General features: G+C 44.7%; 1 protein-coding gene and 1 long non-coding RNA gene across 2 annotated transcripts; one reads left to right on the top strand and one right to left on the bottom strand.

The window, feature by feature from the left end:
* Positions 1-37,516: 37,516 nt before the first annotated feature.
* Positions 37,517-46,871, top strand: LOC120102824 (uncharacterized). Its single transcript, XR_015620699.1, has 5 exons — positions 37,517-37,589; positions 39,768-39,845; positions 44,328-44,568; positions 46,194-46,375; positions 46,772-46,871. It is a non-coding gene; the product is annotated as an uncharacterized LOC120102824 (long non-coding RNA).
* A 117-nt stretch (positions 46,872-46,988) lies between these two features.
* On the bottom strand, positions 46,989-63,309 carry Gdf6 (growth differentiation factor 6). Its single transcript, NM_001013038.1, has 2 exons — positions 62,793-63,309; positions 46,989-48,047 (listed from the first exon to the last, which is right to left on the bottom strand). Exons 1-2 carry the CDS (start codon positions 63,199-63,201, stop codon positions 47,098-47,100), a joined length of 1,359 nt encoding a protein of 452 aa, NP_001013056.1. The 5' UTR covers positions 63,202-63,309; the 3' UTR covers positions 46,989-47,097.
* Between the last annotated feature and the right edge of the window lie 8,780 nt (positions 63,310-72,089).

Genomic DNA, 72,089 nt, shown 5'->3' with positions numbered 1-72,089 from the left:
ACATATATAAATGGAGTCAAAACATCCGTACACATGAAATAAAGCCAACTAAATAAAAACGCTGATATCGTGGAACAAGAAAAAGATGATAAAGGTGATGGAGTGGAATTGGTTTCCCATATGACCTAAGACGTTTGGAGTAAGTTTACTTTCAGGCCCCATGAATCAAGTGTCAGAAACATACAACCACGCTGCGGCTCCTCAGAAAGTCTATTTTCTGACACATTTTTCTCAGGGTTACCAGCAATCTAGGAACGCACTCTCCTCTCCACAACATCTTCAGAATTACTCTAAAGTATTGGAGTCCATGATAGTAAAACAGGCTTACAATCAACTTCTGCCCTTACCCCAGTCACAGGAACCAATAGAATCTGCTTTACCACATGGCTGCACGACAACTGTTGGACAGCTATGGAGGCTGTGGATATTTAGTGTTCTGGAAGGCCAGCCTAAGTCTCACGTCTAGTCCTAGACCCTCCAGTAGGGCCTCTGGAAGAATCGCATGATGACAGAGGCAGAGGTGGTCTCCCAGAAGGAAAAGCAGTGCCGCTTTCTAAAGCAGAGGGAATAAACTCAGAGCTGTTCGTTTTCCACTACGCAGAACAGTTCATGATTTTGCTGTGGAGGAAAAAGCTAATGATGATGTCAAACTATTTTGTTTTTTCGAGTTTGCCAAGATTATTTCATAGGAATGAGAAGTTTGGACACAGTAACATCACATGTCAGAAAAGTAGACCCCTAAAAAAATAAATAAAAAATAAACTGAGCACAGGCATGGTAGACTTCACATATATATAATAAAATACCCTACCAGCATAGGTACTGTGAGAGAAGACATCCATGAATTAGAAAAATAATAAAAAATGTTATCCAAAGCGTAGAGGAACAGCGTGGATAAACAATACAAACCAATGAGGATTTTTTCACAGTGTCTGACAATACATGAAGTAGAATTGGTCAGCTTCTAACCTATATTCTCTTCTACCCTTTAACCCGTTTATAATAACCACAGTCAATTCAATCACATTAACTGCCTGCCCTAAACCAATAGGACTATATCTTGCTCTCTCCCATTCCTTATGCCCACCCAGATCCCCCAAACCTTGACAAGCTTTAAAATTTGTCCTTCCTGTCCCCTGTGACAGCAACACTTCTCAGCCACTTCACAGTTGAAATGAGAAATAATCTATCACTTTAATACTGGGTCTTGAAAGCATCTCTACCGTCTCCCCTGCACTGGAGTAGTCCTGGAAAGTCCTGTTGATAAAGCATTGATGAGAGAATGACCATAAAGGAAGTGGGACGTCCTGGAGTGAGCGCTGCCCCACACCTGCCCACCTACTCTGCAAGCAGCATCAGCACCTGCATGGATAAGAATTAAAGTAAGGGAGCAGGATGGTGTGCACCCTGATGCCAGCACTCAAGAGGCAGAGGCAGGTGGATGTCTATGAGTCTGAGGCCAGCTTGGCCACATAATGCTTGCAAGATCCAGGCTTTAATCCCTAGCAGATCAAAAGGTAAAAATACGTAAATAATAAGCTCTTGGTATGCCACATTGCTAATAAAAAAATTGCAAGTTCAGTCCTTGTCTATTCGGAAGGTGGGAGGGGGTCACCAATGAACCCACCAAAGGTAGGATGAAAGCAGATAGATGTCATGTGAGGACTCATCTGGAAGGCTTCATGGAATAGGCAGCTTCTGTGAGGGGCTGAAGAATGTCAAGTAGAATGCACAGAGGTCACAGAGGTCACCAGGCAAGTGGTTGAAAAGGACAGAGCAGACACACTTGCATTCATCGGGAAGTGCAGGCCTCCTTGCAGGACTCTATGAAAGGATGGTGATAGCCGAGTCCCATCTGATTGTTTTTCCAAGTGAGGAAGATCGAGCGAGGTTTGTTTTTTTAACAGACCGTATTTTTAGCGGAGTCCATTATGAATCTTACATTTTTCAAGCTGTCTCAAAGCTTATTTTATGTCGACATATTTCAAAGCTTGCAAAATTCTTCCTCGGGAGGAGATGAGGAGTTCAAGATGAAGGGAAAGTGCAGAGACAAGAGCATTACTTCACAGCCCATTTACAAAGAGAGAGCTGGAGAAACACTCATGGTGAAGTGCACATTAACAGCCTGCTACGTTAAAAATCCGTGTTTACAGCAGATCCTGCCTGTGAGAACTCATGGCAAACCATGTGGCCACCTTCTGCTCAGTCCCTTCCTCAGAACATCCCTCAAAACAAGTCACCAGGTCATCTGCCACTGGGAAGAACCAGAGTATACAGCAGTACATCCTGAGAACCAATTCCTTTAGCCCAGCAATGGTTTCACATTTGCCAAGGCTGTGGTGATTTGAATGAGAAACGCAATGCTCCCCCCCCCCCATTAGTCTCAAGTGTTTCAACTCCATCTCAAGTTAGTGATGATGTCTGGGGAGGTGTAGGTAATTTATACTTCCTAGAGGAAGTATGTTAGCATCTCTGGGCAAAGGCTTTGGAGTTAGAAACGTAGTGCCACTTCCAGTTTTTCTCACTTTTCTTCATGTCTATATTTGAAGTCGTGATCTCTCAGCTTCCTGTTCTTGTTGTGACTGTTCCTTGTTGCCGTGTTGGCCAGACATGATGTACTCTTGGCCCTCTGGAACTGCAAGCCACAGTTGATTTTTTTCTTTTGCAAATTACCCTGGTCTGGGCATTTTATCACAGAAACAGAAAAGCAGCTAATACAAGGAATTACCTTGCAAAGCCCACAGTTGTCCCAAGGTATTTAATTGAGCTGGTGCTGTGTTCTAAAACATCACAGTGTTAAATAAACTTGACCTGTGCCACTGAAGCATCCATTTTCCCCAACCTTGCCACACTGCCAGTGTGAACTGGCACATGTGTCGTGTCATAACCCTACAGAGAGTGAAAGAACGGCTTCCTCGGAAAACAGCTGGGACCCTCTCCTTGAATGCCAAAATTTCAGAATCTTGCCTCTTTGAAAGTAAAATTCTTGCAATTAAAAACAAAATCTTATTTACTAATTTCTGGACAAAGTATTTTCTCTGGAATTAGCCACTGAAAAGTGACCATTCACCAACAGATCTGGACTTAATAATAGCCTAGGTGCAGTATTGAAAGTGGTGCAAATTCTACAATAATTCTCTGAGAACAGGCAGAGCTTTTATGGGTGAAGGTGTGCAGTATAATATTCTCCGCCATTGCAAAGGAGAAGTGAAAGAAAACAAGGTGCACACACCCACTAGGAGACGGCTGAGTAAATATGCTATGACTCTTAGGATGGAATGCTATACACGACTTAAAGCTAACTTACTACAAACTATATGTAGCAACAAAGTCAATTTTAAAGACGACAAATCAAACTCACATGTACACGAGGGTCTCTAGTATATTTAAAAGTAGGAAAAACACCACCTCAATGAGTCACTGCTCAGACAGAAGTGGGGAGAGCAACAGAGGGTTGCAAGTAAGTGCTCTGCCATTTGTCCCTCTCTGGCTTTTCTGAATCGCCCACGGTCGACATGCACTGTTTGGTGGCTACACGGTGAAGGAGAATGGCGGATGCTGCTGTCCTGGGACTCAGCCTTGCTCTCACAGTCCAATTTCCAGTGGGCTTTAAGATGAGATAGCATAGTAACTTGTCACTAGGGAAGAGAGGGGATGAGGGGGTGTGAAGAGACACAGAGCAATTTACCTTTCGTTGTAGGGTGAGGAGTAACTCTGAGACAACATCTTTATGCTACTCAGACTGGCCTGAACTCTTGGGTTCAATCTACACTCTAACCTCAACCTCCCACGTACTTTTAACTACAGGAATATGACAAGACAGCAAACATGTTTTAAAGCAGCGTGGTTTTGCATGCCTATAATCCCAGCACTTGGAAGGCTGAAACATAAGACCTCAAGGTCAAAACTAACCAGGGCTATAGAGTGAGTTTCTGGTCAAGCTGAGATGCATATTGAGATGCTGTCTCAAGAAGGAACTTAACCATAAAAATTTCAAATATCAAGATAGGACACATGAGGAGAACCAGAGGTGTACTCCAACAATGGATTTGGAGGTGGTTTAAATAAGAATGTTCCTTCCATCAGATTATATATTTGAATGCTCAGTCGCCAGGGAGTGTAACTGTTTGAAAGGATTAGAAAGATTAGGACACGTGACTTTGATGGAGGGAGCACACCACTGAGGGTGGGCTTTGAGGTTGGAAAAGCCATGCCAGGCCCATTCTCAATATTTGCCTCTCTGCCTACGGATCAAGATGTAACTCCCAGCTACAATTCCAGCTCCATATTTTCTGCCATGCTCCTCTGAAACTGCATGAAAACCCTCTGTTAAATGTTTTCCTTAGGAAGTGTTTAGGTCACAGGGTCTCTTCGCAGCGATACTACACTGACAGATACAGAGTGCTTCTAAAGCAAACCAACAAAGTCTGATGGTCTCTCTAGAAATGATCATTCCTACACTATCCCTCGATACTAGGTATCTATCCCTACTAACTTGGGAGGCTCATAGACACCACACAGCAGAGAACAGGAGCCTCACAGGGCCTCCTTAGAGCAGTAAGAAAGCCCAGTAACAAGCATTGCACATTTGTGTCCTGAGCCCTATTTAAACTATCCAAAATATCACATGATATGTGAGAATTTTCCAGGAGAAAAAAAAAAGAAAAATAGGGTGGATCAGATAGATAATGATTCAAGAGAAATATTTAAAAAAAATGGCACACACATTCCTGGAGCTGTTGGGGTATTTTTAAAGGAGCAGAAGGAGGAAGGAGAGATAGAAAGACAGGTATGAGAGACAGAGAGACAGAGATAAAGAGACACAGAGAGATAGAGACAGAGAGAGAGGAGTAAGAAAGCAATGTAGTTACAAAAATCACATTGCTATGTTATGAGGACCAATAAAACTATTAGCTATTGGCCCAAAGCCAAGAATCCATTAATGACAGACTGGTATCTATCCAGGAATGTAAAATGTTTTACTAAATAAACAATAGAGCAGGAAACATTCAATTTCTGTCATTATATAAAACCCCCGTGTAATTCTGTCCTGAAGTAGAGCAGCTCACAGCAAAAGACAGCAGCAGCAGTTCTCCAATGCCAGAAGGAACCCAGACTTAAGAATAGCCTGGGTGTGTCCTACAGGGCCCAGCATGGCAGCTGACCACTGTCCTTACAGAAGACAGGGAGCAGCTTTGCAAAATGAGGTAGAAGAAAGGGCTTGTTTAGAAGGAAGTGGGGTTAGCCACCTGGGATGATAGTTAGTAATTAAACTATAATGACTGATATTTTTACAGCTTTGCAAGGCTGCACAAACAAAAGATTACGGCTAATTGAAATACGAGGGTAAAATAATGATTACTATTTGTCACTTGAGGCTAACTGTGGGTTTCTCACACATAGATAGGCATTTCTCCTGTGTAATGAAGTCTTAGGAAAATTACCAGCAAATTCTCTGAAGCATGAAGTGTCTAACAATAAATAAAGCCAAAGGTGCCCAATGCTCCTGAAGCCCTAGACCTCGGCATCTACCCAGTAAATTTAAGGATTTTACCTATGGATTTTATTTGTGCTTATTTGGTCTACAGGGAGTTGTTTTCTAGCTGTAGCCAAGACTTTCCCCCAAGATTGAATGTTTTATCTAGCAGAGGGATTCAGCTAAAAGGGTCTCTGGGTTATGCAAATGTAAGGGTACATTTTAAGACACATAGGGTATCCCCAAACTAGTCATTTTGATTCAATCACATTTTAATGTATGAGCAATGGATGACCCCCTTATCAATCATTGCCTTGATTCTGGCATGTATCTGATATGCAACTTCTACACCCTATGAGAGTCTTTCATTTGGGGACTCCAAATAAAAGTAAAATAAAATTAAACAAAACTCTTAAAAACAACTCGAATGAGAGTTCCTGACGAGCCTGCTCACCGACTGTGAGATTATTAGCCCATTGTCAGTTCCCATTGTCAGAGAAAACTCAACCATAGTGGGAATGAAGTTACAAGCAGTCTTCAAACATAAAGCTTTGGCAACACTACAGGACAATAGCTATTCCCACAGTCAGGTTCAGCCATTAAGGAGCTAAGAGTTTCTGACCTACAGAATGACATTTGGTAAAGCAAAACTATAGGTATTTTCAATATTGTTTGTACCTACAGAGGCCAGTCCCTAAAGAAGGACAGAAGCAAGGGGCAAATCCCTCAAACGCCATCTTCATCGCAGAGTCATGTTGTTCTTACAAGATACAAAGGAAGCATTGCGGGAGAGCTCCACTTCTGAAACCCACTTGCTAAAAATCCCTTCTTAGTACTGCAGTGGTCTGGGCAGCATTTTATCCAATGAGGAGAAGAGATTCTGAATTAGTAAAAATCCTGAAATGTCACCCAAGATGAATAACTACATCTACTCAAAACAGAAGAACCCTGTGAACGGTAGACCCACAGCCAGTTCCCATCACTCAGGAGTCAGGAGGGGTTTGCTTGGTTTTGATGATTTGTTTGTTGATGCAGTCTAGCTTTAGAAGAATGATTCAACCACAAGTCTGTGTTAGAAAATGCCTTTTATGAATAAAATATAGAGAACCATACTGATATGACTAGACTAAAGGTGGTTCTTCAGCATCTCTACTGATTTTACTATTTTGTGCATACATTTTTATTTTATTATTTATTTAGTGGGTACATGTGTATGCAAGTATTCATGTGTGTATGTGTGTTATGACATACATGCTGAGGTCAGAGGAGTTTAGGGGAGAACAGTTAAATGGCAAGTGCTTCGATTTCTCTTGGTTGACTTATCTTTCAAGGCATAAATTTCTCACTTCTGTCCAGGATGACATCCTTGAAGTCAAAGAACCTATTCACTGAATTCAATTACCATCTTTCTTTTATTAAGAACAAATTATTTTCATATAATATCTTCTGATCACGGATCCCCCCCTTAATTTCTCCCAAATCCTTCCCACCTCCCCATCTTTGCAACTCCATGACTTTTTGCCCTCTCTTTAGGAATTTCTTCTAAAAAAAAGAAGTGAAATGAAAAACATGAGACGCACATACTCATGGACACACACACACACACACACACACACACACGCACACACACAACCCATAGAAACACAAAATCAGAACCCATCATAAACAAGGAAAAAATGGTAAAGTTTAAAAAACTAAAGGCAGTATTAGAAACAAACAAACAAATAAACCTCCCAAAATATCATTGAGCTCATTATGTGTTGGCCATCTACTGCTAGACTACAGTGGAGAAAAAATTTCTTCCTCTGTGAGTAGCAATCAATTGGAGACAGTGCCATGGTTATGGTTAAGGAAGGAAGCCTGGGTCTGCTTCCCCCTCTCAGTAGTGGGACCTCAGCAGGTTTGGACCTGTGCAGCTCCTGTGCATGCTGCATATCTCTGTGAATTCCTATGTGCGCATGCCCTGTTGTGTCTGCAAGACACTATCTTCTTGGTGTCCTTCATCCTCTTTGGCTCTTTCAGTCTTTCTGCCTCTACTTCCACATATTTTTCTGAAAGGGGAAGGGATTGATGAAGACATCAAATGTAGCACTGGTCTCTCTCTCACACTTTCCACACCGTCCAGTTGTAAAACCCTGTGTTAATCCTTATCTACTGAAGGGGAAAGCTTCTTTGATGATGGCTAAGTGAAACACTGATCTATGACATGGTGAAATATCATCAAAAGTCATTTATTACTCTTTATTATTATGTCCCTCTAACAGAACAATAGCATTTTGTTTTTCCTATAGTCCCGTGGCCTATCTGGTCTCAGGTTCTTGGCCACCAGACCACTATTAGGTATGGGTTCCTTCTTATGGAGTGGGCCTTAAATGCAATCAGCTCCCACTGCATTGTGACCCTGTTGAGCCAGTGTCATGCAGGCAGCACCATTGCAGATTGCAGGGACTTTAGTTAGGCCAGTGGTTCTCACTCTCCTCTAGTTGCATGGCACTTCTCTGTGTTCAATGATTATGTGAGTGCTGTCTTCATCAATGGGACAATCAGTTTTGGAGAGCAAACAATAGCCTTGGCAATGCACTGGATTGTTTGGGGTTTCCTTGGGGCCTCTCTGGCCAGCAACTCAATTCGTAGTAACCCATTCCTAGCACTGGAGATTTCACTGAATGGTGAAGGAGCTTTGTTTGGGGTTTTGTCACCTCTGTTATTCTGTGATTCCATTTACATTTCTTTCACAATTGTACATATTTTAAGAAGCTTCACTTCCATAGGTCTTTATATGACCCCACAAATGGCCCTTAGTGTTAATCTTCTCCCCTTGTATTCAGTTATCATCTTAACTGACACAGAAAAATGGAAGCTACTTTACTACATTTAAAAGGAAAATAAGCAAAAAAATGTGATTAAAAAGACTAAATGGAAATCCCGTGGGAGGGAGAGCTAAACCTTCAGAGAGGCAGACATGCCTGGGAAATCAGAAGAGACTGCACTCTGCACACACATCTCGGACACCAGAGGAAAACACCAAACGCCATCTGGAACCCTGGCGCACTGAAGCTCCCGGAAACGGCAGCTCAGATTTCCTGGTTGCTGCCGCCGTGGAGAGCTCGTGGGCAGCACCCCGCGAGGAAACTTGAGCCTCGGGACCACAGGTAACACCAACTTTTCTGCTGCAAGAGACCTGCCTGGTGAACTCGGGACACACAGAGGCAGAATTCCTCTAGGACCGGGCACGTCCTGTGTTTACCGGGAGTCCCACACCCGCGGGTCCCGGCCCACAGCAGCTCTCTGCTCCCAGACCCCGTGGGAGAGAGACCCCACCGCCTGGTCAGGTGGGCACTCCTGAGGCTGCAGAGCAGAAGAGACCACCAACACTGCCCACCCCTGCCCACATCCCTGGCCCAAGAGGAAACTGTATAAGGCCTCTGGGTTCCCATGGTGGAGGGCCCAGGAGCGGCAGGACCGCTGCCTGAGACACCACCAGAACCTGAAGGAAACAGACCAGATAAACAGTTCTCTGCACCCAAATCCTGTGGGAGGGAGAGCTAAACCTTCAGAGAGGCAGACACGCCTGGGAAACCAGAAGAGACTGCACTCTGCACACACACCTCGGACACCAGAGGAAAACACCAAACACCATCTGGAACACTGGTGCACTGAAGCTCCCGGAAACGGCAGCGCAAATCTTCCTGGTTGCTGCCGCCACAGAGAGCTAGTGGGCAGCACCTCGCGAGCGAACTTGAGCCTCGGGATCACAGGTAAGACCAAATTTTCTGCTGCAAGAGACCTGCCTGGTGAACTCAAGACACAGGCCCACAGGAACAGCTGAAGACCTGTACAGAGGAAAAACTACACACCTGAAAGCAGAACACTCTGTCCCCATAACAGGCTGAAAGAAAACAGGGAAACCGGTCTACAGCACTCCTGACACACAGGCTTATAGGGCAGTCTAGCCACTGTCAGAAATAGCATAACAAAGTAACACTAGAGATAATCTGATGGCGAGAGGCAAGCGCAGGAACCCAAGGAACAGAAACCAAGACAACATGGCACCATCGGAGCCCAATTCTTCCATCAAAACAAACATGGAATATGCAAACACACCAGAAAAGCAAGATCTAGTTTCAAAATCATATTTGATCATGATGCTGGAGGACTTCAAGACAGACATGAAGAACTCCCTTAGAGAAACACAGGAAAACATTAATAAACAAATAGAAGCCTACAGAGAAGAATCGCAAAAATGCCTGAAAGAATTCCAGGAAAACATAAATAAACAAGTAGAAGCCCATAGAGAGGAGACATAAAAATCCCTGAAAGAATTCCAGGAAAACACAATCAAACAGTTGAAGGAATTAAAAATGGAAATAGAAGCAATCAAGAAAGAACACATGGAAACAACCCTGGATATAGAAAACCAAAAGAAGAGACAAGGAGCTGTAGATACAAGCTTCACCAACAGAATACAAGAGATGGAAGGGAGAATCTCAGGAGCAGAAGATTCCATAGAAATCATTGACTCAACTGTCAAAGATAATGTAAAGCGGAAAAAGCTACTGGTCCAAAACATACAGGAAATCCAGGACTCAATGAGAAGATCAAACCTAAGGATAATAGGTATAGAAGAGAGTGAAGACTCCCAGCTCAAAGGACCAGTAAATATCTTCAACAAAATCATAGAAGAAAACTTCCCTAACCTAAAAAAAGAGATACCCATAGGCATACAAGAAGCCTACAGAACTCCAAATAGATTGGACCAGAAAAGAAACACCTCCAATCACATAAGAGTCAAAACACCAAACGCACAAAATAAAGAAAGAATATTAAAAGCAGTAAGGGAAAAAGGTCAAGTAACATAAAAAGGCAGACCTATCAGAATCACACCAGACTTTGCGCCCGAAACTATGAAGGCCAGAAGATCCTGGACTGATGTCATACAGATCCTAAGAGAACACAAATGCCAGCCCAGGTTATTGAATCCTGCAAAACTCTCAATTAACATAGATGGAGAAACCAAGATATTCCATGACAAAACCAAATTTACACAATATCTTTCTACAAATCAAGCACTACAAAGGATAATAAAGGGTAAAGCCCAACATAAGGAGGCAAGCTATACCCTAGAAGAAGCAAGAAACTAATCGTCTTGGCAACAAAACAAAGAGAAGAAAAGCACACAAACATAACCTCACATCCAAATATGAATATAACAGGAAGCAATAATCACTATTCCTTAATATCTCTCAACATCAATGGCCTCAACTCCCCAATAAAAAGAAATAGATTAACAAACTGGATACGCAACGAGGACCCTGCATTCTGCTGCCTACAGGAAACACACCTCAGAGACAAAGACAGTCACTACCTCAGAGTGAAAGGCTGGAAAACAACTTTCCAAGCAAATGGTCGGAAGAAGCAAGCTGGAGTAGCCATTCTAATATCAGATAAAATCAATTTTCAAACAAAAAGTCATCAAAAAAGATAAGGAAGGACACTTCATATTCATCAAAGGAAAAATCCACCAAGATGAACTCTCAATCCTAAATATCTATGCCCCAAATACAAGGGCACTTACATACTTAAAAGAAACCTTACTAAAGCTCAAAACACACATTGCACCTCACACAATAATAGTGGGAGATTTCAACACCCCACTCTCATCAATGGACAGATCATGGAAACAGAAATTAAACAGAAACGTAGACAGACTAAGAGAAGTCATGAGCCAAATGGACTTAACAGATATTTATAGAACATTCTATCCTAAAGCAAAAGGATATACCTTCTTCTCAGCTCCTCATGGTACATTCTCCAAAATTGACCATATAATTGGTCAAAAAACGGGCCTCAACAGGTACAGAAAGATAGAAATAATCCCATGCACGCTATCAGATCACCACGGCCTAAACCTGGTCTTCAATAAAAATAAGGGAAGAATGGCCACGTATAGGTGGAGATTGAACAATCCTCTACTCAATGATAACCTGGTCAAGGAAGAAATAAAGAAAGAAATTAAAGACTTTTTAGAATTTAAAGAAAATGAAGGTACAACATACTCAAACTTATGGGACACAATGAAAGCTGTGCTAAGAGGAAAACTCATAGCGCTGAGTGCCTGCAGAAAGAAACAGGAAAGAGCATACGTCAGCAGCTTGACAGCACACCTAAAAGCTCTAGAACAAAAAGAAGCAAATACACCCAGGAGGAGTAGAAGGCAGGAAATAATCAAACTCAGAGCTGAAATCAACCAAGTAGAAACAAAAAGGACCATAGAAAGAATCAACAGAACCAAAAGTTGGTTCTTTGAGAAACTGAACAAGATAGATAAACACTTAGCCAGACTAACGAGAGGACACAGAGAGTGTGTCCAAATTAACAAAATCAGAAATGAAAAGGGAGAAATAACTAAAGATTGAGAGGAAATTCAAAAAAAATCATCAGATCTTACTATAAAAACCTATATTCAACAAAACTTGAAAATCTTCAGGAAATGGACAATTGCCTAGACAAATATCAGGTACCGAAGTTAAATCAGGAACAGATAAACCAGTTAAACAACCCCATAACTCCTAAGGAAATAGAAGCAGCCATTAAAGGTCTCCCAACCAAAAAGAGCCCAGGTAGAGACAGGTTTAGTGCAAAATTCTATCAGACCTTCATAGAAGACCTCGTACCAATATTATCCAAACTATTCCACAAAATTGAAACAGATGGATCACTCCCGAATACCTTCTACTAAGCCACAATTACTCTTATACCTAAACCACACAAAGACCCAACAAAGAAAGAGAACTTCAGACCAATTTCCCTTATGAATATCGACGCAAAAATACTCAATAAAATTCTGGCAAACCGAATCCAAGAGCACATCAAAACAATCATCTACGTTGATCAAGTAGGCTTCATCCCAGGCATGCAGGGATGGTTTAATATATGGAAAACCAACAACCTGATCCATTCTATAAACAAACTGAAAGAACAGAGCCACATGATCATTTCATTAGATGCTGAGAAAGTATTTGACAAAATTCAACACCCCTTCATGATCAAAGTCCTGGAAAGAATAGGAATTCAAGGCCCATACCTAAACATAGTAAAAGCCATATACAGCAAACCAGTTGCTAACATTAAACTAAATGGAGAGAAACTTGAAGCAATCCCACTAAAATCAGGGACTAGACAAGGCTGCCCACTCTCTCCCTACTTATTCAATATAGTTCTTGAAGTTCTAGCCAGAGCAATCAGACAACAAAAGGAGATCAAGTGGATACAGATCGGAAAAGAAGAAGTCAAAATATCACTATTTGCAGATGATATGATAGTATATTTAAGTGATCCCAAAAGTTCCACCAGAGAACTACTAAAGCTGATAAACAACTTCAGCAAAGTGGCTGGGTATAAAATTAACTCAAATAAATCAGTAGCCTTCCTCTACACAAAAGAGAAACAAGCCGAGAAAGAAATTAGGGAAACGACACCCTTCATACTAGACCCAAATAAAATAAATTACCTCGGTGCGACTTTAACCAAGCAAATAAAAGATCTGTACAATAAGAACTTCAAGACTCTGAAGAAAGAAATTGAAGAAGACCTCAGAAGATGGAAAGATCTCCAATGCTCATGGATTGGCAGGATTAGTATAGTAAAAATGACCATTTTACCAAAAGCGATCTACACATTCAGTGCGATCCCCATCAAAATACCAATCCAATTCTTCAAAGAGTTAAAACAATTTGCAAATTCATCTGGAATAACAAAAAACCCAGGATAGCTAAAACTATCCTCAACAATAAAAGGACTTCAGGGGGAATCACTATCCCTGAACTCAAGCAGTATTACAGAGCAATAGTGATAAAAACTGCATGGTATTGGTACAGAGACAGACAGATAGACCAATGGAATAGAATTGAAGACCCAGAAATGAACCCACACACCTATGGTCACTTGATTATTGACAAAGGAGCCAAAACCATCCAATGGAAAAAAGATAGCATTTTCAGCAAATGGTGCTGGTTCAACTGGAGGTCAACATGTAGAAGAATGCAGATCGATCCATGCTTATCACCCTGTACAAAGTTTAAGTCCAAGTGGATCAAGGACTTCCACATCAAACCAGACACACTTAAACTAATAGAAGAAAAACTAGGGAAGCATCTGGAACACATGGGCACTGGAAAAAATTTCCTGAACAAAACACCAATAGCTTATGCTCTAAGATCAAGAATCGACAAATGGGATCTCATAAAACTGCAAAGCTTCTGTAAGGCAAAGGACACTGTGGTTAGGACAAAACGGCAACCAACAGATTGGGAAAAGATCTTTACCAATCCTACAACAGATAGAGGCCTTATATCCAAAATATACAAAGAACTCAAGAAGTTAGACCGCAGGGAGACAAATAACCCTATTAAAAAATGGGGTTCAGAGCTAAACAAAGAATTCACAGCTGAGGAATGCCGAATGGCTGAGAAACACCTAAAGAAATGTTCAACATCTTTAGTCATAAAGGAAATGCAAATCAAAACAACCCTGAGATTTCACCTCACACCAGTGAGAATGGCTAAGATCAAAAACTCAGGTGACAGCAGATGCTGGCGAGGATGTGGAGAAAGAGGAACACTCCTCCATTGTTGGTGGGATTGCAGACTGGTACAACCATTCTGGAAATCAGTCTGGAGGTTCCTCAGAAAATTGGACATTGAACTGCCTGAGGATCCAGCTATATCTCTCTTGGGCATATACCCAAAAGATGCCCCAACATATAAAAAAGACACGTGCTCCACTATGTTCATAGCAGCCTTATTTATAATAGCCAGAAGCTGGAAAGAACCCAGATGCCCTTCAACAGAGAAATGGATACAGAAAATGTGGTACATCTACACAATGGAATATTACTCAGCTATCAAAAACAACGACTTTATGAAATTCGTAGGCAAATGGTTGGAACTGGAAAATATCATCCTGAGTGAGCTAACCCAATCACAGAAAGACATACATGGTATGCACTCATTGATAAGTGACTATTAGCCCAAATCCTTGAATTACCCTAGATGCCTAGAACAAATGAAACTCAAGACGGATGATCAAAATGTGAATGCTTCCCTCCTTCTTTAAAAGGGGAACAAGAATACCCTTGGCAGGGAATAGAGAGGCAATGATTAAAAACAGAGATTGAAGGAACACCCATTCAGAGCCTGCCCCACATGTGGCCCATACATATACAGCCATCCAATTAGACAAGATGGATGAAGCAAAGAAGTGCAGACCGACAGGAGCCCAATGTAGATCGCTCCTTAGAGACATAGCCAGAATACAGCAAATACAGAGGCGAATGCCAGCAGCAAACCACTGAACTGAGAATAGGACCCCCGTTGAAGGAATCAGAGAAAGAACTGGAAGAGCTTGAAGGGGCTCGAGACCCCATAGGTACAACAATGCCAAGCAACCAGAGCTTCCAGGGACTAAACCACTACCTAAAGACTATACATGGACTGACCCTGGACTCTGACCTCATAGGTAGCAATGAATATCCTAGTAAGAGCACCAGTGGAAGGGAAGCCCTGGGTCCTGCTAAGACTGAACCCCCAGTGAACTAGACTGTTGGGGGGAGGGCGGCAATGGGGGGAGGTTTGCGAGGGGAACACCCATAAGGAAGGGGAGGGGGAGGGGGATGTTTGCCCGGAAACCGGGAAAGGGAATAACACTCGAAATGTATATAAGAAATACTCAAGTTAATAAAAAAAAATCAACAAAAAAAAAAAACAAAAAAAAAAGAATGGGAAACAAAAATATTTATAGGAAGAAATATAGAGAAAAAGGTTGGAGTGGAGACTGAAGAAAAGACCATCCAGAGAATGCCCCACTGGGGGACCCAGCCCATATCCATACAGCCACCAAACTCAGACAATATTGCTGATGCCAAGAAGTACATGCTGACCGGAGTCTGATATAGCTGTCTCCTAAAAGGCTCTACCAGAACATGACAAATCCTGAGGCAGATGCTTGCAGCCAACCGTTGAACTGATAATGAGTTAGAGACAGGAGTGAAGAAGCTAAAGGGGTTTCCAATCCCAGAAGAACAAAAATACCAACCAACCAGAGATTCCAGGGACTAAACTACCATCCAAAGAATGCATATGGACAGACCCATGGCTCCAGCTGAATATGTAGCAGAGGATAGACATTTTTGGGCACCAGTGGAATGAGAAGCCCTTGGTCCTGCCAAGGCTGGGTGCCACAGTGTATAGGGTATTTCAGGGCAGGGAGGTCGGAAGTATTGGGTGGGAAACACCCTCATAGAATCGGGGGAGGGGGAAAAGATACAGGGTTATGGACAGGAAACTGGGAAAGGGGATAACATTTGAAATGTAAATAAAAATATCCAATAAAAATGCAAACCATAAAAAAAAAGACTAAATGACCCTATGAAGGTTATGCCATACAAGAGCACTGGTTTCAAAACCAGTTTGCTCTCTACAATTGAACGCACCATACCCCTGGACTAACCCCCTTGTTCTGTGTCAAAAGTAAATTTAAGCCTATTCCATACGGTACTGTCACAAAGTCTAAAATAGGACACCCTCAACTGAGTGGTTTCTTATACATTTGAAAAACTCTACCCATAATTGTTTTTCTCAAAAAAAAAAGAAAAGAAAAAGAAATCTGATATGTACTACTGGGGACAATCACAACCCATTTATTCCCAAAATGGGAAGGGATGTATGACCAGGTCCTATAATATCCATATAATGATAATTCCTTATGATTCTAAGAGCCAACTTCCCTAAAACTTAGGGTGAGGAGGGAACACATTTTTGACGTGCTCCAATAATAAAGCATTAACAAAGTGAGCAAAGGACAAAAGATTACACTAAATCTGGAAAAGCTCTTGGCAAAGATGCCTGAGATTAGGCAGACAGTGTTTTTTCCATTTGAAATGAAGACATAATGCAGGAAAGTTGGGGTTATAGAGAAGGCTTGAGCACCCAAAGCATGCAGCACTTGACACTCTCTAATATCTAGGATGTATCCATTGGATAAAGTTAGAACTATTTAAGCAATTTCATAATATACATCAAGAAGTTACTAAAAACAGCATTGTCTAAATGGGCTGCAATGCATGCATGTTTATTTGTAAGATATTAGAGTATGCAGGAAGAAGTGTGTGCAGGCTGCGGGTGTCGGTCTTTCTAAGGTTCTGCTATTTGTGTGCACACTCACACCATCAACTGGAAACCAAAACCCCCAAACAGATACGTGCTAACAGTGGGAATGTGAGGGTGGAAAAGTGAGAAAGTCCTTAAGACTCTCTTAAACAGAGTTAAGACCTATTAGGTCAAATCCTGCTGGGTAAATAAACTACTCCCTGATGTCAGTTAGAACCGTTTGGAGGTGCATTAACTTTTTCAGTCCCCTAAGGTACTGTTTAGTAAATTACTATTCCAGTGAACTAAATGATACCCTAGGGGCCTGAAAGAGTTAATGCACCTTCAAAAATGTGCAATTTACTCTCTTTTCACCAGTAGGACAGCATGCACCTGCACACCCCTGACTCTCAGACTGAGTAAATTTAACACGAACTACATTCCTTTCTCTCTTCATTTATTCACTCTCCTACAGTTCCTTGAGGTCCAGCTTGGGTGAGGTGATTTTCTAGACATAGGAAAGCCATGCTAGGAAATACCAAGAGCCTTTACAAAGGTGCATTTGTGGTTGGAGAGGTAAGAAAGGAGGGACGTCCCGAGGGTGTTTGCAATGAAGACAAAAAAGCAAAGCAATGTTCTGGAAGGAGACTGGAGAACCAGCCTACAAAGAAGGAAAAGCAACTCTTCAGAGTAGCCCACTCAAACCTAGGTGTAAGAAGAGTCTTCAGGAACTATTGCCATACAAGAGTACTGCATTGCCATTCTTTCCCAAGTGCCAGGCACACAAGGGGCATCCACAGATAATCTGCAGGCTTGGATTGAGGGGACAAGGTAGGAAGTGAGAATGAGGTCAGGCACATGCCAAGACCTAAGACCTGCACTTCCAGTTCTGTCAAATTCATTCTTAGAGACATAGTGACATACACCTGCAACCCCAGATCTTGAGAGACTGAAAGCAGAAGGCTAAGCCAGTGAGGTCTGCCTCAAGGATGCAAGAAAGGAAAAAAAGAAAAGAAGAATCCTCAAGGATCCAAGAAATGCTTACTACATTCTCAGAATCCACACCAAATTAGAGACCCCAGGTCTCAAGGTGATACCATAACCCTTTAAGGTCAGTTTTCAAAACAAACGAACGAATGAAAGCAAACCACTGACACTGTGATGGAAGTCTGACTTTGGAATCAGGGGACTGATTCTGACTGTACCAGATAGCTAAATGAACAAGTAACTTAATCTTCTGAGCTCTCATTTTTGTCATCTGCAAAGGGCCAGTCACTGATAGCACTCACCATATGTTACAGACCCTTGGTGACATATCTAAGGGTTTGCTCTGTGGTCAGTCTACAGTGAGTGCCCAATGAAGGATAATTATAATTGTTCACCCAAGAGTCTCCCAAATACTGTCTGTTCTAATCTCAAGCACTTGACTCCTTGTGTATGTGTATCCAGACAGAGACATCAGAGTGACCGTGTGCACACGTTTGTGTGAGTATATTTGGGCATATGGTAGTAAGGGCATGTCCATGTCCTTAGTCAGTCAGAAACCCAAAGTCCCCTTGCTGGCCTGTTGTGTTATAGATGCTTCTTTGAGGGAATGGACAACTTGGGAGACATCCTATGCACAGTGCTTCCTCTCCCTTTTCTCCTGCCGATTCCTTCTCTTTGGGGTGACCTTCAAGCTCTTTTCTCTGAAGGAGAATTAGCTAACGGAACACCTAAAGGAAATTCTAAATACTAAGACATTTGTTTTGATCACAAGAAAATTAAACAAAAGCCTGGCTCACTTGAGTTTCTTAGTTCCTGAAGGAATTGACCGAAGGTTTCTCTGACATCTCTACAGAGAGGTTGAGAAGGGAAGGACAAGTCTCTAAATATGTCTGCCTAATTTCTGAAAGACTAATTAGTAAATAGTAATTCAATCTTACTACTAAACACACACACAAGAATTTTATAGGTAGTCTCATTGTGTAACCTAACCACAACATAGCCATACAACCAATATCTTGCTGTAAAAATACCACCAGTAACATGAGTTAAACCTTTATTGTTACCTGAGCTATGACTGAGTAAGAGGAGGAGGCCACAGGTCTCTCCCCTCGGGTCAGTGCATGCTTTTCAGTAGCCAGTGCCTCCAAAGAGAAAATGCGCTTTGAATGCATCAAGTAAATACACTCTTGCAAGTCGGGTCAAGTTGGGTCAGACAGGGAGCATTACCTGATCTAGCCTTGAAGCCAAAAAACGCCCACACACTGCAAGGATTGGATGGAATTGACCTGGCTTGCTTTGTTGAAGGCAAGGCTGCCTCTTTAGAAGCTGTTCCACTAAATGGGACAGCTTTCTAAACTGGCCACCCCGTAAGAAAGTGAAAGGAAAAGCAATTACTGGCCTAAATTGAACATTTAGCAACTGCCGGAGGGGAGGGTCCATTGAAGAGGCTATGGACAGCAAGCTCATCACTAAGTAAGGGTAATCTGATAAGATTTTTTTAAATACTCTTGCTCAGTTCTTTGAAAAAAAATGAGGGAGGGGGAAGGTATCTGAGGTGGGGCTGGCCAGCAGTCCTATAACTCAGGAAAACTTTGCTGACTGGTAAATTAGAAAAGAGGTCCTAAGATCACAAGCCGGAAGGAGATGCTTTGAGAAGCCGTGGTTTCAGCCACTGCATCAGGCTCTGTATGACTCAGAGGACTGAAGGTCTGTAGAGATTAAATCCACAAAGCAAAAATTCAAGCTTAAGGCCTTTTCCAGATCTACACCTTTGTAATAATCTCCTGATGATAAGCCATTCAAGACCAATGTCCTGCACTAGAACGCCCTGTCTATAATCAGATTTCTAGGGCTGAAATCTCACAGTGCAATCTGCCTGAGATTAATAAGTGTTCCCCATTTGGGTCCATGAACTTATTAAACTACTCTTGTGGATCGGGGTATGTGCCACGGGACACACACGGAGATCAGAGGGCACCTTTCAGGAGTCAGTTCTCTCTTTCCACCATGTGAGTTTCCAGGTAAGCACCTTCCCCCACTGAGCCATCTCAAAGGGGATCTTTAGGTAGATGATATCAAACAGTCCAAGAGGAGCCTTGATAAACAGTCGTTGTGACACAAAAGCAGTACCCATGTTTCACTGGCTTTTGCAGGGCTAATGCCTCATCTCTTACCATCCTCAGGAAACGAGCTTGAATTTGCCTGTTGTCTGTGAGGTACCACACATGTCATTTCTTCTCTCAGCTTTGTTTACTGCTTGCTTCTTTCTGGTGCGCATAGCACATTTTATTAAAGATTAAATGCATCCAATCATCAGAACACAGTAGGCTGTTTAACTTAGCATAGATGGGAAGGGTGATAACACAAAGAAAGGAACATCCAGCCTCAGTTCTCAGATAAGTGTAAATCAGATCTGATGATGCTAACCTTTTTAAAGACCAAGAGCTTGGGATAGTCCCTAAAAAACAACAGGTAAGTCAACATTTTAAAGCGCCCCCACCTTTGAAAGATCTATTCATGTTTATTTTATATGTGTGGGTGTTTTCCTGCATGTATGTCTATGCAACACCTGTATGCAGTGCCCACAGAGGCCAGAAGAGGATGTTGGGGTCCCCTAAAACTAGGGTTACAGGTGGTTGTGAGCTGCCAGGTGGATGCTGGGAATCGAACCTGGCTCCTCTAAAAGAGCAGTCAGTGCTCTGAACCACTGGGACTCGAGCCTCTGGAAGCAACATACTATTTTACACCACTCATTTGAGTCAGTCAAATGAAACAATGGTGTAAAATTCCAAGTAAACTAAAAAAGCCCAATATCACAATAAACTCTCACACATGAATCTGTATATTTGTTAAGCTTTTGCAAAAACACCTTTCAAAAGGAACTTGAAGGCAACCATTGTCACTTCAAGTTCCCTCAGAAAACCTCAGCCTGGGATATCCAAACTAACAAGTTGACATCTAATGTAACTTAACGAAGCCATCAGGTGATCTTTCAATGAGCTGCATCATCTTGCCCTTCGTGTAACAGGACTTTCAATAAGAGACGGACATAAAGAGAGAATTTACAAACAGAAAGCCACAATAATTAGCACCCAAAGAGTTAGCTAATTTTGCTACTGACCAAAAACATATAAACCACCAAGATTTGGGGCCTGTGAAAGGATAGAGATGGTTAGACATTGTGATACTTAAAGGTTGCATAGTTTTGAAAAAGTCCGTGCATTCCCTGAGTGATTTGACAATACAAATCTCCTAGAAGGCAATTTTCTATCATCTTAGAATAAAAGTTCAACACACCTATCTTTTCCTTGTTCCAGCTCTTTGACGTTTGGCCACTTTCTGAAGAAAGCAACTGTGCGTAGAGAAGTTCATGAAGATCTAAAGAGGGCTTCTCCTCACAGAACTGTGATAATGGTGGAAACAGGATGCAACCTAGTGAGTTCATGAAAGGACTCTGGGAAAGGATGAGGCACTGGGGAGAAAGCTCCACGGTTAAGAGCGCTTGTCCTTGCATAGGACCCAGGTTTGGACTACAGCACCCACATGGTGACAAACAACCATTAGTAACTCAGGATGAAGACCCCCTTTTGTGACCTCCTTAGGATCCAAGCACACTCTTCATACGTGTACATTCATATGTGCAAAGAAAACACTAATACACACAAAGATATCTAAAAAGAAAAATCACCAAGTGTATAATTGAGAGAGATCTCTTGGTTGCTGCTATTTCAAAGGACCAGAGCTCACTTCCCAGCCCCCACCATCAGATGGCTCACAACTGACTGTAACTGCAGCCAAGATGGTGCAGTGCCCTCTTATGGCCTCTGCAGGTTCTCCACAAGCAGGGGTGCAAACACACAGAGACACATAAACAACAATCAAAAAACCTGTTTATGAGAACGGGACCCCCGTTGAAGGATTCAGAGAAAGGACTGAAAGAGCTTGAAGGGGCTTGAGACCCCTTATGAACACCAATGCCAACCAACCAGAGCTTCCAGGGACTAAGCCACTGCCCCAAAACTATACATGGACTGACCCTGGACTCTGACCTCATAGGTAGCAATGAATAGCCTAGTAAGGGCACCAGTGGAAGGGGAAGCCCTTGGTCCTGCCAAGACTGAACCCCCAGTGAACGTGATTGTTGGGGAGAGGGCGGTAATGGAAGGAGGATAGGGAGGGGAACACCCATAGAGAAGAGGAGGGGGAGGGGTTATGGAAGGAGGATAGGGAGGGGAACACCCATAGAGAAGAGGAGGGGGAGGGGTTAAGGGGACGTTGGCCCGGAAATCTGGAAAGAGAATAACAATCAAAATGTAAAGAAGAAATACCCAAGTTACTAAAGATGAAAACAAAAACAAAAACAAAAACAAAAAAAACCTGTGTTTGCTGCTCTAGAGGTGATGGAACCTGGGAGAATAGAGTTGATAGACAAGGCAGGCTAAATTCTCACCCAATAGCCAACTTTATTCAGAGCATCAGACAATTTATACTCTTCACCATGAATGTGCAAAACACTACCAGATATTGGGTTTGCCTGGGAATAACAAAAAGGATTTGGGGAAAATGGAAACTATTTCATTGGACTGAACAGAAAATACATCTGGAAACGCTGATTTCAAAGCCAACCTCTGTGTCATTCCCACTGACAGGCGACCTGCTCACCTGGTAAACTGATGGGACCCACAGTCAGCAGCTCTTTCTCTCAGCTGTATTTAGTGCATTATCCGTCTGACAACACATAAGGTGCCATCTAATTACGAAGAAAGAACTTTTCTATTCCCCCTATAAGACGCCTCCCAGGCACACTCTTGGGGGGAAGGCTACCATATGGTTCACTGTTGACTGTCTATGACCAAGTAGGTCGCTCTCCTTCCAGACCTGATAATTGTCCTTGTCTGGAAATTGTTACAGGAGATTGTCGATTATACCAGTCTTCTGGGCCTTTATCTCTTTGCTTAGGGCCCTTCCTTTTCTCCAGGTTCAGAATTGGCAGCATTGGGATTCTAGGCAGATCTTTGAGCCTCTATCCGGAGCTATTTTGAAGATGATCTCTTGCAAGTCGGTTGCGTTTCTGCCTGCTCTGTTTCTCTGCTAGTGATTCCTCAGTTGACTCTGCCAGCTCGGACCTCATCATCCAATTCCACCACACATCCTGTCGGGTCACTCTTGACTATGTGACTATAGTAACCGACTTCATATGACTAAACTGCTCCCCTGTGGCTCTGCCTACCTCAATTAACAGGAGCCCTGTTCTTTGGGACAGGGAACTTAGGATCACCCTCAGTTCACATATTTCTAATTCATCAGAAACCTCAATGGACTTTATCTTCCATTTTAAACAACATGTAGCACGCTGTCTAACTACGAAGAAAGAACTCTCCCACCTCTCCTGTGGGAGTGTTTTACTGATTGTGAATCCTCCTTGGATCCAAGGAGCATTTTTGCCTTTGGATCTTTGTAGTAGCTTCTGTACTCTCCCAGCTTTCTCTGTTGCCCACTAGAGTCCTCCCTCAGCACAGCAGATGGAGGATCCCAAGCCCTTCTGTAGTCTGTTCCTCAGGCTGGAGGAAAGCCAGATCCTCAGGCTGTTTCCCACACCCAGAATAAGCTGAGGCTTCTAGACCCTGCCTACCTTAGCTCGCCCCACCTCCTGGTTCCTTTAAAGATACCAAGTCACCCTTAGGCACTGTCCTAGCTGCACCCTCAGCCTCGCATGCCCTTCCACTCCATGATTCCAGAGCCTCCACACCACTGTTTCTGCCAGTGAATCTAATCTTGAAGATATCATCTTAGGATGCAGCTCTCAATTCATCCTGGAGACATTTCCCATGTCCCTGAGCCTTACGTCGTCTCCAGTTCATGTGTCATCTTCTAACAAACTGTCGCCACATACTAATTTATGTTTAACTTCACGGAATAAGAAAACTTCCCGCAATTCTTCTCAGGGGCTCGTTCACCAACATCGTGTCTGTTTACACGGTTGTGTTGCACAATCTCCAGAACGCCTTTTATTTTAGATGAAACCAAACCTTTCCCTATTAAACTGCAATTTCCCACTCACAAGTTTCTTTGGCCCCTGGCAACTACCATTTTATATTTTTGGATAATCAAATATGATCCTAGCGATAACTCGTATATTTGTAATTGGATTTTATTTTGTTTTATTTTACAACTAGAATGTATCACCACAATATTGTCAAGGCCAACCTCACGTGGTATTATGCATGGGAATTTTCTTCTTTTTAAAGGCTGAGTAATATTTCACTCTGTAACTACAGCAGTGCCAGGTGGCATGTGCTACCACACCCAGGGCTACTACTTTTTAACTCACGTGAATGAGTTACTCTCGTTGACTTTTGTCAGTGGCTGCAGTGGCTGGCCATGGAGTTACATTCTTTTGAGATCTTGCTTTAAGTTCTTCTGGCTATATGTCTAGATGCCAGAAGTAGAACTTCTGGGACAGATGATGATTCAATTTTTACTTTTTTCAGTATATCTCTTTACTCTTCTCATGGTGGCTACACACTTTATGCAGTTCTAACACCAGTGCCCAGTGGTTTCAATTTCTGCATATCCTTGACAACACTTGATACTAACTGTCTTTTCTTGTATAGTAGATATCCTAACTGGTATGGTGTGGTAGTTTATTGTGGCTTTGAATTACCTTTCCCTAAAACAGCTAAGCATATTTTTTTATGTGTCTGCTGTCCAACCATGTATTTTCTTTGGAGAAATGTCTGTTTGCCAGTTGACAAATGGGAGTTTCATTGTTGTTTTGTTATCAGAGTTTGTTATATATGCCACATCTTAACTCCTGATGACATATATACTTTGTCGATATTTCCTTGGTCCACAGGCTACATTTCGTTCTGTAGATTGTGCCCTTTGATGCACAGAGTTCAGTGACCTGTCCTCTGCGTCTAGGATGCCAACTCTCTCAGGGTAGCCATGCCTATTCTGCCTACTGCTGTAGCTGCTACCCTCTGAGCACCACTTGACACTTGGTGGGTTATGACAAATATTTGCAGAATGAATGCATGTGTGACTGGACAGCTTAAAGATATGCGGGCTCTCCGTGCTTCCTAAATCCCTTAAACAATACAAGAATGAATAAAACTCAAAGAATAGTTAATAGTTTTCAAAATATAGAATTCATCAAGTAGATTTCCTGAATGAAAAGCTTTTTTGAAACTCTTCTCTCGTGGGTAGCTAGTTTCCCAGGCTAGATGGAAATTCTGTCTGTGCCTCTCTTTGGAATCCACTAAAGTGACAAGTCTGGATAAGTGCAGGCTCCCTTTTGCTGGGTTGTGTCCCCCACCACCAGATTATTGGTTTGCCTGACCCCCACCCTGCTCTCCAAGCCTGGCCTCTAGCCCATCCTCTTCCCCGCTCTGAGCTGCTCCCCAAGGCCCTCTCTAGCGTGGCCCCATATCTGCTTTATGTCGAAGGTCTTGCTGGCTCTGTCAGAGATTACTTTGCTTCCATTGTTCACTGGGGACCACACACCAGGGCAGGCTCAGGTGCTCTTCACGCTAAGGAGGCCTGTGGGAATCTCAGGGAAAGGAATGAGGAGGGCAGTGATTGAACAGTACTTAGGAGGGGGGCAGTTCAACGTCAACCCCGATTAATGATAATGGTAGATTAGAATCTGCATATGGTTTCCACAAGGGAAACTGTGCCAAGAAGTTTGCAACGTGGTGGTTGGAAGGGTGTAGGGGCTGGCTGATGCTGCAGACTGGCTGTTCAGAGCAGGAGCTCAGCAAGCTGGAGGTGTGTGCTCCAAAAGGTATGCCTGACAGTGTGCCCTGTCATAAATGAGATCCTGTCTGGTCAGGTGTACCTCTTCAGTCATGTTTACCAGTAGCCGCTTTCTTCAGGGCAGCCATTTAAAGAGAGTCTGCCTCTTCTCTACTCCCGAAGGTCTATGTTTGCCCGAAACCCCCACCCCCCAAAAGAGGTACTGCTTCACAACTTTGTTGTCCAGAGGCAGCATATGAAGACAGACTTGGACTACTGAAGTTCGGATCCCAACCAGGCTGTTTTATCACATTGGGACTTCAGCAAACCATTTCCTCTCTCAAAGTCACCTTGTCTGAAAAAAGGTGGATGCTTCAAAGACTGCCCTGAAATCCGTTATAAAATAACACATGAGATTTGGCCTGTGAGAACCAAAGAACAGGGTCTGGCATGAAGTAAGCGCTTGACAAATGTATGTTGTGACTATCGTTGCACAATTAGGGCAGGGTCAGAGGTCTCTTCCTTCAGAACAGAGTTTCTCAACCTCAGCCTGTTGACATTGGGGCCTGATCCTTCTTGCTCATCGAAGGTTGTCCGTGTGTTGAAGGACGTTTAACAGCATCCCTAGTTCCTTGCGACTAAATGCCAGTGGCAATCACTCGTCCCTAATTCTCGCCACCACCCCCACCCATTTATGACAACCAAAAATGCCTCCTGCCCCAAGTGTTCTCAACAAACGAGTGGGAGGAGGAGGTAAAGGGGATACAGCTCACAGTCAAAAACCACTGGACTGAAAACTGCTGCTTTCAGATAAAAAGCCAAGTGCAGATGGATGTGTCAGCTAGGATGGGGGCATGGCAACATTCCTTACACTTGGAGTTTTAGTACTCCCAAGGAGGCTCCGGAGGCTGCAAGTCTAAAGAAAAGAATCCTAGGACACTTCCAACGTTGTGGTCCTGAGTAGCCTTTTCTGGCAGATGTACGCAGCCTCACTCCCTGCCCTCCAAATGGGGGCCACCACTCAGTAGCTACTACTTGGCTCAAACAGCCACCTAAGGGGAAGAAGAGCTTCTCGTGTACGCTAGACCGCCGAGTGCAGGCGTGGGCATCCCTGAGGAGCACAGCACCTGCAGTGCTTGGTGCCTGAGGAAAGCACAGTAAATGAAAGCAGAAGGCTGAGTCTGGCTGCTCTCAGCATGTCTTTCTGGCCTCCTTACTGACATTTTGTTTGTTTTTGGTTCATAGAACATCATCATCGTTCAAAAGCAGCATATACTATATAAAATGGAAATCTAGGTGGCCCAACGGGGAAACAGAAAACACACACGCACACACACACACACACACACACACACACACACACACACATGCACACACATGCACAAACACATACACACACATACATACATATACACACATGCACACACATGCACACACACACACACACACACACACACACACACACACACACATACACATGCACACACTGATGTGGGAAGTAGCCAAATGTCAAAGAAAGTGACAAAGGAGTTATTGTAGCTGTTTTCTGATGCTCACCCCCAAACTCTGGAAAATTTGTTTTCTTTTTACATGTCAATGCATTTCTCTCTGTTCTTGAGGGTTTTAAGGAGTAAATAGAATAGAAGAAAAATGGCCTGCCTAGAGGCTTCTAAACCAAGGCATGTGTGCTTCTTGGATGCCCAAGAAAGAAACTGAAATATGGGGGACACATTCACAGAGTAGGCAAGGGACAAAGTTGGTCATCTGGAAATGACGGTGGTGGTAAGAGCAGCCTGGCACAATCATGTGCTACACCTGGCTTTGGCATGGGGACCTTTCTTGAAGGCTGAAGCAATCAGAGATGAGAAACAGCATTTTCTTGGCCTCATATGCCATGAAATAAAATCTGGGCATAATGAGAATTACCTACCTGCTCATGGAAGTTAGCCATGAAATGGCCAGGGAAATGGACCCAGGCTTCCTACATAATATGGCTTGAGTTGCCATCTCTCTGGTTTAAGGAGCTCATTAGAGTGCTCCATTCAGTTTGTCTGTCTGTCTGTCTGTCTGTCTGTCTGTCTGTTGTTCTATTTTATTTTTCAAGACATGGTTTCTCTGTAGAGCCCTGACCGCCCTGAAAGTCACTCTGTAGACCAGGCTGACATTAAACCCACAGAGACATTCTGAGTGCTGGGATGAAAGGCAGGAGCCACCACTTGGCAGAATACTTCGTTCTTGAGAGTCCCCATCCATCAGTAGACATAGAAGATGGTGTTTGCAAAGATGCATAAAACTTTTTATGAGGACACCATGCTACAGGTGGCCACGAAATGGCCAAAATCCTGGTGACAGATTTTGCCACTCAGAACGGTGCCTATGTTACAGCCCATCTCCTACGAGTCTTTAGGAGGCAATGAGCTCTGTAAACAGCTTTAGCTGCTTTTTAATGATGGTTCGTTCTGCTTATCAGAATAGGATCTCATACCAATTCATACCAGAGCCTCTTGGCTCTTCTTCCTCCTCTGTGGCTCTATCCTGCTACAGACTAACTAAAGATGATGCATCTGGCCCGAAGATGTAGCCAACAGAATCCAAGCAACACTTTCCATAGTCTCTGGCTTGTGGTAGGTCAGGAAGTCACCAGGGACAATTCCACCACCTTTAGCTTCAGTGCAGAGAAGGATATCGGATGTGGCCGCAGACCCATATTCTGGTGCTGGTAGAGCTCATGTTAGCTCATCATAGCACCTGCCAGTATTGATACCTAATTGATCACCACACTTAATACCTGAGATGTGCAAGATTCCAATTGGGAGTAGAATTTATTCTGGTTTCCCACTCACATCACAGCACAGACAGTAACTTTTCTGTTATGTTTAATGCAAGCATAAGAGTAGATGGGGCCAAGAAGTTGCAGCACGTGAATGCAGAAATTCTATGGTTACTGTGGCCCTGATTCTTGGGATTTTGTTTCTAATTTTCTACCCATTTTTACTTAGAAGCCTCTGAAAGACAAAAAAAAGTAAAGTCTGTCTCATTCTCATTCTCCTAAATGTCACTACATGTGGAAGAGCGGTCAAGGCTGGCCAATGAATCAGCAGTAAGACTGACTTAAAAGAGAAGAGCTTTGCAGCTTGTCATCTTGACAGATATCTCCCATGCTCTCCACTGCTCAGCTGTGACTCCCGGGTGATTGGGCTGGAGAAAAGAAATCTTTGTGGTATTGGGAATAGTGGTTTTCAGGACCTCTTTATTCTCTGTTGCTCACTTTCCTTGTCAGAACTGAAGAAGCACCAGCCCCACATACATCAAGATAAGAGCGGTGCTTCCACTAATGCAAAGGGAGGCTTTGGCAAGAGTCAAGGAGGATTTTACATTGCAGATGGTAAAGGAGAATTTGTTCCAGGGCCTTATCTGGCTTCTGATCATCGGGGGCGGGCTTGCAGAAGAAACATTGGTATTTACTTTAAAGACAAAAATTGCTACTTCGTTACATCAAGTATGCAGTGCAGCTGCTCAGAAGCAATGTTGTACGTAGATACGTTGCTGTGTATAGGAGACAGGCAGTATACTGGCGAGAAAACCATAAGAAGGCAGCCAGTTAAAGAAAGACAAGTCCACATCTGGCTGCCTACATGCACAGCATTCTACAATAACCAGAGGGTAACACGGTTAACAAGCAAGTGTCTGTTCACATTAAGAGAAACAGAACAGGAAAACATAGAGAAACACCTTCATCTGGTTCCTCTTTTCCAGTGTGAGACCAGGTCTCCAAAAGAGAACAAAGCTCACCTAGAAAAAGCCTAGAGAGCAGCGATTTCAATAAGCCATGGCCCGGACATTCTGCAGGAACATATTCTTCCTCTGTGTTCGTCTGCCATGGAGATGCCACCTGAGCCACCCACAACCTCTCCTCTCTCTCATTCTCTACTGATTCTGACCTGGGGACCCATCTGTTGCATTCCTCTGTCTGACTGTTTTCTGCCACCTTGTCATCTTTCCCTTGTTTCTCCCAGCTTTTCCTAGGTTTTGGCTCCCCATCACCATCTCCAGGAATCAGGACCTGCTGGTGGTAAGCCTAAGACCAGAACCGAAACATCTGCTGGGAGTGTTTGCTTTCTCTGGTGACCACGGAAACGCCCTCATTTTTCATCAGCTTTTTTCCTTCTGTTTCTATAACCCCATCAAAACCAAATATACCCAGGCCTCCCCATCCATCTTGGGAAACAAGACAAAACCACTCTCATTTAGCCTTGGCAGCACGCCCGCCCCCACCTTTCTCCTTCCTGCTCCCTGGCCCCTCCCCACCATCAGATTCTCACTCCATCTCAACCCTCCCTCCAGGCTTAAGCGCTCCCAACTTGTCTCTGCTTTCTTTCATCAGACTCATTTCTTACATCCCTGAAGTTCTGTTCTGGCTGTCTCCTTTCACTGCCCTCCCAAAGAGTTCCTCATAGTCAAAATAATTGAGTACTCTCTCTCCCTCACCTTCTGCATCCAAATTGCCATTTAATGGATCTCTTAAGTGTCCCTGCACTCTGGCCACTCTCTAGTCTGCATTTTGCCATGTGAGGGATCCAAACTCTCCCTCCTCCTCCCTCCTTTTCCTTCCTCCTCTCCTTTCCCCTCCTCCTCCCCCTTCTCCTTCTCCTTCTCCTCCTTCTCCTTCTCCTCCTTCTCCTAGTCCTCCTCCTCTTCCTCTTGTCCTCTTCCTCTTCTTATTGCTCTCTCTGTCTCTCTCTCTGTCTCTCTCTGTCTCTCTCTGTCTCTCTCCCTCTCTCAGCTCTTGTGTCTTCTTCCTACTGTTCAGTTTCCCATCATCATCCTTTCCCAGCAGTGCCCACACTCACCCTTCTGAATAACTGTCTGTCATTCATGGAAGAAAACCCATGCACTGCAGCTTTGTTTGCTGGTCTGCAACGAACATGCCCTCGGCTGCCGTTGCAATCCTGGAGAAGCTCTGGCTCTGGCTGTCCCTCCCTGTGTGCACTCATACTCTTCCTTCTGTCTGGAGCAGCTCCCCGCTTTCTCCCTTTCATCTCTTCTACGACTGCGAACATCTCTACTTTCTTCATGACTTCCCCCTTCAATTCTTTGACACTAACTTGTCTTGTATTTTATTTTATATTATGTGACGGAGTTCTATTGTGTGGCCCAGGAGGATGGAAATATTCTGGGTGGCCATGATCTTCCTCCTTTAGCCTCCTGGTGCTGGAACTGCTCATGTGTGCCTCTGTCTGGCTTTCAAACCAGCTTTCGCTTTGCCAGAGGGATCAGTCTCCCCACCTTGAAGCAAAATACCTTCTTGACTGGACCCCCTTACTACTTATCACTCCGATTTTTAAATAGCTGTGGCATCGGAGCTATCGCTGTGCAGATTAAAGCAGCACACACTGTTCTTGCAGAGGACATGAGTTCAGTTTCCACCACCTATGTGCTGGCAGACTTTAGATGCCTGTAACTATGGCTCGGGGTGAATACAATGTCTCTGTCCTCGAGGGGCATTTGCATAATATGTACACGTGCGTGCACACACACACACACACACACACACACACACACACACACACACACTTCTTTTTAAATGCCTGTGGTTGTCGTCACCCTCCAGACCACAAGCGCCTGGGCATCTGCCTTCCCCACTTGAGACCACAAGTTAAATATTCCCACTCTTCCACTGTGCCTCATCTGCTCTGTCCTTCCTCCACTCTCTACCGCCCTCTCCTCTGTCCCGCCTGTCCCCTTTAGCTGAACCACAAGGAGCAGAACTCATAAACCCTCAATACTTCCTTCTGGACAATGTTTTCCTGGAAACTCTGTCCCCAAGCCCAGGCTTCAGACATCGCCCCTCTTTTTCATCTGTATCCGTTCTGCTTCCTACGCCTGTGTGAAACACCGTCCGCTCACAAGCGCTAGCTTCTTATTGTGTGTCCCTATGAAGACAATGGCAAACATCCCTGGCGTCTTACATCGTCACATAGTCTCTCTCATGGACCGTGCACGCCCTCCCTTGTAACAAGTCAGTTTCACGTAGGACCCTTTGCACTGTCCCCTTGTCTTTAATTGTTTAACAGCCTCCCTTCTTAAATCTATCCATTTCCTTCTCTATGCATTTGTCCTCCACCACGAGTCACCTGTGAACTAAGGCTAGGGTGGGTTCGCTAATAGAATGAGTATCCTTGGGCAGTAAACAGGGAGCAATCAATAGTTTTACCAGGGCAGAGAGACGAACCGGGGCCTTCGCTGGCCCATCAGTGCATCTGTCCTCCTCACACATGAACTTGTCTCTTGAATTCTCCTAGGTGAGGACCCAGCACTCGTGCATTTCCATTGTGTGGTGTTCATTCTGGCCGCAATACTCCGCAGGAAGTCGTCACTGCTTTACCCTTAGGTTTGGATTATCCCTCCGGAGTTTACCCACAAGACTCCCTAGTCCAAATTCTTTATCTCATCTGCTGGATCAAAGGTATTGGAGATTTTTTAAATTTATTTATTTATTTATTTATTTATTTATTTATTTATTTATTTATTTATTTATTTATTACATCCCCACTGAAATTTCTCCTCTCTCCTCTCCTCAAAGTCCCTTCCTACTACCTCCCCTCTCCCATTCCTCCTCCACTTCCCTGCAAAACAGGCAGGCATCCTATGCCTGTCGACCAAATAGGGCATAACAGGTTACCATATAATTAGGCACATCCTCACATATCAAAGTTGGAAAAGGCAGCCCAGTAGGAGGAAAAGGGTTCCAAAAGTGGGCAAGAGTCAGAGACAGCCTTGCTCCCACTGTTAGGAGTCCCACAAGAGCACCAAGCTACACAGCCATATTATATAGGGCAGAGGGCAGAGGGCAGACCCATACAGGCTCCTTGATTATTGGTTCAGTCTCTGTGAGCCCCTATGAGCCCTGCTTAGGGTGACTCCATGGGTCCATTTTCTTGTGGTGTCCCTAACCCCTCTGGCTCTTACAATCCTTCCTCTCCCCCTCCCCTTCCCCCTCTCCCCTCCCCCCTCCTCTCCTCCTCCCCCTCCCTCTCCCTCAACATTCCTGAGCTCTGACTAATGTGTGGCTATGGAGCTTTGCTTCTGCTCCCATCAGTTGCTGGATAAACCTCTCTGATGACCACTGAGCTAGGCTCCTGTCTAGGAGTATAGCAGAATATCATTAGGAGTTATTTCATCGACTTTTTTCCTTTTTGCCAGTTGTGTTTGGTTCTATCCTAGGTCTCTGGCTTATCTAGCCTCTGCCTCCTGGCATCCAGCAGTGTCAGGCCTGGGAGCCCTCTCGTGTTGTGGATCTCAAGCTAGACCTGTCTGTCACTGGCATTCCTCAATTCCTGTGCCACCTTTACTCCAGCACATTTTGCAGGCGGAACACATTGTAGGGCAAAGGTTTTGTGGCTGGGTTGGTGTCCCAAGCCTTGCCTGGTTACAGAAGACGGCCAGTTCAGGCTCCCCCATTATTAGGAGACCTCACTGTGGTCACCCTTGTAGAATCCAAGGAGCTTCTATTGCACTAGTTTTTACCTCACTCCTGAAATGATCCCCATTTCCAGTGGTCTCTCCCAACACACACACACACACACACACACACACACACACACACACACACACACAACATATTTACCCACCACACACACATGCACACACACTCATGCACACACACCATACCACCCACACCCACACATACATACATACACACCACACACACACACCACAGCATACACACACACTCATGCACACACACAACACACATATACAACATATATACACACCACACATACACATCCTCATGCACACACACACTCATGCACACACACCACACCACTCACACCCACACGTATATACACACACATGCACACACCACACACACCACACACACACTCATGCACACACATACACACAACACACACACAACATATATACACACCACACACATATACACATACACACACATGCACACACACACTCATGCACACACACCACACCACCCACACCCACACATACATACACACACACCACAGCACACACACACTCACGCACACACACCCACAACACCACAACATATATACACACCACACACACATACACATATACACACACTCATGCACACACACCACACCACCCACACCCACACATACATACACTCACACACCACACACAACACACACACAACACACAACACATGTAACACACGCAACACACGAAACACACACACACACACACACACACACACCCCACACATCTGATCCCTGGCGTTGGCGACGCTTGGTGTTGATGTTTTTAATGTGTCTCTTCTTCCATGCTGTCCTTGCCTGTAGGGAGCAACTACACTTCCACTTCTCTCTTCACAATCAAATCCTACACTGAAATACATCTTCTTCAGGAATTCTTCCCAAGACTTTGAAGACCCGAAGGACCAAACACTCCTCCCCAAAGCGGAATGTCAGCTCCTCCTCTGTCTACTTTCCTCCCACACTATTTAGAAGCGAAACCAGGGAAGAGGAGGTGCTCCTGCCTTCCTTGGGACGCCCCTCACACTGAAATTTCTAAGCATCTCGCGGTCAGAATTCACGCCTCTGTATGTTTCAGATTCTAACAGCTGCATTAATACAGGTGACTTTTCTTTTAAGAAAGAAGGCTCACGGTTTCAGAGGTTCACGGTATCATCAAGAGATCTCTGTAATCTGTGCCTCTGAAGGGAGTGACACATCCTAAATCACCCTGTGTGGCTCAGAAAGTTTTTTCTGCTCAAGCCAGGAACTGATAGAAAGAGGCTGGAATCCAACAATCTCTTTTGAGGACATAATCCCCCCCCCCCCAAAAAAAAAAAACCCAACAGACCTCCCACTGGGCTCCAGCCTTTAAAGGTCTGTACTAACTCCCCGATCTCCCCATTTCAGGGACCAAACCATTACACGTTGACTGTTTTAGGAGCTTATACAAACCATGGCAGGAGCTGAGAAGACATAGGGGGAGGTGAAAGTTCCTGGCTGGGTGAGCTGGATGCTGTTAGGGACCGTATTTTTACAACAGTACCAGAGACTAGGGACTTTGAAATAATTAATGTACATCTAGTTAAAACTTCTTGCTACCAAAAACCAAAATTCAGTATTTTTCTGTTCTCTCTGCTTGTTTTTTCAGTTTCACAGTTGTTAGTCCTCAGAGTCAGCGGATTGGGAGCTGGGTGCCATTCTCAGCCTCTGGTGAGAGCTGCCTCTCCCAACCAAACCTGCTCCCTCTTCTGGCCAACTCGGAGAGCGCACGAAGGGACAGGCTCAAGTCTCCTCCCTGGCGAGGAGCAACGGGGTAAGCAAGCAGCTCTCCTGGCTTTGGAAGACAAAGGCAAGGACAAGAGATCAGCCGCTCTTCAAGCCAATTATCACATTTACTTTAATCGGCTTTGTGCGTTTCCTAGCTGGAGTGTATCCATCCTCGTTCGCTGCCACTACGTGTGGGGAGCGGCCGCGCCCTCTCCCGCCGGACGCAGCCAACGCGGTGGCCGCTGTGATCCCTTCCCACCCGCCGGCTGTCAGCCCCAGGCCCGGAGCCCTGCCAAACCGCGGTGGAAGGAGGCGACAGTTCGACAGTTCGGGACATTAGAAAGAGTTGCCAAAAAGCGCTCCGAAAGTGCACGATTAATTTCGGCTGTCAAAAGAGATACCGGAGGAGCGCTTTTAGATTGCACGCATTTTTTTTTCTCCTTCAGCAATTCCCAGGCTTTACCGGTGGTCAGCGATGGGGCAGATTCTGGGGATGCTTTTGAGACTATATTATACCGTGGTTAGTGGGCTGTGGGGGTAGGGATCGAGTGACCTACTGTAGGGCCAGTTTGACCTTTCTCGTGCTATAGCCACAGGACTTCTCTAACTCAAGTAACTTCTCTAACCAGGGATATATAGCACAGGTAAACAGAGGAAGATGGGAGGGGAGTGCATGAAGGGCACTTAATGTGGTAAATTAATAAATGGGTGGGTAGGGTAAGGGAGATGCCTGGTGCTCAAGCCTGCGTTTTATCCACAGAACTCACCTTTAAGAAAAAAAAAGGCATGTGGTGGTGTTTGCTGGTAACTCCAGTCCTTCTGGCCAGCTGGACTACTGAATAGGGGAGTTCTATTAACAGACCCTGCCTAAAATGGGGGAAAGAAAGACTAATCTGTTTAAGGAATGACATCTGAGGTTGACCTCTTTCAAGCCTACTACTGACAGGTAAGATAGATAGATAGATAGATAGATAGATAGATAGATAGATAGATAGATAGATAGATAGATAGATAGATAGACAGACAGACACACAGACACACAGACAAATAATAAATGGATAAATTAATAGATAGATACTTAGATAATAAATGGATGGATAGATAGATAGATAGACAAACACACAGACACACAGACACACAGACAAATAATAAATGGATAAATTAATAGATAGATACTTAGATAATAAATGGATGGATAGATAGATAGATAGATAGATAGATAGATAGATAGATAGATGGGAGATAGGGAGATAGGGAGGGAGATAGGGAGGTAGATAGGGCTGCTAGAAATATTATTGTGGGTTTCCTGCTTGTCTTGAAATTCAGTCATTTTCCTCCCTCTTCCTAAGTGCCTAGTTCCTTAACAATCTGCCCTCCCCCAACCCTCACCCCTCCATGTTTTTCTCTGAGGATCAGCTCCTTTGGGGAACACTTGCTGGTAAGCAGCAATTTATGGACTCAGTAAGCATGCTCCTTGTGTATGTAAAAGCGCAGAGTAAAGAGAATTCTTCTGTGATTGTTCTCCCCCTGTGAGGCTGCAGTGTAGATGACACATACATAAGTAAAATGGAATTTGGGGAAGCAAGGAACAGAGTATTTTTAAAAATTAAAAGTTTCTTATAAATCTTTAAGAAAATGCATCTGTGTCAACACAATAAAAATAATATCCCAGCCTACTGGTTTTCATCTGCTAGCCCCAGGGAAGCCCCAGGTCCTTAACCCTTTCACCCACAGTGCTCTTTGAAAACACACACGTGAGCAAGGGGGCCTCAGCTTCCCACAGGTGACAGGGACCGTATCCTCTTCTCTGGCCATGATTCCCCAGGCATTCAACAAAAAAACAGTATCTTAGAGATGCATTGCACAGTAATAATCATCATTTAGGATAATTCATCTTCATAAATGAGAAGAGTATATATTTGTCAGATTTGTTTTACGGAAAATAAAACCCCCCTCTATGTTTCTGGCTGTTCTTTCTATGTTCCCAAGGACTTGTCCCATACAAGCAAGAAAAATTTATGTCAACTGTCTTCTGAAAAACTATGGAGCTGGGGAGTGGTCCAGGCCTATCAACCCAGCCACATGGGTGACTGAGGCAGGGGGATTGGAAGGACAAGGCATGCTGGGCTATTAGAATAAGTCATAACTGGTCTGGACATCTCAGTGAGACCCTGACTTAAAATAAAAGGAGAGGGGCATTGTTCACAGAACACTTGCAAATAGATGAGGCCCTGGGTTCAAAATCCTGGAGTCTAGCTATACATGGTAGTCTCATTGGCTCTCAGTCAATAGATAGATAGATAGATAGATAGATAGATAGATAGATAGATAGATAGATAAATGGATAGGAGATAGGGAGATAGATAGGGAGGTAGATAGGGCTGCTGGTAATATTATTGTGGGTTTCCTGCTTGTCTTGAGATTCAGTCATTTTCCTCCCTCTTCCTAAGTGCCTAGTGCCTTAACAATCTGCCCTCCCCCAACCCTCACCCCTCAATGCAGTCTGCACATGCACCTCCTTTTGCTCTTTTTCTTCGTGATCACAGAGCCTCCATGTATTTCCCTATGGCCAGTGAACACACAGCACTGCCCACTTTACTCTGTAGCCCAAGACTAAAGACAGCCAATGAGATGGGAGTGTGTCTGATGAGCTTTCCTGACCTGCCCCTTAGAGGCAGCTAATCCGGCTGGGCTGCTGACCTGTACTCTTCTTGACGTTCATCTTTGTCTTTCTTGCCTACTCCATTGCTTATGAGATGCCCAGAACTCCAGCTCCTACTTTGGACTATGCAGCAAACTTGACTGCGGAACCTTGTCATTTAAATGATGTAAAAGATACTTTGTTGACTAAGAAATCACCATAGCAACAGTGAAAAGGTGAGCTCTAGGCCGTGCTCTTGATTTTTATGGGAGGAATGGAGGATTCTGTTTAAGCTGCTGTCGTCCGCAGGGTTTCAGTTTGAAGCAGATGAACTTGAAGCTGTGAGCCATATTTCCTTTTTGCTTTTCTAGTTTGGTCTCAAAACAAATCTTCTGCTTTGGCCTGTAAGAAAAATCTATTTACAGAGCTCACTTTCCCAAATGTAGTGTAGTGTGACTGATTGCTATGGTCCTGTCCAAACCTTTAAGGTGAGTTATTGAAACGTGAGTCTAGAGTGTGTTCTGTGATGCTAATACAATGCACATCACCAACTATTTCTCAAAGGGCACCATTAAATGTGCATAGGAAAATAGTTTGGTGATCACACATCCTTACTCATCTTGACCACTTGTCCCAACAATGGGAAATTAAATAATGAGTTAAAAACCAGGGAAGTGTCATTCTTGTATAAGGGAAAAGTGCCTCCTCCTTGTCAACGTGCTCTTCGGAGTTAATAACATTGTTAATCTCTCTCTTTGTGCAGCTATTTCAGCAGCTCATTTTTTAGGAGACAGTGCTATTAAAGGTTGCCTTCATTCACAGTGCTAAGCTCCCAAAACTGCCAACTGGCACACCAACAAAAGATATGCGGAATTATTTAATGAAAGGATGATGCATGAAAATGAGCATTTTTAACACTATTATATCATCAGTCAGAAGGGAATGTTACTTCTGGAGGAATGGCTCAGCTGTTAAGAGTTCATACTGCTCCTGCAGAGGACCAGGATGTGGTTCCCCAAACCTACATCAGGCGACTCCTAACTGCCTGTAACTCCATCTCTGAGGGATCCAATGATGTTATCTTGGCTCCACAGATACTTACATGGATGTAAAAATACACAGTCACGGTCACACATAAATAAAAATAAATCATTTTTTGATAACTAGAAAAAAACGACTCAGCAGGTAAAAATGCTCACCTCCAAGTGTTACTGTTTGAGTTTGGTTCCCATGGTGGAAACAGAGAACTAACTCCTTCGGAACCTCCAGACACAGCTGGAACAAGCACACACACACACACACACACACACACACACACACACACACACGCGCGCACACACAGTTAAAATTGTAAAAATTAATGAATGTCATTTTCCAAAATCTATCAAAAAATAATGATCATCATTACAATCAATAATTGCTGAGTCCTGTCTATATGGTCATTATGCATTTTAAAATCTGTGGGGGGGGAAGAAGGGGGGAGGGAGAGAGGATGAGAGAAAGAGAGACAGAGAGACAGAGACAGAAACAAAGACAGAGAGATAGACACAGACACAAAGAGAAACAGAGAAAGATCCCATATTATATTTTCAGTCACACCAATTCTAAAAAAGCATTTCATGTCAGATCATCAGAAGGGTCTCCTCTGCTGACTTCTCTCCTAACTCCTCCCTCCTCACCCCGCCCCATTTCCCATTCTTCACTTTTATTTCCCAGTGCCATGGCTACAGTGCCTGACCTAGATTCTCTATCGAGGAGATTTCCTATAGAGATCATTTCTATATAGAGACTTTCTGTACCTATTTGAATGCCTCCTTCTTGGAAGAAACACTTTGATGTGTTTCATCGTGTGTATGCGAAGATTGGCCTGAGAATGGACTCCATTGCTGATAAGCCATAGGTACCATCTATACATGTAAGCCATTTTCCCTTTAGACCAAAAGGTTAAATCACAAACAATGGAGACATTTTAGATGTGGAGCAAACATGTCGTAGACATAGCCTTGAGACAAACACCCAGGAGACCCCCACGGGGTCTCTGATCACTCAGCTGAGTCATTCTCATTGCCAACTAGGGAGCCTAGGTGCAAAGTCTCTTTGCAACTAGTACAAATAATCTTGCAAAATTAGAGCATTGCTTCTTAATAGACTGTAACCTGTTTGTTGGAAACAAATCATTTGTTCACTGGATGGCAGGGATCCAGGCACCTGCGATGTCATCACCAACAAAACCTCAGTAGAACATTTCTAGTAAAAGAGGAAACTTGAAATAAATGCACAGTTTTGTGTAAGCCTAAGCCAAAAGTTCTTATATGAATAAAGTCTGCTCACTCTGAAGAGAAATTCGAAAGTCAACAAAACAACCTTTTTTCTCATATAGCCAAAGCACAGCGTCAGCTCTTCTGCCCAGCTTGGCATGATTGAGCACCCAGTGATTAGAAACTAGTGAAGAGGAGATACTGACAGATCTCAGGGGGAAAATCCTCTCTGAAATTCTCTCTATTTCTCCTGTGCTATAGTCACAAACCTGGAGATGAAGGCATTCCGTGATAGACCCTGAACCCCGTGGACTTTTGAGACTATCGCAGCACAGACAGGTGAATTCCCCACTGTGGTGAGAGATAACCATACCTGAGGGATTTCAGAGGACTGAATTGGAGACATGGCAGTCTCAAGTGTCATTTTCTCCAACCACCTTGACTTACCATCTCCACTGAAGTTTTAAAGGAAGGAATGAAGCAGGGTCCAGACTGAACTTCAAGAGGATTTGTGAGTTAGAAAAAACAAGCTGAAGCAGTCAGGATTCAGGTAGAGGGATTGGCTTCCAAGAACCTAAGAAATGTTGGGAGCTGAGCTTTAGATTGGAACTTTATCTTGTCTTCTATGCAGGAACGTTTCCCAGAGCCTTGAACAGTGCCTGCCACACAGTGGTAACTCACAAAATAGCTCCTAAACTCCTCAAGCACAGGACCATGTCTTCATGACCACAGCTGGGAATGGAGACCCTACAACCAGGCAGGGAGTGGGCAGGAAATGGGCAGTTTCCATTAGACATCAATCCGTAGCTCATCCCCAGGGGAAAAATAAAGGAGTTGGAGGACACGAAATTCTGATTAGGAAACCTTTGTGATAAAGTTAAAAGAGGTATTGAAGAATTATGTAAGGGTTTTCTAATTCAATAGAGTAAAAACACCTGAAAGAGCTCTAAAAGAGTCTGGAAAATGTAAAACCATATTAACCAGTGAGGGAAACTAGCTATCCTCTTCATAGAGAATGTGGGACTCAAGTACTCAAATCAGTTGAAAAGGTTAAACAGTCTACTGGGACCTCGGAGAGGAACCCCCAAAAAGCAGGAGCTTGAGGGCTCTTGTTCTTACACTGACTTTTAGGGCAGACTTGATTTTTTTTTTAATTGGAGGGGAAATTTACTTCTTTTATTGATCAAATCCACAAGCAGATTTGCAACTACTGTCCATTGGTTAGATTTCCTTGTGTTTTTTTTTTTTTTTTTTTTTTTTTTTGGTTCTTTTTTTCGGAGCTGGGGACCGAACCCAGGGTCTTGCGCTTCCTAGGTAAGCGCTCTACCACTGAGCTAAATCCCCAGCCCAATTTCCTTGTGTTTTAATTCTTTAGCAGTGGACTAATTGGACAGACTCTGTGTTTGCTTGTTTGTTTCTTCCCTTGTTTGCTTGTTTGCAGGGCCTTGATCTATATAGCCATGCTGACTTTGAACTCTAAGTGTGTTCCTGTGTGTATACATGTGTACATATGCATGTGGTACACATGTGTACGTGTGTGTATATGTGTGTGTGGTATATGTGTGTATGTGTACATGTGGTACATGTGTGTGCATGTGCATGTATGCATATATGGTATATGTGTGTGTGCATATATGCGTATATGGTATATGTGTGTGCATATATGCATATAGTATATGTGTTTGTGTGTGTACATATGCATGTCCTGTATGTATGTATGTGTATATATGCATCTGGTATGTGTGTGTATATGTGCACATATGCATGTGGTGCATGTGAGTAAATCCATGTGTAGACTATACAGAGGCCGAAAGAGGATGTTTGAGTGTCCTGCTCTGTCACTCTCAGCCTTACTTCCTTGAGACAGTGTCTGTCACTGAACCAGGAACTTCATGTTTCTCCAGCTAAGCTGGCAGGACAGCAAATCCCAGCAATCCTCCTGTAGCAGCGGTGATCTCCCAGTCCCCACAGGTTGTTGGCTGCATGTTACACGGTAGATGCTTGGAATTGTATCTGGATCCTTCTGCTTATTTCCATAGAAGTGCTCTAATCCACTACGCCTTTCTTCTTCCTTCGCAGCCTCCAGAGTGATAGAATTGTAAGCACGGGCCATCCTGACTAGCTGGCCAGTGTTCTTAACTCAAAGAAATTTCCAATTATAGTACAAAATGTTAGATAAATGAGACCTCAATATCAATAACTTAAAACTGGTTTTTTAATTAGTTGGAAAGTCTGTGTATATTTGGTATTTATAAAATATTATATGTGTATTTGGTAGTTGAAATAGCTTTAAACTGTAGGAAATGGGGTTGCTGAAGTATCTAACAAGTTCTCTCTCGTGACTCTGAATGAGTAATTGAGTAATTGGGTTTCTAGTGCAGAGACAAAAGACACAAACAAAATTGGAATACTTACTGTAGCTTGAAATTTACCATCTTTAGAAACTGACTTCACTGGTTTTACATAAAAAGTATTACATAACAAGGGTCTATTTTGTTTTATTGCCTGTTAGAAAAGTTGAGGATTTTAAAATAAATATGGGTTATATGATTTTAAAAACAGTCTGCAAGATTTAAAGACCATTTATTAAACCTAGAATTCATTTTTTTAACATTTTTCAAAATCATCACACATATGTGTGTGTCTGTGTGGGTCTGTTTGTGTATGTCTGTGTGTCTATGAATGTGTTTGTGTGCGTGTGTGTGTGTGTGTGTGTGTGTGTGTGTGTGTGAATATCAGCATGTATATAAAGATGTTACTGCAGGCCACAAGAGGGTATTGGATCACCTGGAACTGGAGTCAGAGGAGATTGTGAGCTATGAAATATGGATGTGGGGATCTGAACTCAGATCCTCTGGAAGAGTAGCAGTACATCCTCTTAACCACTAGGCCATCTCTACAGCCTCTAGAATTACCAGTTAAGGAACACTGACTAACTCAACTTGTGTCGAAGAGACATTAATCACACATTCCCTTGAATGTGACTGCTACAAATATATTTTTAAACTCAGCAGAATTCATTTATTTAATGTCTCTTAGACGTCAGATCTAGTACTGAATGCTAGGAATATAGCAGTGAATAAAACAAAGACAAAACACGTATCTCAGTGGGCCCTGTGAAATTAAGCTTAAGAAGTTAGAAAGAGCCACTATTGAACATTTTGCTTTTATATACCAAAACCAATGTTACTTATTTTGGTCAGGAAACCACTGAGCCTATACCTGTTATCACAGCCCTTATGAGGCAGGGGAAGGATGATCATAAAGTCAGGACCAGCCTGGGCTACACAGTGAGACTTTTCCCAAAGAGAAGGACAAAGAATGTTCATAATTCATTTTTCATTACATTAAATTCTCCTGTGACAGTGTCTCTATCCATCCATGTATCATCAGTGACTAACTGGTTTGTACATTGAATCTTATGGTGTGTTGTCTAGAATAACAACTATTACTACTACTATACTACTATACTACTACTACTACTACTACTACTACTACTACTACTACTACTACTACTACTATTACCATTCAGAGAAAATCAAATAAAGCAAGATATTTCTGAAAATGCAAATATCTCTAATCTTAAGGGCTAAGATAGGCTGGAGAGATGGCTCAGTGGTTAAGAGCACTGACTGCTCTTCCAGAGGTCCTGAGTTCAAATCCCAGCAACCACATGGTGGCTCACAACCATCTTTATTTGGATCTGATGCCCTCTTCTGGTGTGCCTGAGGACAAGGGCAGTGTACTCATATAAATAAAATAAATGAATCTTTTTTTAAAAGGGCTAAGATAGATTTCGGTCTTTTAGATAATTCAGTTAGATTTTGTTTCCCTAAGTTAAGGTATAAACTTTCTGATAGACTTTCCAATAATGGAAGCTCGACAGTACCAAAAGGAAAAGTGTAGGGGGGCCATTGTATAAGGAGGCTTGGGGCTGGAATTGGGAAGTCAGGGTATTGGATATTGTGATAGGAAGAGTGGTAAAAATGCAAAAACGTCTTGGCTCTGGGGAAAGGCCTGCAGGGAAGAAGTGGAAGGAGCCCATGATGTTTTCCCAGATGATCCTTTGCAAAATATAGAAGATTAACTATGCCTTCAAAATTTTCAGTTTGTGGAAGAGCTTGAAGGGGCTCGAGACCCCAAAAGTACAACAGTGTCAAGCAACCAGAGCTTCCAGGGACTAAGCCACTACCTAAAGACTATACATGGACTGACCCTGGACTCTGACCCCATAGGTAGCAATGAATATCCTAGTAAGAGCACCAGTGGAAGGGGAAGCCCTGGGTCCTGCTAAGACTGAACCCCCAGTGAACTAGACTATGGGGGGAGGGCGGCAATGGGGGCAGGATTGGGAGGGGAACACCCATAAGGAAAGGGAGGGGGGAGGGGGATGTTTGCCCGGAAACCGGGAAAGGGAATAACACTTGAAATGTATATAAGAAATACTCAAGTTAATAAAAAAAATTTTTTTCAGTTTGGGCAAATAAAGTGTTTGCAAAATGATTAGGAGTTCAAGAGACATTGATTTCATGGGGAGAAGTTTAAACAGCTATATATCCAATCTTCTGAAACATTTCCTATTTGTAAATCGATCATTATATTTTAATAATCAGAACTCACAAAAATCGCATTGAGGGCAGTGGTAAAGTCTAGAAAATTCCAAAGCCCAACAATGACTTGAGCCATCACTTTTTCTGGACAACCCAAAGCTAGGAACTCTGAGTTGAGTAACCCCCTGTGTAATTTTATGTCATTTTCTGAGCTGTCACCATGCGCACCTCAGCTGTAACATGCTATGGAGACTAAAAACATTGCTGCCAGCCCTTGTACAGGTTCTGCTCCAACCGACAGCTGGCAATCCTTCTACACTGTGGCTAACTACGCATTGTGCAGGGATATGGGGACCAAAAGACAAGTCGATCCTTATGTCATCTGGAAGACTGAATTCAAACCTGAACAACCACTGCTTGAATGGACAGCTGCTAGCAAGCCATGTAGGTCCTCTGCCCCTCAGTTACCCTTCAATGAGAGACTGCAATGATGCCTACCTGAGTGGCTTGAGGTAAGAGGTTTTCTGTGCCTGACATAGGAACTTTCAGATGTGAACTTACACAAGAGTCTGCCAATGGGCAGGAAACACAAAACAAAACCACATTGTATATATTGCCCGTGGTCCATCATAGATGTGAGTGTTAATCAGTAATTAAAGAAGTGAGCAGGACCTGGAGGTGCAACCAGTTATAGAGCACATACTTGGTCTATGGGAGTTCTGGGTTCAGGAAGAAACTACAGGAGACTCAAATTCCTACTTGGATCCTTGAGACTGTGCGATAGGGCACAGGTTTATAAACAGTGTTAAACAGCTGATCGGGCTTTGGCTTTAATTTAATGAATTAAAAAATTATGTAAGCAGCTATTAACAGTTTTAAAGTAAAATGACGCTCATAACAGTAGCCTTTAGGACAATTAATGTCTTCCAATTGGAACAAATTTCCTCAGAAAATGATTTCTATAGATCCACATACACCAGGCTGAGTTATTAAGGGAAAATGAGTTTAATAAGACAGAATTAACCAGATTTCGTATCATCCAAGAAGGTATACTGTAAAAAAAATGTTTTGAATATCAATCGACCTCTGGTAACTTTAGTGTTGTCAAAATTTGTATTATAGTGAGGTAGACAGTTTCCAAGAAAAAAAACTCTCCATTAGACACACTTAAATTTTGTAATAATATTTAAGAAAACGATAACATTAGGAAAGAATGAAATATCTGATTAATGCTTAACTTTGTACAACTCGAATATAAACTTTAAAAATATTAGAAATTATAACATTTGAGTGCATATAACGTTTTGTACATTAAGATGAATTGCATGTTTTCTCTTTGCACTTTCAGTCATCTTAAATAAACAAATATATACAGCCTTAACAGAACAACAGTGCATCCGAAACAAATGTGCATTTAAGTTAGTTCTCCTGGCCGAGTCTGGTCTTTTCTCTCTTACCAGTTTATATTACCGTGTATTAGCAGTCCAATTCTTCCCTTGACAGTTTGTAGCTCTCTGAACCAGGTAAGAAACAGATTTCAATGGAGAGAGAACAAACCAGTTGGGGTAACCCAAAAACACTCTGTAATCATTAACACAGACAAGGTCCTCGGTTTAAACTATTCCATGGACAGAGATGAAGAAGTTTACTTTCCAAAGGGACTTTGTCTGGGCAGTGTTTGAAAATAATTGTCATACGTACTGTGGGAAGGATTGAGGTTTCAACTACCTGGGATCAGGTATTTCCCGTGTGCTGTCTCTGGTTCCTTCTGGCTTCTTTCCCCATGCCCTGTATCCCAGTTTCCACCCCAAGCTCAATGTAACACTTGACTCACAGCTTCTCATTACTAAGGTTTAAAAACACCACCTAACTGGTAATTACAATCTAAAACAATTCTCTAGGGGGAGCCCTGGGCTATTGCTGGCTGGTAATCTCTCAGGAATGTCAGAAAGAGGAGAGGGGACTTAAATTTTAAGAAACTTCAGAGGCAGAGGCTCCTGGCCCTTTCATCCCCCTTCCCTGCTTGGGGCCTGGCCCTTTATCTCCATCCTCCTGTGGGGCCGTCGTCTCCCCTCCTGATGTAGCCCTTCCACCTTTCAGGTCCTTTCCTTCTCTTCCCTTCTTCCTTTAATTATAGAGTTCCCACTCCTTGCCATTGAAAAAAGAAAAGAAAAGAAAAAGTCGCTGCCTTAGAAGGAGGTGCTGGAATTTTGGCAAATTCTGTTTAAAGAAATCAATGAGAAACGGACGTGACCAAGAGCTTTCGGGTGGGTTACCTCCAGCCTTGGGTAATGTACGCCCCGTGTCACCCGGTCAGAGGTAGGCCTTGTGGTTTCTCATTATCCTTCACGGGGTTCCACATGGACTAATTCTTGTCATTCCATCCATACCAACTCCTTTCCCCCCACCAGCAACGGTAAAGGCATCCTGAGACCTAAGTCCACAGAGGTTACAACTCCCAGTTCCCCATGCTGGCAGAGGCCAGGACAGAGCTGAATTTGGGGACGCACAGAAGCGAAAGGAGGCCGTTTGGGCTTCTCTTAAGGGCAAGACCCTTCCCGACTCATTTGTTTGGCCAATGCTCCTAATACTTCCTGTGCGGCCAAGGACAGGCTGGAAAGACTCAAGCTCTCACTTTTTTACACAGGTAGAAACAACTAATCTGAGATTCAGGCAAAAGTAATTGGTTATTCTCTCATGCCCTCCTCCCCACAGATCTCTTGGTGAACAGATGTGCATCTATTTCCCTTCCATGTTCTATCAAAACCAAGGAGACATAACAACAGCAACAACAGCATAATAAAATAATAAAAGAAAGAATCCTTCTTGTCTAGTCTTTCCAGGGTGGCCAGGCAAAGTGTGAAACCCTTAGCTGCTTCTGGGGTGGAAGGTTCTGGAAAGGCTGGGCGGCCTCCTCTCCCACTGTGCTCCTACTTTCATGCTGTCCCCCACCTGTGGCCTCTTCCAGGACAGCTCCTGCTTCTCTCTCAGCAGTTAGGCCTTCCTCCGTGGTCCCTGGCCCAGGAGGCGGGACAGCACCGCTACCTACAACCACAGGACTCCACCACCATGTCCTCGTACTGCTTGTAGACCACATTATTGCCCGCATCGATGTACAGGATGCTGATGGGAGTCAATTTGGTGGGAACACAGCAGCTGGGTGGGGTGGAGCCCGGGTCCATGGAGTTCATCAGCGTTTGGATGATGGCATGGTTGGTGGGCTCCAGGTGCGAGCGCAGCGGAAAGTCGCACACGCCCTCGCAGTGATAGGCCTCGTACTCTAGGGGCGCGATAATCCAATCGTCCCAGCCTAACTCCTTAAAATTCACGTGCAGAGGTTTTCTGCTGCAGCGCAGCCTGGACTTCTTGCCGTGTCGCTTGCCGTGACGGCTGCTGAGGGCGGTGCGTCGCCGCCGGCGGCCGGGCGAGGGCAGCCAAGACCCGGCGTCTGGGGCGCCCGACGGCGCTGGCCATGACCCCTCGGCTCCGGCAGCCTCTGCAGAGCCCAGCTGCTCATGCATCTCAGTGAACAGGTTCTTGCGCTGCGATCTGGTGAACACGACAAGCAGGGCGCGCTCCTGGGGCGGCCGCACCCTCCGGCCGAAGCCCAGACTCCGCAGGTCCAGGGGCGGTGACTGTTGGGGACCCCTCGGGCGCGCTCCTGAATCCCTGGCGTCCAGCTCACCCCAGACTGCCCGAAGCTCCAAGCACAGCTGCTTCCACGGCTGAGGGCGCAGGACCTGCCACACGTCGAAAACTTCCCAGCCAGCTTCTGTTGGCCCCTGAGGATCCAGGGTCCTAGAGTCCAGTAACAATGGGGACAAACAGGGGAAGAGCTGCAAATGCAGCGGTCGGGTTTGTGGCCCCCAGGGCGTTGGGGGCGCCTGGCGATAAAGCCTCAGCTCTGCGCCCACCAGCTCTTCTTTGTCTGAGAGCGTGGACACATCAAACAAATACTTCTGTCTCCGGAGAGGAGTGTGCGAGAGATCGTCTGCGAGATAAAAAATAATTACAGTCAGTTTCACCTACAGGGAGATCAGCCCGGTGCTCTTCGGCAATCCCCAAGAGGAAGTGGGAAGGAGGGGGCAAGCAGCCTGGGAGTCCCGTTCGGCTGCCCAACCACCCCTCCAGGCTCAGGCTTGGACTATACACACACTGTGTGGTGAGGAACCACACCAGAGAGGACCCCGCCTCAGCTCAGCTGCTGCCTGGATCAAAAGTTTGTACTTCTATTGAGGCGACCTCCCTGGGCTCCCTGTCAGCAGGTTGCGTAACCACTAATATGGCCTTGTGGTCACAAATTTGGGCCTTCCCTACCCCTTCTGTCCAGGAGCTCTCATCAATGACTTCTCAAATATTCCTTCTTCCAAGATGTCATCCCAAACCACCTTGGTCCAAAACAGCCTCTCTGGGCCACTATCACAGGACCTTGGCTTATCATCTTTCTGGCACTTGAAATTATCTACAATTATCTCGTCTATATTTGTCACGAGATCTGTCTTTCCCAGGCTCCGGACACCTCCTACCAACCTATAGAAGCGATGAATGGCAAGTCTGCTTACCACAGACCCGGAAACCTGGGAGACCTAGGATACACACAAGTTAATAGGTGCAAAACTTGTAGAACCATGATTTTCAATCTGCCCATAAAATTATCAGTGTCAGAGTTTGCTTGTCTAATTTAATCGAAATCTACAAACAGGACCTGGGCGTGAGGCTTTGGGTGATTATCATGAGTCTCTTTCCTTCAGTCATTCTACAAACCCACTAGTCCAGGGACATATTGCCACCGCCACTACAGTGTTGCTGGGATGTTTTAGGCCCAGGCAGAATGGAGAGTTACTGGTTCACTTCTTTCTTTCTTTTTTTCCAATCTTTTTCTTCCTTCCTTCCAACAAGTGAAAGGATGATGCAGCTTTAAGAAGTGGAGATGGGCATGAACAAGCTAGCACTTCCGTCTATTGAGATCTGTCTGTACATGGGAAATAGGCATCCCAGGGAAGAGAAAACCTCAGCGAGGGGATAACTAGATGCTGGCAGGGACATGCCCCGCCCCTTTTTTCTCCACCACCCAATCTGATATTCTGTTCTTCAATAAATCCCAAAGGTTCATTTCTTGGTTATAAGTGAAAGAGATAAAGCCACACAGCCAGGCAGACTTTTAAAAACTCCAAGGCAAATTCTTCAGGACGAGTGGAATATCAGACCTCTTTTTCTGACACATTTGTGCACGCAGCCAACATCACTTCAACGTGCAAGGCGGAAAGCTAAGCAGATTTTCCTGGGCTGCCTTCCCATAAAATGTTTACAACCCTGCAAATACAAAAATCCCCAAAGCCCCCTGCCTTCCCCAGAAGCTAGTAAAGTTTGGGTCGATTTCAATAGTAAAAGTATGGCCACGTCCATTCCAACCTTCACTGCCTGTTCAGAAGTAGCCTGGGGACATATAGCCCACAGACACTGACTCTGGAACCGCAGCCACACCCAGCCAGCTCTCCGGGCTAACTGCTGGCCGGCTGCCTCTAAGGCGCATGCCAGTACCGGTACTGTAGTGTGGGAAGGGTTGGAGAGGGGAAAAGGGAAGAGCTGCCGCAGGAAGTTGATTTATGGAAGCCAAGACCTTCAAACCAGCCCCGGGGGGGATTCAACACACTTTCTTTTCCTTCATAGAAAGCTTTGGCTGATGGTGGTGCTTGGCCACTACCCAGGTCGGTGTACCTGTCACCTTGGACTTCCCTTGCTCCCTCTGTCCCTAGTTCAGGGTAGGACAGGCAAACTGCCAACAGTTCTATTCTTGATTTCATTGCACAGTTCAATTGGGTAGGTAGATACTGGTCCCATTTCCATGGTGGGAAAAAAGAAGATGGGGGGATTAATAATCTAAATAAGAGATGAAATCAAGGATGCCACTTAGATGTGCTGAGATCCAGCACCTGAGCGTTCAGCAGCAAGTCCCATAGCCTTGGCACTGTAGGCCAAATAGAGAATTCTAGAAGCAACCAAGAGTGTCAAGGGGCTACAGGAAGGAGGTTGCAGACCAAACTATATTTGTGGAGCTTGCTGGGAATAAATCCTGGCCTCTCTTGGGAAATCATTTCCATCTCTGTTTTCATAACGTGACATACTTGGTTGTTAGCCAGAGAACATAGACAGGTTCTCTGTGCAGATAGAGAATAAACTATTTACTTATCGCTCCTGCAGCATGGAGATATCATTCTTTTGTTTCCATTCTTTTGGTTTTTTTTTTTTTTTAATTTGCTTGACAGGTTTCCTTGTGTAATCTGGCTGTCCTGGAACTCACTCTGTAGACCAGACTGACCTTGAACTCACAGAAATCTGCCTGCCTCTGCCTCCCAAATGCTGGTGTAGCCACCACCTGGCTCTGCTCTTTTCTTTCTTTCTTTCTTTCTTTCTTTCTTTCTTTCTTTCTTCCTTCCTTCCTTCCTTCCTTCCTTTCTGTCTTCCTTCCTTCCCTTCTTTCTTTCTTTCTTTCTTTCTTTCTTCCTTCCTTCCTTTCTTTTTTTAAAAGTAAAGTAATAAATAGTCTGCACATCTGAATCATAATTGAGACAGTCATCTGTAGAGAAAGGCTCTTGTAGATCCTTCAACCTTAAGTCACTTGGTGACCTATCTTATAAGACTGTTCTACACACACTACTATTCTAGAACTCAAAGAATGCACGTATGACCTTCAGCCTCCATTTATTTCCTTTTCTTCCTGCCCTAGTCTACCTCATGGTTGTAGGAGTCCTACTTGAACACTTACAGCCTCCCCAGTGAGCATACCTCAGCGTCCCAAGTAAACACACACATGAGAAGACAGGATGCTAAAGAAGCTACCTGGGCCATTGAACTGGGCTAAGGACCAGAACTCCATAGCCCAGGAAACTGGAGATCAGTCTAGGGCACTGACACACACACACACACACACACACACACACACACACACACACACACACACACTATACACACCAAACAATAAAAACAACCTAGGATCATGGGTAAATCATAGGAACTTGATAGAGACAAAAAATTATTTCAGATTCCAGTGGCTTAGGGGTCTGCCTTTCTAGGAGCGTCCAAATGATGCTTATTCTGTTGGCTCAGGGAATCACTGATACAGGTAGGGATTGGATTCCCCATCTTGTGAGGAGAAGGATCACTGCAGTAGAGACAGAGCAAAGCACCCAGATGCAGGGCAGAATCCAAGACACCACCCCTAAACCATGTCATCGTCTCTCTAGGCTCCTTCTGTCCATTGAAACATTGATATTTTTGGGGAATTTCATCCACATGCCTTCTCAGCAGGTTTCCAGAGTGTCTAACTCCTAATCACAGGACCCAAGAAGGTAGTTGCTCTCTAGAGATGCCTACCAGATCACATTCCCACATGTTTGAACCTGCTTTGGAGCCCTATGCAACAGAGACATAGCCAAGAAGAGGCATACCGTAGGTCTGGAATGTAGAGACCAGCAAGTAGCAGTTACAGACTACTCCAAACACTTTACCAGCTGGTCTGGCAAATGAAAGCCTGGCCCAGCTGCCATGGGTCACCTGTGGCCAGGAAGCCATCCCTGGCCTTGTATAGCCCTCCTCTCTTTAAGTCTTTTTTTTTCTTTTCTTTCCCTTTTTTTCTGGAGCTGGGGACCGAACCCAGGGCCTTGCGCTTGCTAGGCAAGTGCTCTACCACTGAGCTAGATCCCCAACCCCCTCTCTTTAAGTCTTATGTAAATATGGGTCAGCGCATGACTCCCTTTCTTGCAAAAAATGTCCACTGTTGGCTTCTAAATCTATGGCATATCCTCATAAATCATCTCATGAGCATACTGAAAACGCTTGTCTGCTCTAGGCACTTGGGATCTGGATAGGATCAATAATCCATGGGGAAAGACTTCTACCTGCATCAAGCTAATTTGTTTTGCAACATGACTCTCTCCTCAGTCAACTGAGCTCTCTTGAGCATCTGACTCATACACATTTCAAGGCATAACTGTGGGGATTTTTTTTTTTTTTGCTTTTTCTTTTTTCTCAGGAAGATGGGTAGAGAAGAGAAGAGGAAGGAGATGAGGAAGAGTCATAACAGGTACATCTGAAGAAAATCTTTACACATCTAGAACCGGCGACGATACAAATGTGGGAAAGATACAAATCCTGACGGTTTTGGTGTAAGGTGTCTTGGTTTTCACTTGTTTGTCTGAAAACCAAGGCCTTCCTACCTTCTCCTTGTGGCACTATGGTTACATCATCCAGAGCTCTTAATACAGAAGTTTTAAAAATTCAAATAGGAGGGCGTTGATCAAAAGACGTCTCAGTCAGAGAGTATAAGTTAAGAAGATGAGGGTTTAACTAGAGAAGGACCGACAGCAATTATGGAGACAGTCTTTCTTAGATGGGCAAGTGCGCGAGGCTCTGGTGGGCACAGTAAATGGCTGAAGGACTCTAGAGGCAAACACTAAAATGGAGAGGAAAAGATGTGACCAGGGAGCCCCCAGGCATTCTGAGCTTAGGATACAAGCCAGCTTAGTCCATAGAGTTATTCCTACCTAAGGGGTTGCCAGCCAGCAAGCCTCCATAAGATTTCTAAAAATCTGAAACTCACAGGGGAAAAGGACCAAACTGGATCCCCAAAACATCACTGGGATCCTATACAGTTAATGTGATGTCCTTCTTGAGGATTCAACTTGGGTTTGTTTTTTTCCCAGGGACCAGAACCAAATGGATCAGCAGGCCCTTTAAACATTGACTGGTGTCTCATTCTTTAAATTAACTGAGATTCTCTGAATAGATGCTGGTCAAACTCCATCTGCCTGGCCATGTCTCCTGTGTCTTGGGAGGCACAGAATCTGTAGCTAGCCTACAGCTCCTGAAGTTCAGAATACGTGACCTTTCCCACCCACACACCCCAAGTAGGATTTGGCTGTGCAGTGCAAAGATAATCAACGGCCCACCTTTGCAAAGAACACTCCAGAATTCTTTGAAACCAAGCTTCCTTCTTGACCCCTAGCTTAGTATGGACCTAGAAGTAGCTTTGGGTGTTAACTGGACACTGCCTTTGTGCCAGGTTCATGAAACTGAGAGCTTTGATGGCCTCTCTCAGATCCCTTCACCAAAGCATTCAAGCTCAGCTTCACTGGTATAGTCATTTACTGGGAAGAAACTTCAGAGCACCAAGATTTAACTTAGCATCTTGCAAGAGATGGATCACACTAGTTCCAAGAGCCCCATCTCTCAGTTCTCTTCTACATGGGCCCTGACTGGGCAGTGAAGGAGAAGAAAGGGGAAGCCTGCCACCACTTAGTTTTTGGTCCTCAATCTGATCAACACTTGATTGTGGTGCAGTTTCCCCAGGCTGGGTCACCTTTTCCTTTACTGGAAAACTTCAAAGCTCAGACTTCATGGATGTGTCTGGAACAGTGGTGGGGTCTTAGATCCATCACCACCCTGAGTGTCAAGAGTCTGTCAAGTCAGAATATTCCAGGTATACTCCATAAGCCCCTTCCTATGGGGGGTGTGAAGGTTTGTGGGGACAATCTATGACTGAATTATTTACTATGCCCCTAGGATACAGTACCTCCTAGGCCCATCCTTGCAAAGTCTGGCCTTTTGCTAAGAATTTTCATTAAGAAAACGTTTTGGGAGCATCCTACACAGCACCCCTGCATGTTCTTGCTTGACCCCAGGACCATGATTGACTACCCAGAACACTGGCTGTAATATCAGACAGTGGTGTAGTATTTACTATGTGCTGGGAAAAATATAAATATATAAATCCTTAGCTTATGTAATTCTCACAGCCACTTGTGAGTTAATGATTACACCTTGGTGTGTGTGTGTGTGTGTGTGTGTGTGTGTGTGTGTGTGTGTACATGCGTAAGTTAGGATTTCACATTGTACTCCATAAGTGTATGTAAATACCATGTCAACTAAAAATTAAAAATACATATTTAAAAAACCCAGCAGTGAGGAAGAACAATAAGCAGGAGAGGGTACTACCTGTAGACTATGATAAATATCCCATGCTTTCTACAGTTGCAGAATACACGAAAATGTGTGTATGACACGGAAGCTGAAAGGGGGCTATATGGAGGGGACAACCACTGGAAACATAGGACAAGGGGAACAAGGTTGAGCAAAATGCAATGATACGTATATGAAAGTGTCACAGGGAGCCCTCGAGTCCATTACTCTGCACAGTATTATATAATGTTTACTGTAAATAAATATAAAATTTACCTCCGAGAAAACGATTGTTACAAATGAAAATCCAGGAGGCTCTCCAGTAAATGTTAGAGCTGGCAGTTTGGCTCCTGTACCTGCGCCATCGCTCTAAACACAATCCTTGGTCTCTGTTTGCATTTGAACCCCTGAGACGGTGCTAGGTTCTTCTTCACTGTTCATCCTAGGATGGAGGGATGGCTCCGGTACCTGGTCTCTAAGACCCATCCATTTCCTAAGCAATGTAGCGGAAAGATTGCCAACACTATGACTTTTGGGAGAGAATGTGAAAAGCATCTGTGTCTCTTCTATGAAGTGGAGACCTATGTGTGCCAGCTCACAGGGACACATAGGTGATGTTAGTAACTTCTGACAATGTGATACACATGCTAGCTACTGACAATGCGGGATGAAGCATGGCCACTTAAAGTCTGAAAGATGCCGCTTACTCCAGTCCTTATCTGTGACTTGGTATCTTAATCACATGACTTCCTAGACTGGTGTACCTCATCTGCAAAGTGGGAGAATCACCTGTATCAAAATGGGAGAATCATTCTGTAAAGGTCAGAATCAAGGTGCCTTGCCCAGTACAGGGAAGCTTGCTGACAACCTTACTACAGTTATCTACAATTTGGTAGGAAAAGGTTTATCACCTTCTTGACCTCCTTGAACAGTCATAATCTGTTTTTTTCCAATAGATTTCTAGGAGTAGAGGAAAAACATTGTTGGGCAACACAGGTAAAAAAAAATAGGAAAAACTACTGGCTCCCACCCATCTGAGTTCTAATGACAATCAAGGCTTCTGCATCAATAATTTTGAAATCTGTTATAGAGACATTTCTGACTTTTCTTTATAGAGTCTTTCCAATTCATTTACACCACCACAGTGCCAGATGATGAATGCCCTCCTCATTAAATCCCAGTCATTAAAGATGAAACCATTCTTGTACGTCTCCACCAGGCAGTAAGGCAGTGTTAGCTTATGCATTAACCCATAAGTCACTGAGCAAGTACAGCCCTGAGGAAGCTGTAGTTCCTCTCTCGGGTGTGTTTTGTAGGTGTGATCTGTCCACAGAAGCAAGCGTGGGTAGTAAAAAAAAAAGGATATTCCCTATTTGTACCTAAAAAAGCAAAAACAAAACAAAACGCTACTCTCTATGTGGAGGGAAGGAGGTATAGAAATGAACACCTGAGTTTCAGTGAGGATGGCGGTAAGCTACGTCTGTCAGTAGTAAGATGGTGGCTCTGTCAGGGTATATATCCTGCTCACACACTAACTGGTCCAACTTCTCAGAGTCTCTTGACTTTCTTGGTGCCTTCACTCACAACTTGCCTTATCAAGCTTCCTTGGTCCCTTCCATCCCCAAGAATGACCTGGGAATCATTCATGGGTTGTCTGATTTTGCTTCCCTTTCTCTCTCTCTTCCTTCCTTCCTTCCTTTCTTTCTTTTTTCTTTCTTTCTTTCTTTCTTTCTTCCTTCCTTCCTTCCTGTCTGTCTGTCTTCCTTCCTTCCTTCCTTCCTTCCTTCCTTCCTTCCTTCCTTCCTGTCTGTCTGTCTTCCTTCCTTTCTTTCTTTTTTTCTTTTTTTCTTTCTTTCTTCCTTTCTTTCTTTCTTTCTTTCTTTCTTTCTTTCTTTCTTTCTTTCTTCCTTTCTTTTCCTTTGCATGGTGGATCTATGTTTTCCTTCTTGAATGAACTTGGGTCTTGTAGGCTCCTTAGTTAGGGTCTTGTCACCTGTCTGGACCCTGCAGAGAACTCCCAATGCTGGTACCTCAGGGTCTGCTTCAGTGGGGAAAGGTGAAGTTCAGAAGGGAGCCTGCCCTTGCCTGACCGAAACTGCATCATTTATCCTTAGTCCAGTCTCAAAATGTGGTAACTCCAAATTCAGCCTTGCTAATTTCTGGGTAGCTACAAAGGAAAAGAGTCAGCTCCCCCTGAGAACTGAATACAGCAAATGGAAGCCTAGTTTTGTCTGGACAGACGAAGTTTTTACTTTGGAGCTAAATTCCTAAAATCTGTTCTGGTCACAGACTTTGTTGGGGAGACAGGGACTAACCAAGATCAAGGACACTTGCCCTGGCATTTGTCTTTTCAGCTGGGTCTTACCTTGGGCTTCCAACTACAGAAGCTTAAAGTTTAATTTAACCACATACAGGAGATCAAAACCAACTTTCCTATACTCTGCAAGCTGTAGAGGTAGCCAGTGTCACAAGGACCCAAGTTGCACCTCTTTCCTAAGGACCAGAACTAAGTGGATTTGTTGAAGGTGGCTTTTCCAGAAATGTAGGGAATGAAATCTATAAAAAGCTCAGCCAGTGGAAGTGATGCCACCTGTCTTGGTAAGAGTGGTGGGGATGCTTGAGTCTTAAAGCCCTCCTAGAATCTGCAATTTGACTCAGGCCTCATCAGCCCAAGAGGAGAAAGATAAGTGGACGTTTATGCAGCTCCTCTTACCAACTAACTCTATAGTAGCAGAAGGCAAAGGTTCAAAGAGGGTACTGGTTGGTGGGCAGACTTTTCAGTTCCCATTTCCCAAGATTCCTGCTTTGAACAAGTCTCCAGAATATTCTTTTGTGTATCAGGCGAGGTGCAACAATGTAACAAAATGAGATTCCTGGTATCCCTTGCAGATCACAGTCCAGAGGTCCTCCCACCCTGACATTTCCTACCCCACTGTTTCCCAGCTCCAGTCTACTGGGAAGTGCACAGCTGCTGTATACCCCTCTCCCTCAGAAACTTGCTATGCAAAACACGAACATACATCATTTCTTCTTGTCCTGTCCTTCCTTATGCCCTTCAAGCTCAGAGGCCACCAACTAGTGCCATAAGCCCTCCCTTCTCTGGTCTTGTACAGCCTACTGTGGTCGGTAAGCCTTGCCCTGCACCGGAGGCCAGTCTTTAACTGTGCAGTCAGGGCCTCCTTCCACCAAGCAGCTTGCAGTCCTTTCTAAGCTCTGCAGTCCCTCCCCCACCATTGGACCTAATTCTCCACCGGGGCAGTACCTGAGAGCAGAAAATGTACCTGGAACCCATTAGGTCAACGGGGATCAATTTAATTCCAGTAAACAGAAGACATAATTTAACTCAAATTAAACTTAAAAATAAACATACAGGATTTCAACTGAGGCTGTCAAAGGATCTGCAATAGGTCCTTATTCCCACATTCCATACCAAAAGGACTATTCCTTGATTCCATTCCTGGCACAGTTGGTGCCGGGTTGTTAAAAAGCGAAGGGGTTATCTAATGTTTTATTGATCTTAAAGGCACCTAGGAGGTATGGTTGAATTGATCAAGGTTGATGCAAATGGCAGTCTGTCAGGAAGCAAAACTTCTTTATCTGACACATTCCTACCATCACCCCCCACAAACACAAAGTCCCTAGAAGGCTCCTGACTATGGAAGAGATGTGGTGACACCCAAGAACTCCAGGTGGAGGAAAGCGGTTATACTAAGACCGAGCTCCCAGAGGATCCAGGGATACCGGTGCTGTCTGGTCAGAGCAGATGGCTTTCCAATCCTGATACATTTAAGAAAAGGAGAATTCACAAAACGGACAGAATCCAGCATCCGTGGCTCAGATGAATTTTGTTTTCCCTAACGTGCAAAAAACGAAAGGGGGTGTTTGAGCACGTTTTCCTTCCCCTCCCCCACTAGCAATTACACCCTGGGCAAAAGCTCCAAATTCCCAGGGCATCCAGAGAAGAGGATAACCTTTGATGTCATCAGATAAGCCTTCCTGGCTAAGACTGTTCCTCCTACCTGCACTCCGACTGCACAAGATCCCCAGTCCTTTTAGCATCTTGCCTTTTTCCTTTTGCTGCCCCTTAAAGATCTAAAGACAGCAGCTGGTGTTGAGCCACAAGCCTATGGGTTTGGGAATTGGTTTCTGGCCTTAAATGTACCTGAATCATTCCAACTGGAAGAGTGGACAAACTTTGGAGTTTAAGCTGTCCTTGTCCTACCTGGGGCTTTCCCCAGAACCTCTGACTAACCCAACTAGGAAGATCCTTCAGCCTGAACCACAAAGCCAGCTCTGTGCCCAGTCTTCTGCCTGCGCCCCTCACACACACTCACTTGCACGCTTAGCAAGCCCCTTCCAAGGCTGTTCTCTCTTTCCGGGGAAATAAAGCCTAGATTAGAACCTTCTGCCCAGCTTCCTCACTTGGACGTCTGGTATGAATTAGTGTTTTTATAAGGGACTCAAACAAATCGAATACAAGGTCACCAAATAATTAACAGTTGCGAATTCCCTCCGTCCCCATTAAAATACTTCCCTGCTTGTATTTCATTTTCCGTTTGCCAACCACAACAGGGTACAGGCAAAAGTGCTAGTGATTACTCTATGTGCCTTGTTGATTACTCTATGCAGAAACCCACTGTTCTGCATAAACACAATGTAACAGGTAAACTTCAAGAGCAGGAAACCTATGAAGCCCTAGATAGCCCCCCTCTCTCCAAAGCCTGTCTATTCCTAGCATCCTTCTGCCTCCTTGTAATCTCTGAACTGAGGATGAGAACAGACTTTCCTTGACTGGAATCTAAGGGTTCCCAGCTCCAAAGGAGGCTTCCCTCTTCTTTGGTGTTATCTGTTCTTTGCTGTCTTCTTTCTGGAAGCAGGCTTGTATCAACAACACAACAATAACAACTGTTCTCACTTCAAAGTCTCTGGGAAACCTAACCCACAGAGGTAACCTTAAGGTAACCTTAGACTCAATTTGTTTCTCTCCCTCATCTTTGATATCTCTCTCTCTCTCTCTCTCTCTCTCTCTCTCTCTCTCTCTCTGTGTGTGTGTGTGTGTGTGTGTGTGTGTGTGTGTGTGTATGTGTCTGTCTGTCTGTCTCTGTGTGTATATGTGCGTGTGTAATTATTTGGCACTTAGCACATAAATTGCAAATCAGGACCTCTCTCTCTTAATCTTGATTCCCGCCACCCCCACCCCCTTGGCTGGCTGGGAGTCCGGGGTCCCTGAATTATCGGTCTTTGTAATTTCATATCTAACCTGGTTCACTCTCATCCTGTGCTCACAGCTCCCCACCAACACACACAAACACACTTTCTCATCTCTACCTACCTAAACTGATTTTCGAGGTACAGCATGAAAGCGTGTTAAAAAGATCGCCCATAGAGTAGTTTGTGCCTCTGCTAAATAAATACAAGAGGAAGCCAGGCAACACATATCCAGACCCTTGCACCCAAAGTTCCAAGAGAACTACTAATTGGGTCTTTAAGTACCACAGAAATACGTCAAACCAGAAAGCAAACTCTCACGTTTTCTTTTTCTTTTTCTTTTTGTTTTAAACTTCTGCATCTCAACATAGTTCTTAAAATCCTTCTTGTCCTTGTCCCATCCATACAAATAGTGTTTATCATTCGGAGTCTAGAATCTTGCGCCAGTCTCACCTCTCACAAGCTGTGTGACCTTGAGCGACTTAATTTCTCTGCCTTTCTTAATTCACCTCTAAAGTAACACAGCAACAGTAGCTGAGAAGGAAACGAGATGCTTCTCGTCATCATAGCTTTTAGCACAGTACTTGGCCTACAGTAAAAGGTCAATCAATCTTGGCTACTGTATTTACCCTTTCAGGGAGTTTTCAAAGCTTGCAACAAGGCCTCCTTCGGGACGAGTGGGACAGGGAGTAGCACTTGAAACTGCACAGAAGGCGGCTGATATCTGTATGAAATCACAACTCTCTTGCTTATTCCAGCCCTCCCATTCTCAAACACCAGCTTCAGGTATAACATCCCCATGTGAGCAAGACCTTTAGCCAATTCTCTGTGTCTTGGAGCCTGTGAACGAGTTTCGAGGCTCCTCCCCCTAGAGGGACCCTGGCTTCTGAGCGCCCAGCCTACCACATCACTCCGCGGTGATTTAAACCTCCCCTAGGCAAGGCGCCAACTTAGCACGACCCGCTCAGCTCCTGGCTGGCCCCTTTTTTCTCTTGCCTGCCCACTCAGGGGTTGGGGGGAGGGGATGCTGAAGAGTTTGGCACGTTAAGAACCCCGCGCGAGAGGGGCAGAAGTCCTCGCCAGAAGCTGAGGATGCGCGGTTAGTGGGTCCCTTCCATCACGGGAGACTAGACACCGTTTGATGTGTTATGACATGAACCCTCAATTAGATCGCTGAGTCGAAACACTCCAATGAGGGGCCCAATGCTAAGCAAGCCCCGGAAGGTCCAACCCGAGGTCACCGCCGGTGACACATCAAATCAAAATCAGTGAGAGGGAAAGTGAGGTTTTCCCTTTATCAAGCTGGGGCTGTAGCCAGCAATTCAGCCCCTCCTCCGCACGCCCCTCCAGTCTCTCTCTCCACCCCCCCCCACCTCCGAGCTCCTTTACACCCGTGAGGCTTGAGTCTAGCATCGCAGTCTTCCAAGTATCTTAGCTGCCTTCTCACAGTTTTCTTCGAACTTGGAGAGCGAGGAAGAGACAGAGCCCGTGAAGTTGCGTCCGTTGCTTTTGCCATCTCCTCTGATAAGGGAACTCTGGCATTCCTGTCCCCAACTCATTCTTAAGTTGAATTCACAGTCTTCCTGGCTTTACCACCCTGAGTAGGGAACAGCGTTCTTCCCCTTTCCCAAACCTCACCTGGTGCTCTTGCTCAAAGAACTCCTGGGTTTTCCAGCATGGTGCCTGGACTCTTTCAGCATGGGTGTGTGTGTGTGTGTGTGTGTGTGTGTGTGTGTGTGTGTGTGTGTGTGTGTGCTGCGGGACAAACAAGGGTTGATGGGTGCTCGAGTCTATGCAAGGTCCAGGGGACCCTAGAGACAGACAGCTTCTCATGCTCTCTGAAATTCCAAAGTCTCCTATAGATACTTAAGGATAGCCCACACTGTCCCTTAGCCCTGCGCCTAGGAATTCTCGGGGAGTAGTGAACCAATACGGGTGTCTGCCTGGGGTAAAATGAGAGAGCTCGCTACTTCCAGTGGAAAGAAAAACGTACCCAATTGCCTGATAGCCTAGGCCTCTAGGATTTCTTGCCAAAAAGCAGTATTCTCTGATCTTCAGTCACCTCTCCTTTGGCGACGGTATTAGAGGTTCTAGGAGGTTAACAGAGAAGTTGCTGGGAGAGAAACTGCATTGCAGCGCGATAGGAAGAAGTTGACGCTGCTTTTGAGTACCCAGGTCCAAGACCTAGTAGCAGCAATACGAAGAAGTCTTTGTCAAGGTGACTTTATTATTCCTAAAATCGTCATAAAATACGGCGGCGTTAATTTGCCGTCGGGACCTTTCAGCAGCTCATAACCCAGCTGACCTCGGATTGTAGCTGAGTACCTGGCTGGGCCAGAACCTTGGCTGCGAGGAAAACAGCTTGGAGGGAAGGCTGGAGGCTAGAGATTGAATAGGGCTTGGGCCAGGTGGGGGAGGGGGACATTAGCCTACGCTGGGAAGAGTGGAGAATGTGCGAACAGTCTCGGTAGTTAGATGTAGATGAGCAGTTCCTTCTGCCCAGTCCCGAGGACTCTAGAGTTTCTGGGTACTTTTTATTGAACCCAAACCCTTGGGTCTAGGAATAGAGTGGAAGCTAAGTCTGGAAGTCTGGGAAGCGCCTCTTACTTTCTCTATACCTTCCTCTCTTGTCTACCATCCTTCCTTCTTTCTCTCCTTTCGTGCTTTTTGCTGAGTTACTTCTCTTCTTTAGGAGCCCGTGGAACTTTCCCGAATATCTGAAGATTTCCCTAAGGCACTGCCCCTGCTGCGGATCAGCCAGAATAGCAAGAGGGAGAAGCTCAGAATCCTATAGACACGAGTGCATCCTGTCTGTCACAGGGAGTGAGGGTTGGGTCCCCGAGATGCTCATAGAAAGAAGGGCTGTCTGGCTGAGAAAGGTGGATGGGTACCCTCCTGTCGTACTGCAAGCCCCGACAACTCCACACTTTTAGCAGTCCCAATTTCAGCCCACCCTGTGGACCGTGGCTTGAAAACTATCAGGTGTGGGCGGAGGAAAAATAAAAACGGTGCCTCAAGGCACTGGGTGCCCACCTTGCTGATGCTCCCCCACACCCTACGCAGGACTCCCGGGAGAACGCACAAGGCTGCTGGATCTAGGCACTGCCTGACACCGATCCTACACTCACTGCCTTGACCGATTAACTACCTTGTGCCGGCTTTTCCTTGAGAAAGACAGGAGGCTCTCTAAAGCTCTCACAGATGCTCTAGGGCCCGCGACCCTCACAAGCTTTGGAGCCAGGGTCTCTCAGTCCTTTCTCTGACCCTTCTCCGTCTGCTTTCCTGTGCTCACCCCTTCTCTCCTCTGCTAGCGACCAGACCAGTGACCTCTGCGATGCTTTCGGCCAAAAAGAGAACAGGGAGGAAAAAGAGAGAAGAAAAGTAAGAAAGCAGGGAAGGCTTGAGGAATGGAGCAAAAGCTGCAGCTGCACTCAGAATTTGGGGCTTGGGAAAAGAAAAAAAAGGGGAGGTGCCCAGAATGCGAAGGGAATTCGCGAAAGCTGCCTCCTGCCAGAGCCCGGGCAACGGAGCTCCAACCGGAGAGGAGTCGGGCGCTTTCTTTGCCACTTACCCAGTCCTCTGTCTACAAAGCTAGTGATCGTATTAGCTGACTTGGAAGACTGGAAAAAGCTGGCATTGATGCCCAGCTTCTCGGCAATGGAGTAAGTCCTGTAGATTGACAGCATGTACTCGTGAGGCACCACGCGCGGCCCCCTGCCCGGCGGCTCCTGCCCCAGAGATTGTCCCGGCAGTCGCCGCCTGAGCTCATTCGGCCGCGGCCGGTGCTCCTTGGGCGTCCGGCCCTCGGCACTCTCTTGGGGAGTCCGCTGCATCTTCCCTCCCTTGCGGTTCTCCACGTCCTTGGTGGAGTCCAATTCGGTGGAGGAGGACGAGGAGATGGAAGCCTGCTGGAAACCCGGCAAATCCCAGAGGAAGCTGATGAGGAAGATCGCCCAGAGAAGGACCCTAGGAGTGTCCATGGCGAGAGAGTGGCTGAGTTTCTCCGAGAGGCGGCGGCGACAGCGGTGGCTGCGCCGGGCGCGAAAGGCACGGAGCAGCTGGACAGCGGCGGGGGCCGCGTTCCTCCTGCAGACTCCGAGTGCGGGGAGCCGGGTAGCAGCTACACAAATCCAGGCCCTGCCACGCCCCCTCCCGCCCCTCGCCGGGAGGTGGGGAGAGGAGGGGAGAGCAGCGCTGCGGGGATGGGGAGGGCGGCGGGTAGTGCGGGCAGGAGGTGTGGAGTTGGGGGGCGGCAGTGGGCTGGGGTGGTGGCGAGACGCAGCGCCCCCGCGGGAAGCATGCGAGGTGAGAGCTGGGAGCGCCCCGCCGGTCCGGAGCGCGAGCCGGGCGAGCGGGAACCGAGCGTTGTTGTCCCAGAGCTGGGGAGCCAGAGCCCTCAGGCAGCACAGGGGCCGGCTGGCAAGGGCAGGGACGCCAACCCTCCGCCGCCTGATCCTTAGACGGTCAGTCCCCGCCAGCTGCCCGCATTTTCCTAGGAGTCTGGTCGGGCTATCCAGGGACTTGGGAGCGACAGCGGCAGCCGCTGGCTCCCTCAGAGTGGTTGCTGCTGCCGCAGGCTGCGCCCTGGTTCTGGCAATGGTTCCCTCTGTTCGCCTTCCTACCCTCCCAGAGGGAGGTTAGCACCCCCCTCCCTCCAGTAAAGTTCATCCCTGAGCCCGAGAAGCCAGGCACAGGGGCCAGTCCTTCACAGCCCCATTCTCTCCATAGGTTGCTGCTTTCCACAAAGACCCGCGTCTATTCCCGACCTTCGAGGTCAGGCAAAGGCCACCAGTCTTCAGAGTTTGGACCGGTGCTCAGAGCTGCGGCTCTCCCCTGCAGGCCCCAGGCTCTCCTCTCGCAGACTTCAGTCTCTGGCGCTTGCTCCAGATGCTTCATTTCTTGTTCTTGGGATACCACACTTCTCTGCCCCCATAGGGGTCTTGACTCCCTCTTCTGCACCCGTACTTCCCTTTTCCTCTTTGCTATTGTCTTCAGGACTTCCTCCTTCCTCCAAGTTCCTTCCCATTCCAATTTGATACCTCACCCCTGCCTCTGCCGCTTAAGTCTGCTTTTCTTTCTAGGTTGTGGCCTCCCAACTCTCTGATCCGCACCCTTTCTTTCCCCCTTCCACCAGACCCCTCCCTGCGCAACTCTACCCCAATCTGTTTCTCTTCAGCTCAGCCTAGCCCCATCACGAGTTTCCTTTATCTGTCCCCAGATTCCCAGTGTCTTCCCCGCCCACCGCCCCGCGGGTTCTCGGAGCCTGGAAGTTGCTAGATTTGGCGGTGAAGAGTTGCTTTTCTCCCACAGCGCTGCAGACAGAAGTTGTCTAGAGTCTTGACGGGGTACTCAAGCAACAACTGTAAACGTGCTCCTGTAATTCCACCTTCGTGGGTTTAAAACAGGGGGAGGGGGAGACAAAAGGGTCAGAAATAACCGGGTTTCCCAAGGCCACTCAACCAAGAGGTATAGAGCCACGGATAGACCCAGGCAGGAGTGGCTCCGCCATTCCGCTCCTGTCCTGGTTTGATCAGAGTTGGCTGTGTCTCAGCGGTTTCTCTGAGCCCTGCCCCCTTTTGTGTTCTTTGGGACCCTGCAGGCTCTAGGAGAGGCAGTTTGATCCCCTTTCCCCCTCCCTTTACTCTGACTTCCTTAAGGTCTGAGGAACGACTTTCACCCAGGACACCTGTTGTGTCAGGCCTGGCTCTGTGGCCTTTGCAAACAGTTTCACTGAATTTCCATAACAAGCCTGAGAGGAGGGCTGCATTATCTCTACTTTACAGACAGAAACTGAGGCCCATATCACGCTGCTGTAGTGGCTGTTTTGCTCTTGATCACCAGGGTTTCTGATTCTACCCCAAGCTATTTTATGTCCCTTAGATATACTTAGGTTCATGATTGCCAACCCATGGACTGTCTTGGACTCCAGCTTCTTCCTCTTTCTGGGATTTAGATGATTAGCATTCACCAGCTCAAGGATGAGAAAGGAGAGGAACAGAAGTTTTAAATAATACTTAGCAGATATTTAGCCCACTAGACAAAAAGATCTCCCTGTTCATTCTCCTTCGTCATTCTTACATTACTCTTATCCAGAGATGACACCCTCATCTCTTAATGTCTACTACCCAACCAATTGCCTTCAAAATATCTACCTCCCCACTTCCCGTCACTGCAGTGACATCCAGGAGGGTCATCATCCTGTGGCTTGTCTCTATCCTGTCCCTCTGGGAAATGAACATTTATATTTCCTGCTGTCAGTCTCTACGCTTCCAGCTGCGCAGCTCTGTTAAGGATGACTCCCTGGTCTGAATCCTTCTTTCCCAGTACCATGTTTCCTGCTGGCCTTCATCTCTGTTCACTTTGCCCACAGCAGTTATCTGTTGTGAGTTACCAGTAAATAGGAAACAAGGAAGAGGTCCCATTGCCTATGGCATACAACCCTTCAACAGACTAGATAGTAGATAGGCAGAAGACAGGGACCAAAAAGACGTGAGCTGCTGTCTTCAGGATCACCCCAGGGCAGGTGTTGCTGTCTTTGTTACCAGCCTCAGATCTGTGTGAAGAAAGTTCTGTTTGCCAAAAAGGGTCCAGTGTTTACAGGTGAGGAAACAGACTGACAAACCAACACAGGGCTGGAGGTCACAAGCAAGTCAGAAATATAACCAGAATCCAAGCCATTAGACTCGTAACCCAACATTTCCTACAGTTTAAACTACCCTTCTAAAGTGTGTTTTAAACAGTAATTCAATAAGGCCATTACTCCAAATCTCTCCTCCCCCACCTCCTCTCTCTCACCTCTCCCCTCTTTCTCTCTCTCTGTATACACACACACACACACACACACACACACAAACACACACACACACACACACACACAGAGAGAGAGAGAGAGAGAGAGAGAGAGAGAGAGAGAGAGAGAGAGAGAATGCACTCATGCACACATGTGCCTATTATGATAGTAGAGACATAAGGAACAACTGTCACTAGATTTGCTTTTTTTCCACACTATATACTGAGTCTCTGAAACACTGCTGGGGAATTTTGAGTTCCCAGACTGTACTTAGACTCTCTAATCATTTCTTTGGCAGTTTCTTCTGGGAGGAACATTTTGAAGCAGTGAGAGATTCTTGATGTGAACTGAGAAAACTCTGGTCCCTGGTTGGCCCTCATAGCTTTTATACCAGGATCAAACACTCACACATCTACAGACATCTGTGGTATCTCCTGCCCCCTTGTGGACACATGGAAAATTGCTACTGGAAGGCAAGACTGCCGGAACAAGGACTGCTAACTCCAATTAATTTCTTTAAAGAAATTATTTAAATGATTTAGAAGATGACCCTTAAAGCGTATGTAGAATATGACACCAAACATTCATAAGTTATAGATACTCTACACAGAAATTTAAGACCAATACCAGATGAAATTGCCACATTTATTACTGTCTTAAATTTTTGCTCTTAACAGTTTTTAAAGGATTATTTCATATTGGATCAGGGAGAACATTTTCTCTCAAGTAAACAAGAGAGATTTTTCCCAGTGAGGGTGAGGGGAGGTGATAAAAGGCTCTAACCTCAGCACTTATGGAGGCAAAGGCAGGAGATCTCTGAGAATTTGAGGCCGGCCTCCATTATGTAACAAGTTGCAGGATGTAGAGAACTATATGGTAAGACTCTGGTTCAAAACAGAAACAAAACACCCTTCCTTTTAATCAGCTAATATTTGAAGTATTATTGGAAAAGCAACCTCTTTAAGGAGTGTTTGACCCACGAGACTCTGTAGGAAGAAACCCATGTCCTAAGAGGCCCTGAAAATACAGCCCTGGAAGTGGTCAGGAGGAATGTGCCTCTAAACAGAATCTTTTCTTTAGGGCAGGGTTCTTATGAGGACAGGATAAAGAAATATAAACGTTATCTGGTAGGCTCTGAGTTTGTGCTTTACCGTCAGACACTTCTAAATAAATCGTTGAGCCGACAGTCTGGTAAGATTAGATATCCCGTGAGTGGTCTTAAAGAAATGAGATTTAACATGGGCAAGGTTTATTTTATTTTATTTTTGTACTTATTCACTTTATATCCCACTCATTGCTCCCCTCTTGGTCATACCCTTCCACAATCCTTCCCCTATCTCCTCTTCTCTTTTTCTCTGAGTGGGCGGGTCCCCCTGGGTATCCGCCAACCCTGGCACTTCTAGTCTCTGCGGGGCTAGGTACTTCCTTTCCACTGAGGCCAGACGAGGCGGCCCAGCTAATAGGACATGTTTAACATGGGTAAGTTTTGATGAAAAAACAAAGCTCCTTACACAAATGACTGTGGTTGTGGACTTAAAATTCAGTTTCTTTGTGTTCCTGGAGCCCAGGCAGAGCTGGTGTCCCCCACACTTCCGTCAACTCCAGGGCTTCTGCTTTACTCTGTTTTTGACATTTTCATAAAATCCCATCTTAGAAAAGGTATTTTTAAAAAGGTAAAAAGGAGTTGAGAGATGGCTCAGCAATTAAGAGCACATCCCGAGGCTGGGTGGTACACCCCTTCCATCCCCCTACTTGAGGGATGGATCTCTGGATATTTGAGGCCCGCCTGTTCTACTTAGGGAGTCTCAGGACAGCCAGGGCTACTTAGTGAGACCCTACCTATAACAAACGAAAAAGAGCATTTACTGTACTCACCTAGGACACAGGTTCAGTCCCAGCACTCATAATAGGTGACTTACGACCACTTCTGACCCCTGTTCCAGGAGATCTGCTACCCTCTGACCTCCTCCCTTGAGTGTCTATGCACAAGAGGCACGTAAACTCACATAGGGATACACGTACATCTTTAAAATATTTTTAGACAGAATTTGAGTGCAGAAATCGAGGACTAGAAGAAGGCTCAGTCTGTAAAACCTTTGCCATGCAGGCTCAAGGATCTGAGTTTGATCCCTAGAATGTGTAGAAGGTAGACGGAAGCTTAGATTCAACAGCAGACATAATCTCGAAAAGTAGCATGAAGAGTGGTAGAGGACACACATTATTCCCATGCGTGTGAACACACACAAACACACAAATAGTGCCGCAAGTGATGGAAGAGGAAAACGGGGCTCCAATTTCCACACCTGTGCAAGCTCATTACACAAGCAGGAGCACATACACATCAAACTTTAATTAAAACAAGGCGAGAGAAATAAAAGCTATTAGCATAGAGGAAGGACAGTATTCCCTGGGGCAGGTCAAAGATGATAGACATCGATGTCCTGAGTGGGTGGAGAATGCTGAGGCCCTGGAGGAGAGGACAGAGGAAGCACAAGTCCCTCGATTCTTCTTGCTTTACACAATCTTATACAGTCTTATCATCCCACTTCTTTTTAAAAATCCAGAAATCCAGAGGTTTTTTTTGCACAGACTAATAAATATGAAGTGATCTCCCTCCTTCCCTCCCTCCATCCCTCCTTCTCTCTCTCTCTTCCTCTCTCTTTCTCTCTCTTTCTCTCTCTTTCTCTCTCTCTCTCTCTCTCTCTCTCTCTCTCTCTCTCACACACACACACACACACACACACACACCTATCTGTTAGACAGAATCTAACTTCTTTTGCGTGTGTATCTGATGCTTTCTCTAACAGAATGATTTAAACGCAGATGAGACGGACTTTGGAGTTGTGCTGGATGACAAAGTATTCACTTCATAACCGTGGTTCTCCTGCCCTGCTAGCTAACCAGAGTCTTAGTTAGGGTTTTAGTACTCTGAAGAGACTCCGTGACCACTGGCAACTTATTGGGGATGGTGAGAGGCTTAGTCCTTTAGTCATGGTGGGAAACAAGACAATGTGTAGGCAGACATGGTGCTGGAGATGGAGCTGAGGGTTCTACATCTTGGTCCACGGGCAACCAGGAGAGACCTTGACACTCTTATAAAACCTCAAAGTCGGCCCCCAGTGACACACTTCCTCCAGCAAGGCCACGCCCACTCCGACAAGGCCACACCTCCTAGTAGTGCCGTTCTTTATGGGCTAAGCATACACACCCATGAGTCTACAGGGGCCTATAACTACTCAAACCACAGCAATGGGGAATCAGAGATTTGTTGAGTAGCATGCGGCTGATGACTGTCTGAGATGGGCAGGAAGTTAGAGTATTGCACTTAAGCACTTGCAGAACAGACAAGGTCCCTATGGGAACCTCAGGTCAACCTAGCTTTGCTCTCCTGTTGTTCTGTTGCAGGCAATCCACGTTCAGTCATGCCGCAGCTTGCCCATCCCAGTGGTCCTCAGGAGGTGATCCTGACCAGAAGGCATCAGCCTTACCACCAGTCTGCTCAGTCAGAAGCCCAAGCGGAGACCTGGAAATCTCCCTTTTCAGCATGCCCTGCTGAGAGCACAAGGGTGTATTCTGAGCCACCTTCAGCTTGGCGAAGCATTGACCTACACCATCAGGTAGGGATAAGTGACCTGCCAGGACTTCCAGAAGTGCCCCAACTTTTAAGGAAAAACTCTCAGGAAAATCTGTAGTGTGAAACTATATTTTCAATTAATGATTCTTATCCCTAGTGAGCAACTAACTTTCATCCCCTATGTGAACCAGATAGATTTAGTGGTCTATAAGCATTCCAAGGTATAAATGGTTAATTCAGACTGATCTCCAAAATTGTCTGAGGTTGAGTCTGCTTCGAGATTGAAGGAGGAGTGGTGGGGGAGTAGACTGCAGGTGCATCCAGTGCTGGTTCTCTGTGATGGTGACAGAGGGACCTGGAGCTTTAACTCTGTCATATCTTTGTTGTTTAAACTCAACACATTCTCTCTCACTATGGTGCCCCATAGCTACAACTTTTAGCCATTGACAAAAGTAAAACTTAAACAACTCCTAGCAAGCTTCGTCACCCAGACGGGAGAGAAAATATGTACGCCCTTGGTCTTGTGTGCAGATTAGATTAGGTCTTTTGTACAATTAACCCTCTGAGCAGTTTGCAAAGTTAGTGTAAGCCCCACCTTGCCTGCACCAAAAGCACATACAGGATGTCATAATGAAACCTCTCGTACAACAGGGATGAAACCTCTCATACAATTCATGCATGAAGTAAATGACTTAGATAAATCAGTCTGTGTAAATCTCACAGATGTGCGTATGTTAATAATAATTAAGTAGATGAATAGTTTGATTTTTTTAAATAGCAGAGTTCTCTGTTAATTTTAGCCATTCTCAATCTTTCTGCCTTTGTTCTGAAATTACCTGTACAATTTTATTTCATTGATCTAGTTTTCGTTTTCTCTTAAAAACATTCCTTTCCATAAGTAACGTCTCTACAAAGGTTAAGTCTGTTTGACGCAAGGAGTTTTACTGTATTTCACTGTGAATTCATGGCAACACTCTCTGTGTGTAATGATTTGACATGTTTTATGTCTGTCCAAATATTCTAGATTAAAAACACATTGCCGCCTGCTAATAGGTATGGGGATACTTTGGTGGAGTCGGGTAAAGCACCTCCCCAAATGAGCATGCAGGGTTCCTAGGAAAGTCGAAATAATTCAATTCTGGGAATAGCCCGATTCTCGACAAATCTTGCATCGAAAAATTGCAATTACATAGGAAGTCGTCTTTCCTGTTTTGGATCAGATTTGGTTTGATAAATTACTACTAACTTTGTAAACATTAAAATAGAAGCAATAAAGATGTAAAATTCCACACAGGGGATCTACAATGTTTGGGTAATTATAAGCACATGGCTACTTTACATGAGATTGCTGTTAAAAAGTCTATTTACTAGGGCTCTGGGAAAACAGAGGTTCTCAGGTTCAGGTTTATTTACATGCACTGAGAATCCAGCGTTTACTATCAATTCCTCCCAACCTGTTTTTCTTCAGAACTCTAAACAGAATTAGCTGAAGCTCCTGGGTTATTTATGTTGTCTTGTCTGTTAGGATATTGGGTTTTATGGGGAGTAGGGGATGGGGATAGGGGTAGTTTCACAATGCAACTAACTTCTAAAAGTGTGAAATGCTCTCCAACAACGAAAAAATTATGTTAATGTTTAAGGCAAAGGTCTGCATTGACAAATTTTAATATATCCTATTTATCACAAATGGTTGCTGTTTTGTTTGTTTGGTTGGTTTGTTTTTGAGACAGTCTCACTATGCAGTCCTGACTGGTCTATGTCCCAGAGATGCCACTCAGACCCGGAATTAAAGTCTTGCACCAAAGCTCCACCTGCTTTTGAAAACAGTGCTTCAATGTATCTGTTTCCAGAAGCCATTAAAATAAAGTCAGAAACGTTGCGGATGGATTCATTACTAATGAAATGAGCACTTTAGATCTAAACAGAAGGTTGGGATTTCATATTGAAATGAATAAACACGAGAATTAAAAGTTTGAAAAGTTAGCATAAACCCTACGTTGCTCTAAAAATTCTTCTGTTCATGACTTTGCTTCTCAAATGCTAAGATTATGAAATGCCACAGCTGAGAACTGTAATGAACTGGCCTCAAACACAGAGTACAAAGATGGGAAGAAGGCTGCTTGTTGCCAGCAGCCATGCAGAGAGAGAACATGGAATTAGTGTTTAATGGGTAAAAAACCCTCCTATTTGAGGAGATGAAAAAGTTCTGGAAGTGTGTGGTAGCGGTGGCGGCTGCAACATGCTTCATGCTGCCTGGACACTTTAAAATGGTTATGATGTATCAGTGAAGATTATATTTTACCTCAGGAGGGAGGGAGGGAGGAAGGGAGAGGGGGAGGGAGGGAGAGAGAGAGAGAATGACATTCTAGCTGGACATGTGGAACAGACCTGTCATCTTGGAAACTGCGGCAGGAGCATCTTCTATTGAAGGCTAGATTGTGCTTTATAGGGAGTTGGTCTCCGACCAACAAAACCAAAAAGTACAAAGGTTTAATAAAACACAG

This window comes from Rattus norvegicus, chromosome 5 (assembly GCF_021556685.1).
Source record: "Rattus norvegicus strain SHRSP/BbbUtx chromosome 5, alternate assembly SHRSP_T2T, whole genome shotgun sequence".
NCBI lineage: Eukaryota > Metazoa > Chordata > Mammalia > Rodentia > Muridae > Rattus > Rattus norvegicus.
Note: the sequence above shows the minus strand (reverse complement) of the source record. Positions and strands in the feature narration are given on the sequence as shown.

Excerpts from the sequence above, each read along its gene's own strand:
- Gdf6 (NM_001013038.1), bottom strand. The coding sequence starts at position 63,201 with ATGGACACTCCTAGGGTCCTTCTCTGGGCGATCTTCCTCATCAGCTTC. Across the intron at positions 48,048-62,792 it reads CTTTGTAGACAGAGGACTGG|ACGATCTCTCGCACACTCCT; the intron begins GTAAGTGGCAAA and ends TTTATCTCGCAG.